Raw genomic sequence first — 72089 nt, 5'->3', positions numbered from 1 at the left:
AGTAATTACAAAAACACACAAAAAACAGTAAACACAAAAGATTGCATTAAAAATGTTGAAAGCACACTGCAAAATCTGAAAAATCTCTGCAAAAAAAGTAAATCATGTTATCACTTGGTCGAGGTGTTTTTTTTTTTACCTTTGCTGAAAAAGTGTTGATGCATTGAATTGAACATGAAAACTTCTGGAAAAGCCAAAACTTTAGAGAAACTCTGACAGCAGACCGCAGGGCTCCATGCTGTCAGCATGTTTTTACATCGTGGAGAAGTCATGCTCCGGTGCTTTCGTGGACTCCAGAGGGTTTTAACTTTGTGTGCATTGATCGTGATTATCTGTTTGTTCTTTATGTTGAAAACTGAGCATTTATCAAGCAGCATATTCAAATTTAAGTATATTTTCTAATGAAAGGTGATTTTTTTTTTTGTGTGACAATGTATTGAGTCCAGAAAAGGTTTTATTTCCTTTCCAGAGGCTGAACAATATTTTATCTACTCAATGATAATTAGATTAGGTTCAACTTTATTGTCATTGCACAGAGTACAGGTACTTATACAACAAAATGTAGTTTAGCATTTAACCAGAAGTGCAAAAAGGCAGTAAAGTGCATCTGTACAGTAATATATATGTTAATGTCATATAAATACATAATACATAATACATAAATACAATAGGGTTTGGGTTTTTGTTGTGATTTTTTATAATATAATGTGATGAATGTAATTGCACAACCTGCTGAAAATAAATACTTTGCTGCAGATGATTATATTTCCTCCAAATGTGAGATCTCAATATGCATTTTAAGATCCCAACAGATTTTTGTAATGCCTCTTTACAGGGATTGTTTTTCCCATAATGCACCACATGAGGGCGCTGCTAAGCAAAGGATTAATATGCACATGTTTTATTCCTTCAGTTGCTGATGTCAGTCACACAGCAGAATGAATAAAGGGGCCTTTTGGTTCTTAACATTGCTCATGGTTCATGTGGGTTCTAAAGGGTCAAATTCTAGAACTTTAAAAAAAGATCCCACTCTTGGAGCCCTGAACGTCACATTTACATATTTATCAATCAATGAATATTTATATTTTAGAGTGTATTAGCTTTGAATGCATGTTCTGATCATGGTTATTTAATGCTTGCTACTTTGCAGGGTAAGAAATAAACGCAGGACATAAAGCATGGGTCTCAAACTCGCGGCCCGTGGGCCAATTGTGGCCCTCATGACGATATTTTGTGGCCCCCACCTTGATATGAAAGTTTAATGTGAGTTTTATATGAATGGCACTTTACCGTGTTGTGTGTGGAAGGTCCCTTTAATTACTTTTTTTTGGTAATTTTGTCTTTTTAAAATAATTTAGTGTCTTCTTTTGGTAATTTTGTGTCTTTTTAAAATAATTTGTCTTTTTTAAGTAATTTTGTGGGTTTTTTTTTTGTCATTTTGTCTATTTTGGGTCATTTTGGGTCTTTTTTAAATAATTTTGTCTTTTTTGGTAATTATCTCTTTTTTTGGTCATTTCATTTTTATTTTTTTGAGTAATTTAGGTTTTTTTCTGTCATTTTGTGTCTTTTCTTTAGGAATTGTCTTTTTTTGCTCATTTTGATACGGCCTCCAACAGCCCCCAGGTAATTTGAGTTTGAGACCCCTAACATAAAGGATGGGTTAAATGCAGAGGTTTAAGTTCCCCATTGTGGGATTAATAAAGGATAAATCTTAAATATATTAGCCATTTTAGCTTGTCTGGTGTGAGACAGACAAATATGACAGATTTTTAAAATTTAAACGATCAAAATATTTGGTTTTAATGAGTGATTGTGTAGATGAGGCACCAGATTATGGTGAAAAATCATTACATTTTCAAATGTAAGTATATTTCTAACCTTTAAGACATAATGGCTAAAAGTCAGTATTTTATTTTTTTTATTTTAATCAAACTTTCAAGACTTGTTTGAACCCTAATCAATAAATGAATTCAGATCACTTCTTTCCTTTATTCTTCTTCAGTGCTCACAGAAAATAGACTGAACACTTAAAACCATTGTTACAGTTCATATTGAATAATTTGAAGCCTCATTATATACAAAAAAAAAGCCAAAGATTGCACCGCTAACTGAGAACGTGTGTGCTTTTGAAGTAAAGGTGTTGAAGTCATCACAGCTTGATGCAAGACTTGCTTAAAACATCTCCCAATTTTATTCAATCTTACAAATGGTGAAAAACAAGAAAAAACTTCATTTACAATGGGTAATCTGTTAAAAACTTCAGTCATTTAGGTACATCTCAGTCATAAAACCAGTAATATCAAAGTCTATACAACGTGCATTACTACAGAGTTTTGAAATGGTGGAGTCTAATGATGGGAAGTGATGAGCACCTATTTGTTTTTCCACAGTTAACTAAATCTACTTCATTCAGGAATGGTTGTGTCCACAGGAGCGTCGAGTTTAAAGAAGTTGTAAACAACTGTGCACTGCAAAGACAACATTTAAGACTTGGTTTAGGACTTTCCCTTTAAATATCACAATGTGTCAAATCTTGCAGACACAGCTTTAGCTGCTACATCCAATTGCCCAGCACCAAATACTTTGATAAAATGTCAAATTTCAGCAACGTGTCAACACAGTCATGGTTTTTCATGTAGAAGAAAAAAAAAAAACACGCACACACACTCACACATTCGCACTTTCACACTCAGCCAACGACGTCACACATGCAAAGAAGCAATGAGCAGTGAGGAAGCAGCAGCACTCTCTCCAGTACACCTCCTGTCTGTCTGTCCATCACTGCCAAGGACCTTGCAGTCATTATGGATGAGATGGTTGCAGAATAGTAAACAAACACCAACGAAAAAAAACAAAAAAATAAAAAAAATGAACAAAAAAAAATCCCTGGTTTTAGACAAGTCCTCGCATTCCTTCAGACGGGCTCCTTCGCCTCCTTCATTCCCGGTGTCTGCTGCAGCAGGATTACTCAGCGGCGGCGGCGGCGGCAACCTCTGGACTGGCTGCCGTCTCTGGTTCAGTAGGTGAAGCCTCGGCTGGTTTCTCCTCTCCTGCTGCACCTCCTGCTGCTGCTGGTTCTTCTGCCTTCACCTCCTCCGCCTTTGGCTCCTCTGCTGCAGCCTCCTTAGCTTCCTCCTCTGCAGGTTTGGCCTCCTCGGTAGCTGCAGCAGCTGCTTCCTCTGACGGCGCCTTCTCTCCTTCGGCTGCTGCTTCTGCTGCTGCCGCCTCGCCTTCTGCCGCCGCTGCTGCTGCTCCTTCCTCTGCCGCCTCCTCAGACTCCTTCTTGGTCTTCTTGAACGAGAAGCCGCTGAGCTTGAAGGAGGGTTTCTTGAAGGAGAAGCGCTTCTTCTTCTGCTTGCCGTCCTCGCTGGTGGACGGAGTGCCTTCCTCCGGTTTGGCGGAAGCTTCTCCGTTTGTGGCGGCGGCCTCTTTCTCGCCGTTGGCCTCGGCAACCTCTACTTGCTGGCCTTCTTCCTTTGCCGCTGCCGCCTCCTCGGTGGGAGTGCTGCCGTTGGCCTGAACGTCAGCTTTGTTGGCCTCCTCTGCAGTCGGAGAGGCATCGCCGTTGGTCTTGGCGTGGCCGTTCTCCTGGAAAACAATCAAAATGTCATTCTTCAACATGCACATCAACATGGAGTTAATACTTGATCTGGAATCATGCATGTGGGGGGAAACACTGGCCTACATATGAACATGTGTGCAGGAATAGCCTCTGCAGAAGCTGGCGTGCTGTGGAATTTAATTAAATGCATGGAGTAGAATTAACCAATAGGAAAATAGTCCTAAAACTGCAGCAACATCTGTTACTAGGAGAGTGACGACAGATCTGTGGCTCTCAGCAGTAGGCTAGTCGGTGAGACTGCAGTACCGCCGGGCGCCACCAGGGGGCCTTTTAGTGTGGCGAATGTGAATACAACATAGGAATTTAGGCATTTTTTCCCATTTTTAATGACCTGTGAAGTCAACCAATGTGGTATTTTAATTTTTGATATACTGCCTTCATCCCACTGTGTGTTTTTTTGCACAAATTGTTGATTTTGTGGGCTGTGTGTGTTACAAAAACGTGGCTCCTTTCTTGAATCTGGCAACAAAGGCGTGGTAAGGTTTTTTAAAATGGCCATGATGCCACAGAGAGAGCGGCCACAAACCCCCGCTGCACACAGCACACTGCAACCAAATTCATTCAAACCAGCCGCAATGTTTTAGGAAGCAAAAACCCCTGAGAAAGGCTTATAATAAATCAAAAATGTCAAATTCTGATGAAAAAAATGCAAAAATTAACATTTGTGCACCCTGATATTCATATCACAAAAGGATATGCCTGTGCCAATTAAAGCATTTCAAAATAAAATGCATTATTTTTTAACAATGTTGCACAAAAATGGATCAAATTGCAACAATGGACTCGCCGGTGAAATGGGTTACATGTGGCCACTTTCCCTGATGCCGGTGAGCGTGGTGGGGATGCGCTACAGGGAACATGGAGCACGCCATTGACGCAACACATTGCTGAAAAACCAGACAAATACCGCTCGAGCAATTAAGACTTTCAATAATTAAAATGTGATTTACCTGTCCGTTTGTCTTCGCGGCAACAGCTGCACCTTCTGCAGGCTTTTCCACCGCAGCTTCCTCTTTTCCAGCGGTTTTGGAGATTTGTGCTCCCATGCTTTTTGGTGCAACAAAGGAACCCAACCGATCAAATGAATGAACAAAGACCGCAAGCTTCCTCCCCAAAATTTCAAGTCTTGCAGCGACACCTCCTTCTCCAAGTGAAGCCGATGAAGCAGCCCGGAGCCCGACAGACCGCAGAGCGACGTGGGAGAAGTTGCAAAAATGTGGCAAAGATGCAAAAGAAACGCAGAATTCTTTCAATTTTTTCCCCGAGCGGAGTTTGTAAATGGAGAAATTGGCCCCGCCGCAAATGAGATGCGGAGTACAACGCCCAAGTCCACTGATGAATGGGCAACGGGGCTATGACGTCACAGACACCCCGGCTCCACCAATCACAAGTCCGGGATCCAACGGGAGAGGGGGGGTCATGGAGAGGGGGCCGTGGACAATGGGAGAGACACAACAACATGGACAAGAACTTGTTTTATTATCCACTTTATGGAGCAGAAACTTGATTTTATTTGACTGGATTAATGAGTGGTGTTATATAGAGATGCACAGGGTTCAACTGGTTCAACAGGACGATGGTTTAATGGAGAGAATTAACCAGAAATATCAGCTAATGCCTCACTGAAATAAACAATATGTGCTACAAAAACTACAAAAATGGCCAACACTTGCTTTAACATGATGACTTTCTATTTATATATTGAGATCATAGACTGTATAAAATGATTGAGATTATTCATTTCCTCCATTGGAATTATTTTAGCTTTAATTTCTCAATAAGGTAAAACAGTATGGTGTCATCTGCAAGAGCAATACACTTATTTTATATGTATGTACACACATTAATGCACAAATTATATACTTTAGTATTTCACATATTTTTGTAGATTGTAAATGTTAATATACATACAGTTTCCCAGAAATATCAGCTAATGCCTCACTGAAATAAACAATATGTGCTACAAAAACTACAAAAATGGCCAACACTTGCTTCAACATGATGACTTTCTATTTATATATTGAGATGTATTCATTCCCTCCAATGGAATTATTTTGGCTGCTCTTTAATTTCTTAATACGGTAAAACAGTATAGTGTCATCTATGTACATATATGTAGATGTATGTACACACAATAATGCACGAATTATATGCTTTAGTATTTCATATATTTTGTAGATTGTAAATGTTAATATATATGTACAGTTTTTTAGCATATGTTGGAATAAAATGTCTAAAGAAAATGATGAATTAACAATAGCTTTGCTTTACAAAACTACAAAAATGGCCAACATATGTTTTAACATGTAGGTGACTTTCTATTTGTATATTGAGATTTATTAATTTCCTCCAATGGAATTATTTTGGCTGCTCTGCAATACAATAATATAGAATATCCTTATTTATATATATATATGTATGTATGTTCAACAGGACGATGGTTTAATGGAGAGAATTAACCAGAAATATCTGCTAATGCCTCACTGAAATAAACAATATGTGCTACAAAAACTACAAAAATGGCCAACACTTGTTTTAACATGATGACTTTCTATTTATATATTGAGATGTATTCATTTCCTCCAGTGAAATTATTTTGGCTGCTGTTTAATTTCTTAATATGATAAAACAGTATAGTGTCATCTGCTAGCGCAATAAAATCATATAGAATATCCTTTTTTAGATACGTAGAGTGTTGATTTTACGATTTTATGTTTTTATTTCTATATATGCATATTTTATTTTGTGCAGGCAGTACATTTTATTTATTTTATTTTATTCTATTTTCATTTATTTTATCATATTGTATTTTACTATTCTATTGTTTTCTACATCTATTTGTATTGTGTTTATTTATTGTTGTGCAGCACTTTGGAAACCTTGTGTTTGCTAAAATTGTGCTATATAATTCGATTGGATTGGCTTGATTGGATATGTATGTACACACAATAATGCAACAAATTATATGCAAAAGCATTTCATATATCTTTGTAGATTCTAAAGGTAAATATAGCTACTATTTTATAGCCTATTTTAGAATAAAATGTATAAAAAAAATGATTAATCTTTTTAGCAATTTATTTGCATTTAAAATACAAATGCATGGAGCTGTAGAGAGAATCGTAACTGTAGAAAAGCATACAAAAAGAAAAAACTGATTATTTTAGAGACACTGGATTATTTACACACTATTATCATGTGTATATTATTAGCATGATAGTGATAAACAACTCAAGATTTACTTGTTGCAGCTTTCTATATCAAGAAATACCTTTAGCTCCAAAGTAGATTAAAATATGAGCTATGTTTCACAATCTACAACAATATGTTTGTAACATATGTTTCCTACATAGAGGTGCTGTGATATACTGGGATTGACCATAACTGTGGTACATAAAATAACCAAACAAATCAATATCATGCTAAAAATATACATATATGTCTTATTGTATGCTTTTCTACAGTTATCATTCTCTCTACAGCTCCATGCATTTGTATTTTAAATGCAAATAAATTGCTAAAAAGGATACAAAAGACATTATAAACAAAATATCAGAGGAATTTGACTGACAGGATTAGTAATTTCCCCCAAAATGTATTCCATAGATAACTCAGCTGAGCTGGCTGCTGTCTCTGCACTTTATATCAATTTTAAAAATAGTGATAAATAACTCAAGATTTACTTGTTGCAGCTTTCTATATCAATGAATACCTTTAGCTCCAAAGTAGATTAAAATATGAGCTATGTTTCACAATCTACCACAATATCATTGTAACATATTTTTCCTATATAGAAGTGCTGCGATAAAATACATAAAATAACCAAACAAATCAATATCATGCTAAAAAATATACATATGATAATAGTTTGTAAATAATCCAGTGTCTTTTAGTACGCTTTTCTATAGTTATCATTCTCTCTACAGTTCCATGCACTTGTATTTTAAATGCAAATAAATTGCTAAAAAGATACAAAAGACATCAGAGGTATTTGACTGATAGGATTAGTCATTTCCCCCAAAAATATATTCCATAGATAACTCAGCTCAGCTGTCTGCTGTCTCGGCACTTATATCAATTTTAAAAATAATGATAAACAACTCAAGATTTAATTGTTGCAGCTTTCTATATCAAGAAATACCTTCAGCTCCAAAGTAGATTAAAATATGAGCTATGTTTCACAATCTACAACAATATGTTTGTAACATATGTTTCCTATATAGAGGTGCTGCGATAAAATACATAAAATAACCAAACAAATCAATATCATGCTAATAAAATACATATGATAATAGTGTGTAAATAATCCAGTGTCTCTAAAATAATCAGTTTTTTCTTGTTGTACGCTTTTCCACAGTTATGATTCTCTCAACAGCTCCATGCATTTGTATTTTAAATGCAAACAAATTGCTAAAAAGATACAAAAGACATTATAAACAAAGTATCAGAGGTATTTGACTGACAGGATAAGTCATTTTCCCCAAAATATATCTATCTTGACACTTTATATCAATTTAAAAATAATGATAAACAACTCAAGATTTAATTGTTGCAGCTTTCTATATCAAGAAATACCTTTAGCTCCAAAGTAGGTTAAAATATGAGCTATGTTTCACAATCTACATCAATATGTTTGTAACATATGTTTCCTATATAGAGGTGCTGTGATAAAGTACATAAAATATATAAATAAATATAAATAACCAAACAAATCAATATTTTTAAATGGATATAAAGTGTGGAGACAGCATCCAGCTGAGCTGAGCTTTCTCTTCTCAGCTGCTCTGGTGTTATATCATCCTCCTGACATACGCCTCCCTCAGTAAACAGGCGTCCCCTCTCACTAGAAGCCCCTGTGCCCACAACTTCCCTCATCCCTTCTTGCATAATAGCGTCTTGTCTGCTTGTTGCAGCTGGAGCATCCCACTGACCCAGATATAATGAGAGTTTATGGCCCTGTGCACCGCTCCGGCTCCTCCACCAGCCACAAGTCTCCTCTCCCTGCCATCACTGCATGACCCACATCGCCATGGTTACCGGTCCAAAATGGCTCCGAGGAGGAGGAGGCTGCTGGCTGCACGTCCAGGCCCTCTGCAGCCATCGTGACTTCTGCTGTCGGAGAAGTAGGGTGAGAGTGAGTTCAGACCAGCTCAGACAACAGTTTGAGGATTAGGGTGACTTTTTTTTTCCAGCCGCCCTCCCTTCATCAGGCTAACTAGGCCACGCTCATTGTTGTAGTATTCTGATTACATGCAAAGCTGCAGTTATTATGGAGAGCTGCTATGAATATGTAAACCAGGGGACAAAGCCAAAAGTGTTTTCAACAAGCAGCATGCAGCCCAGACATGCAGACATAAAGACTTCACCTGTCAGGAACATACTGGATCATAGATAGGGTGAGAGTGTGTGTGTGTGTGTGTGTGTGTGTGTGTGTGTGTGTGTGTGCACTGCAAAAAAGGTGTGTCTAAAAGCCAGATAAAAAAAGTAAATCTGAGGGTTAATTTCTCATTTTAAGGACATTTTTTTCAGTTTTTCTGACAATTTTTTTCTGTTTTTCAGAGTATTTCTTCTGATTTTCTGACTGATTTTTTCCTGTTTTTCTGTCTCATTTTTTCCTATTTTTCTGAATTTTTTTTCTGTTTTTTTGTAGTAATTTTTTCATGTTCTTCTGACTATTTTTTTTCCTGTTTTGCTGACTATTTTTTTCTTGTTTTTCTTTCTCATTTTCCCCTGTTTTTCTGTCTCATTTTTTCCTGTTTTTCTGACAATTTCTTTCTGTTTTTTGTAGTAATTTTTTTTCATGTTTTTATGACAATTTTTTTCAGTTTTTCTGACAAATTTTTTCAGTTTTTTTTAATTAAATCTAGAAATAAGCATGTTGAACACTTTAAAAATAAGAAATTTACTCTTAAAACAAGATAAATTATCTAACACTTCTAAATCTAAAGGTTTTTTTTTTATCTTGTATGAAACAAATAATCATCAGGTCACTCTGCTCAGGCCAGTTCATCACTGCTGGCAGCTTTAATTTATCTTGTTTTAAGAGTTAATTACTTATTTTTAGTGTGCAACATGCTTATTTCTAGATTTAATAAGTGGATGACTAATAAAAAGGCACAAATCAACACAAAATCTTAAACATGACGAAAGTCTCCAATAAACTTCTCACCATAAATCATGTCAAGTTTAATCCCTTATTGGCCTTATTATTTTTTCCAATTCACTACACAGTTTTTTAATCATGAGCCTCTGGCAAACAGTTGAGAAGTCTATTTATATATAACTTTAGGGAAAACATGTCAATTTAAAATGAAAGTACATTTAAAACAGATGTGTGTAGATCTTTCTATGCCCATAAAAGTTGAGACAAAAGACATTTTTAATTACATATCTGTTTATGGGTTAAAGCAATGTCTAAATCCCATAATTACAAGATATTTAAAATATGACACAAACAGATTAGACAGATTTTCAATAAAGAAATTTACTTTGAAACTGTCTGCACACATCACATTCTTCTGTAAGAAAAAAAAAAAAGTAGAAGCATTAAGATTCAGTTCAATAAAATTTCCATCATATATTTCATGTTACCAAAAAACAGCAGCAGCAACAACAACAACAACAACAACAAAAATAAAAGACCAAACTGTGTTAAAAGAGCTGAATGGTCTAATATAGAGCTGGATAAGGCGAAGCAAATACTTGCTTAGTTGACTGACATAAGACTGAATCAGCAGCAATTTTTATAATTGATCGCTTGTCTTTTCTCAATTAAAAACTGGAAGAAAAAAAATGGAAAACTTAAGACCTTTAATAAAGGTCAGAGGTCAGCACAGTGTTATACCTCAGCATGTTAAAAAAAAAAAGTAAATTAGTTTAAAGTATCTAAAAGTAACATTCTGGGTCATGATTGTTGATTTAGGTGATGATTGTTTGTTGCTCATTGTTGCTCATGTTTTCATTACTACTGGTTAAATAAAGGATAAATAAAGGATATATATATATATATATATATATATATATATATATATATATATATTCAACTGATTTGACTTTTTATTCTTTTTTTTATTTCCCACATAAAGCACTCACATGACAAACCACAGAAAAGGGGGAAAAAAATAAACAAATAGCACAGCATGCAGACAAGGAATACACCAAAAATAAAAAATAAAAAATAAATAAAATGGACTGATTTGACTTATTAGTTTGTGCCTTCATTAAGAGATGAAAAAAAATGCTGTAGTAAAAAGTAATCCACTTAGACTTGTTGAATGCAGCAGGATTAAACAAAAATGAGACCCAGAGATTTTTTCTTTTGTCTCCACTAGATGCGATCCTAGTGTCTGTGTTTTTCTCTGTATGAGGATCTGTGTGTCACTCTGTTTCTCATTCACATAAAAATACTTCAAAAGGGAGAGTAAAGAGGACTCTAACACTGGACAAAAACAGAAAAAAAATTGCCAATCATGCTCTGTTTTTCAGACTTGTCTAAAAAATAAGGAGGTGTCCTTTTTTTTTTGCATTGTAGTCTGTGATTGGAGGAGAGAGCTGTCAATCACGGCCCGGTCGTTGTGGACCCGCATCAGCTGCACGCAATCACAGCTGCGTCAAGACGTCAAGAGATAAACCGGAAAGTAAAACAGGATTTGCATGTCAAAATAAAAGCAGAAAGATCAGTCAGTTAAAAATCATGCATTTGAGGTTTGATTTTCTATGTCTAATCCCCAAGATAGGTTTAAAACGTTCTGGGGCCCTTTTATTGTATACATTAGAAAAGATAGACCTCAAACTGGGACCTGAATGCATTGCTCTTTTTTATTTTTTTTATTTACTATTTTATTTTGCTGTTTTTCTTGATATTTATCCATGTTGTGAGACTTTGTTCCCCTCTGGCTCGGGCCTCCTGGACTCAATCTCTGGCCCTTTTCATTTTGTTGGACAGACATGTTTTTGTGTACATTTTCTTTTTATGTTAATGATTAAGTGGTGGCTGGTTGTCTGTTGTTTCTGTTCTGTTTTATCTGTTTGTTTATTAGGGATCGAGCACCGAGAGTCCAAGGACCCTATTGTAATTGGTCCGTTTATTTATTTTTTATGTTTTCCACAAAAATGAATCACCTTTTTAGGGGCTTTATCATATTCCAAAACTCACCATATTTGTAATATACCTCAATCTCCGGTGAAATTTGCATATTCTAGTCGTCCTGGGAATGGGCGTGGCAAAATGACTCAACAGCGCCCCTGGAAAGTCAAGAAAATTAAGCCCCCCCCCCCGCACAGGAATGTCGTAGAGACACGCAACTTTGTACATACGTGTATCATGGGAAGACGCACCAAAAAGTCTAAAGAACCCATACCCTAAAACATACAGTAAGTCGGCCATCTTGAATCGAAAATGGCGTTTCCTGCTATTTTTTTTTTTTTTTTGCCATTTCCACGTCGTACGCTTTAACAAACTCCTCCTACAGATTTAACCTGATTGACTTCAAAGTTGGTCAGTATCATTTTTATTTAATTTTTTTCCTGTTGCTTGTTTTCTATCTTTCTTGTATTGTATGTGCCAAAACTTTGCATAAATACAATTTACAAAAAAAAAAGCATGCATTGAGAGTGCTTAACAGAATCCTTCTTTACAGTATTAGATGGATTACTATCTTTTTTTTTTCTGATAAAACACTCTTTGTCGCTATTTCCCCTTGAAATAAAGTGTGAAAAACAAATTTATTCTGACAGGATCAACCGGAAGCTGTCTGTTATTGTTTTGAACTTGACTCTGGTCGCCATCGTCATCATCTGTACGCACGGCGGCGACAGCAGCTCCCGGATCGGCAGGGACGGGTCTCTAACCCACCGCTATTCTCCCTCAATGCGAAGAAAAAACCCTCACAGAGAGTAAAACACATCCGCACTGAGTCCCTCTGGAACCCCCGATGGATTAATCTGATTTTTCTGCGGTAAGAAGCGCTTTTTTCTCCCCTTTTCTCCCTGTGTTGAATCTCGATTGGTGCACCCGCCTCGTCCCCTATTTTGCGCTGAGATGAATTCATCTCGGGGTAAAAAAAAAAAAGAGGCAGCAGAGGAGATAAATAACACAGTTGCAGTTGCTCCCTGACTCCAGTCACACTGCACATGTAGGTGCGTGGATTGGGGCTAAAAACAGACAGAAACAGTGGCGCTGCTGCTGGTGCTGGTGGTGGTGCTGCTGGTGGTGGTGGTGGTCGCGTAATTGTTGGATGATGTTTTGCAGTGCTGTGATTGTGGAGAGGGCTCTAGTGTTGCAGCAGCAGCAGCAGCAGCAGGGATGGATGGATGCGCTGCAGAGCTGCTGACCACTGAGGCCACTCACACATAATAACCGCCACTATGGCCTGCAGACAGCCTCCTATTGATTCACCTCAAAATAATTGTCATATGATTTACGCTAATTGCATTGCCACGCTGTTAAATATCCAATTAAAGCTGTCCTAATCGGGTTATCTGATGTGTCTGGAGGTGCAGCCATCCATCTTGCAGGCAAAACACCACAGATGATCATCTACAGAGTGTGTAGCTGCGAGCTATATATATATATATATATATATATATATATATATATATATATATATATAAATTAGGGCTGGGCGATATGGACCAAAAGTCATAACCCCATATGTTTAGGCTGAATATCGCTATACGATAGGCTGTATATCTTGATATTTTTATCTCAAAGTGAGAGCAAATGTTCAGTCAAAGTCAGATATGACATGTCACAAGTAGTTTTATTTTATTTTTTTTAAAGTTAATTTAAGTGAACATAAATACTGTATAACAACTAGGGCTGGGCGATATGGCCCTAAAAGAATATCATGATATTTCAGGCTATTTTTGCGATAACAATATTCTTGAAGATATTAGGAAATACTTAAAAATATATAGAAAATATGTTTTTTAAGTCTGTATAAATGAATAAAAATCTAAAATGTAGTGTGAAGTGCAAATCTCAACAGTTGCCAAATACAAAAAAAATTTGTCACCATACTAAAATGTTCAACTCGATACCGATACTCCAGAAAAATATTCGATACTCAATACCATTTTCGATACCACAAGGATAAAAACAAAGACCCCAAAATTTAGCAGAAATATTTTTATTAACAAGAAAAATGCAACATGTTAAAATGAACAGAACCACAGGTTAAATATTTATAATAAAAAACAGTTACTGCAACTATGATAACAAGCTTCAGGTCTGAGGTAGTGCTAAAAATAAATAAATACAATAAACAATAACAATTAGAACAATATGTGTGTTGATGTTTGGTTGCAGGTCGACTTTTCTCTTCTTCATTTTGGGAAAATAACACTTTTCAGTCACCAACATTTCTGTAAACTTATTAACTCTATGCTTTGTGTACTGACACTGTGTCAATTAACGTAATATGGGCACACTACGTGCCTGATTTATTTATTATTATTATTATTATTATTTATCAATACTTTTGAAAATGAGTATCGTATCGATACTTTTGTCAACCCTAATATAAATACATGTGCATTAAGTTGTATGCAGTGAGCTGTTTGCAGCCTGCAGCTCTGAGCTTTCAGTTATTGGTCCATGAATGACGTGCGTGATGTGTTCGTATGCATTTTGAATGAAAGGAGTTTCTTATTATTATGGTCCATAAAGCCTGTCCATCCCCCCCTCAGGCCCCAGGACACACATTTAGTCCACTTATCACACACACACTGGCACATCAGCTGCCACATGTGATTTTAGGATGTTTTAATTGCAGTATGTTATAATAGAGGTGAAATATTTAGCCCAGTTAATTGCACCTGTGAAAAAAGGTGTTTAGTCTAAAAACCAGATAAAAACAGTAAATCTGAGGGAAATGATCTTGCTGCATGGACAGATAATTTACCTTGACAAGATTTCTTAAATTAAGATTATTAAATCTAGAAATAAGCATGTTGAACACTTAAAACAAGATAAATTAAAGCTGCAAATTTTTTTGTGTTTTTTTTGTCTTTTTATTTTTATTTTTTGCGATTTTACGTAATTTTTTTTTTGTCATTTTATGTCATTTTTGTTTCTTTTTTGGTCATTTTATGTCTTTCTGTGTCTTTTTTGGTGGTTTTTTTTGTCTTTTTATTTTTATTTTTTGCAATTTTTTTTGTCATTATGTCATTTGTCATTTTTTCCCCTTTTTTGGTCATTTTATGTGTTTTTTGTGTCTTTTTTTTTATCTGTCCATGCAGCGAGATCATTTCCCTCAGATTTACTGTTTTATCTGGTTTTTAGACCCTTTTGCAGTGAATACTTTGGTTTATGATATTACTAGAAGTTGTTTGACTCTGTTTTTGTGTCAGTCAACACATGTCACACACACACACACACACACACACACACACACACACACACACAGCCACAGGAGGGCTGCAACTAGTCATTACTGTTATTTAGAGCAGCAGCAGATAGACAGAGACAGAAAGTGAATGGACAGCTGTTTGATGATTGATTAATCACTAAAGTCAGTTTTGAAGACATCATTTGGTTGTTTCAGCTCCTCAAATGTGACATTTTGCTGCTTTTTAGTGTCTTAACATTAATTTAAACTGATTAATACTCTAATCAATAATCCTTCTTTAGACATTTTTATGGCATTTTATTGCTTTTATATGCCTAGGTTGTTCTTTTTATTTAATTGTGTTGTTATTGTCTGTGTGCTGCTACACTGTAATTTCCCAGCTTGGGATAAATAAAGTCTAAATCAATCAATCTATCTATCTATCTATCTATCTATCTATCTATCTATCTATCTATCTATCTATCTATCTATCTATCTATCTATCTATCTATCTATCTATCTATCTATCTATCTATCTATCTATCTATCTATCTATCTATCTATCTATCTGTCTATCTATCTATCTATCTATCTATCTATCTATAATTGTAATAATAATAATACTAATATAATGTAATTTTTTTCATCTAGTTTTTGTCATTTTGTGTCTTTTTTGATCATTTTTACATTTTTTTGTATCAATTTGTTTCTATTTAGATAATTTTGTGTCCTTTTTTGGTCATTTTTACATAAAAGATGTAAAAATTACCAAAAAAGGACAGACAATTTTTGTCATTTTTGATCATTTTACATCTTTCTCATATTGGAAGACACCACTTGATTGCTATAAGGAATTGTGATGGGCACGTTTTTATTGTTTTCTTATATTTCACTGATTTTTTTATTATTAGTATTAGTTTGATTAAGGGATGCATGATGATATCGACACGCCATTGACAGCTTGACAAAGGCTTTTAAATGAAATATTGGCATCATACAGAAACATTTAACAGGCAGATAAGATGACATTTTGCAACAAATATGTCTGGGTTAAGTGGTTTTTTAAAAGTATGTGAAAAAGCCTGATTATAGTGAGATCAGGCCTACATAGCAGCCTGATTGGCTGAGGTCAGGCATTGATTAAATTGAGTTTCGGTACCTTGCATGAGCATGGACGCTCAGATTTCCTTGCACTTGAATGCTACGCAGGGCGAGTCTTGCCAGGAAAATCAGTGGGTTTATAATGAGGCAATAGATTCAGATGGCAAAGTTGCTGTTTACAATAACTGTTTTATATTTTAAAAGGTGTCCCGACTCCTATAAAGCCCTGAGTTCTCTCTCTTTCTGTCTGTTTCAGGGCGTTTTTAAACAATTCTGAAAACCACAATTGTAACATCCCAAACCTCCAACATATGGGGCACGTTTTCCATGAACTAGGGTTGTCATGATAACAAAATTACTCAATACTCAAGAAAATATTCGATACTCGATACCATTTTCGATACCACCAGGATAAAAACAAAGACCCCAAAATTTAACTGGAAATATTTTTATTAACAAGAAAAATGCAACATGTAAAAATGAACAGAACCACAGGTTAAATATTTATAATAAAAACAGTTGTGCTAAAAGAAACTGCAACTATGATAACAAGCTTCAGGTCTGAGGTAGTGCAATAAATAAATAAATAAATACAATAAACAATAACAATTAGAACAATATTTTCGTCTGTTTCTATGTCTGCTTTTAACCTTAAAAGGATGCAACTTATACTGTTTATATTCTTCTTCCAAACGCCTCTAATATCTGATAAATCCCAGATCCTATAGCACGTTATTTCTGGTTTAAACTGGCTGTTACATGATCAGGAGGTCATACTGGGACCTTTTAGTAAAGCAGAGGACTTTATGATTAAAGTAACAGAAAATATACCACTTATTATGATGCATCTAACAGTTGTAGGCCGTCAGAATAACAGCGAGGCTTTATAACATGTTAACTACACTGGATGATACACTATCTGTGTTGGCAATCAGTCAAAATGTGTTGGAAAATCTCAGCATATGGGAGATTGGCAAAAATCCAGTATCATGTATCATGCAAAACCCCCAAAGATCTTCAGTTTAAATGTTATAAAACAGGAAAAAAAGCAAATCCTCACATTGAAGAAACTGACACGAGAGACTTTTTGGCATTTTTACTAAAAAACAACTTATAAAATTGTTGTCATTTAGCTTTTTGTTGCTCTTCTAATAGATTTAATCAGCTGATTGCAGCAGCTCTCCACTCAAACATCCTCTTGTGCTTCAAGTGTTATTCAGCTCTACCAGAATACTTCCAACCTCCATTTCTGTCCACGCACCACATCATTATTTCCAGTGGATTCTTACATCGACCATTGCCCTCCACTGGCATGACATCTGGAAAGAAAAAACGTTTTAAACCCCCCAGTTCAGACTGACAGGCACGGGCAGCAAGAATCTGCTCCTGTTGGTGGAAATAAAGAAGAGAAAAAGCCCATGTTTTTCTAATTTGCCCTTTTTTCTCCCTTTTTTTTTGGAAAGTATTCCTCTACCAGGCACCAGTGGCGGTTCTAGACCAATTTTACTGTGGGGGCCAAGGAGGGGCCAGTGTTTAAATGACAAAGATGATATTTAAGCATTCAAAATCTTTGCATGTCTTGAAAAAGACACAAAATGACCAAAAAAGACACAAAATGAGAAGACAGAATAACCAAAAAAAAACCCCACAGAAGAAATAAAAATGACAAAAAAAGACACAAAAAAACCCTAAAACAGACACAAAAAGACACATAAATGACACCAATGACAAAAAAGACACAAAATAACTAAAAAAAAGACACAACAACAGACACAAAACTAGAAAATTTCCTCTGGCCTCAAACAGAAAGCATTTTTGGCAAAACCATAATACCTATCATTGATCCGACTTCACTTTGAGCGTCCTGAGTTCTTCCTGAACGTCTACATATGTTTTTTTTTTTAAGAAAAATGATAAGAAAGAAGAAAAATAGCTTTGTTAGAGTGATTTAAAAAAACTGTTACATCTCCCTTTTTCAGAAATCTTCCTTTGTTCTTAATATAGGAGCCAATGAGGCTGTTGGTGGTGTTGGTGGATCATCTGTGCGTCCTACGCCCAAACTATAACTCTGACAGCTTTACCAGAGGATTGTGAGGGAGAAGACTAATTTTCCTACATTTCTATGTATAAATTATTTCTGTAGAGTGGAATTTGCGGCCTGGAGCGCAGTTTTCAAATTTATTTTTTGACAGTTTTTTCTCTCCCTTTACACTCTGGCGATGATGTCACACACTGTGACACGAACATTCCGTGCAATACACACCCATTATAATCTCAGAATTTCTCCAAAAATGATCATGGTCATTGAACAGGGATTGATAAAAAACTATATTACCTATCGAAACGTGGATTAATACACCGATACACAAGACTTGTGTCTACTGTTTAAAGTTTAAATGGAGTCTCTAGGTGAAATTATGCCGGAGAAGTAGACGTTTAAAAATCTCCAATTATTGTTCTTTTTCGCTCATTTGTATCGCTTGTTTGTCAAATTTTCAATGCAAAATTTTGGGCAGTTTTCATCGTTATAAATTGATCATTTTATTATTAATTTAACACAGGGGCCAAAGCAGGGGCCAAAGGCTTCCTGGAGGCCCCTGTGTGAAGCGCCACTGCGAGGCACACATCTCTCTCTCTCTCTCAGACTGAATGGGCGTTTACAAAGACCTCAGTGATTTAACAACATGACTCAACATACTCCACTGTGAACACTGTGACACCAAAACAGAGTTGAGGCTTAAAGCCACTCGTACGTTGACTGTGTGGAGCTCAGCTGTGGGTTTTATAAGCGGCTCTGTTCATTGAGCACCAGAAGAATGCTTTGAAAGCCTTGACACTGTGTTTCATTGTGCTCATAATCTTGTAGCAGAGTGAAATGTGCCCATTGTCTTGTTGTTGATCACTGAATGAACTCAGTTGTCCGACACAAGCAAATATTGTAACTATTCAGAGAATGGCAGCCATAAGGAGGAGACAGTCAGAGCTGGGCTGAGTCCAGGAGAGAGTTTCAACGCCACACAACAGAAAATTATCCTCTTTTTTATACATCAGATCTTTGGTGATTGAACAGAAAGTTGTATTTGGGAGTTAGGGTTGTTAAAATTATCGATACTCCAAAAAGTATCGATACTAAAACGTTGTATCCGGATACGATACTCATCTTCAAAAGTATCGAGTATCTGAAGCTTGTTATCATAGTTGCAGTTTCTTTTTGCACAACTGTTTTTTATTATAAATATTTAACCTGTTCTGTTATTTATTCATTTATTTATTCTTTTATTTATTTATTCTTTTATTTATTTATTTATTTATTTATTTTATTTTATTTTATTTTATTTTATTTTATTTTTTATTTTATTTTATTTTATTTTATTTTATTTTTATTAATAATTTAAACAAAACACAACATAAGTGACCAATGTACAAACACAGTAATAAAGAAAAACAAAAGAAAGAAAAAGATCAATAACAATAAAACCACAAAACCAACCTAAATAAATAAAACCACAATAATAAATAAGAACTTTAACACATTTAATAACATTAAAACTAAAACTAGACTATGGAAGTAAATCTGTGTCATCGGAGTTTGAAATAAAAAAGATGTTGAATTTCTAGCACTGAATATTTATACATTGAAATTATGTTTCTAAATGTTTTTCAACATTAAAAATTCTTTTTTTGAGGTTGAATTTTTAACATTGAATTTTGAACTTATAATTTCACATTGTAATAACTTTTAATCCTTACTTCTGCTAACTTCTGCAATGTGTTGAATTGGCACGATTGTAACGCCGCTATGAAATGTCAGCTAATGTTGCGACCACAATTTTGAGTTAGCATTGATACGCTAATGGCTACTCTTGTAGCTGTAACAAGCAGCGCCGCTAGCATCAGTTAGCCGCTAGTGTCAGTTAGCCGCTAGCATCAGTTAGCCGCTAGCATCAGTTAGCCGCTAGATTTCGCTAATGACGGAATTTCACCGCTTTCCCGCATTTCACAACAAAGAAATAAGAGTTATCAGAACTATTGTCCCTTGTTGTGAACCCCAACTTAAAGATATAAGTAACAACAACTCACCAACTTGTTTTTGAGCAGACAACTGGCTTCCTTTGTTGTGCTAACTCACATTATTGCCCTAAATGTCAATAATTTATATTTCCAAGTTTTACCAACTTAAATCACCGTTTAAAGCGAAAAATACAAGTTGGCTTTTTTTGCAGAATGTTGGCAATATCATGATATGCATTTTTTTAATTATTTATTTATTTATATTATGGTGAATGATACAATATGGCACAGCCCTAACGTCATTGAACAGAAAGTTGTATTTGTGAATAGTTGAATGAGGTGGTCTGCAGTAGGAGGAGGCTGTGGGAGCTCTGACCCTGTTTTGTGCCGTGTCAATGATTCAGTGTTCAGGGAGCCCACACTACTAATGAAACAGAGCTTTCTTGTTAAAGGTTGTGTTGAATTGCAAAGTGATTGTATCCTGGAGAGATTTGCAAGTTCATCAGGGTTAAATAATGGAGGCATTCATTATGACAGATGTAAAGATCAGCTGAGTACAATTGGTATAATAAGTCAGATTCAAAGATTTAATAGTGTTTCTCATTGGAGCTGAGACCACTGGACTATTGTACTGATTCTTTTCACTCATTGTTGAAGCAAAAAAACGTCTTAAATGACAGAAATCGCTGCTTTAAAAAAACTCCCCCATGGTTGGGTTTTTATCTTCGAAAGAAGTTGTGTTTTTCTTTTTCTTGTCACTGCAACATTTTTATCTGTGTTGGATTACGGAGATCTTTTGTACATGAATGCTGCTGCTCAATGTCTTAGAATTATTGAAAAAAAAAGGTGCAACGACCTATTCAATCTATTTAACATGGAAAAAAATATATGTTTTCTCCAATGTGCAATATCTGTAAAATGCAAAGTACTTTCAGAAAAAAGCATGTGTCTAAAGGTGTGTGGACAGATAATTTACCTTGACAAGATTTCTTAAATTAAGATTATTAAATCTAGAAATAAGCATGTTGAACACTTAAAATAAGAAATTAACTCTTAAAAGAAGATAAATTATCTAACACTTCTATATCTAAATATATCTATCTTTTTTTATATCTTGGTAAGAACCAAATAATCATCAGGTCACTCTGCTCGGGCCAGTTCATCACTGCTGGCAGCTTTAATTTATTTTGTTTTAAGAGTTAATTTCTTATTTTAAGCGTTCAACATGCTTATTTCTAGATTTAATAATCTTAATTTAAGAAATCTTGTCAAGGTAAATTATCTGTCCATGCAGCAAGATCATTTCCCTCAGATTTAGTGTTTTTATCTTGTTTTTAGACTAAACACCTTTAGACACATGTCTTTTTTCTGAAAGTACTTTGCATTTTACAGATATTGCACATTGGAGAAAATATATTTTTTTTTCCATGTTAAATAGATTAAATAGGCCGTTGCATGTAATAGTAGTATGGATATCAATGAATACATATATTAGAATATATGCAGAGATATACACAGTATAGTATAAGTGGTATATGATTTATATAATAGAGGAAAAATACTAATATAGGCCTAATGTGGTTGGATGTAAACACAGATAGTGATAGTTAGGGACAAATTTGGTTAGGTTTAGGAATAGCTCCTGGTTTGGATTAAAAATGTATTTTATATATATAATATCTACATTGTAGTGGAAGTCACCTCAGCCTGCATGACTGCACATAAACGTTTCTGAAATCTCTGCCAGTTGAGACATTTTTAACTGTTGCATAGTGTATAAACTGTCCTTTTACCTACAACACTGTTCAGAACTATTTGGAAAAGTCAGTCGAATGACAGAAAAATTTCAACATTCTAGTCTTTTTTTTTTAAGCAGAGCAGATTTTCATGCTTCTTAAACGTGATAATTGAATTCCTATCATTGACATACATGATGACAAATTACTTTGTGTTTTTTAGACTGTTTAGCTGAATGAAGTGAACCATGTGAAGACATGATGACCTTGAGCTCTGGGGGATTGCACCGTGCATTTTTCACCGTTGGCTGTCTGCCATTTTATTGACAGCAATTAATCAAAAAACTAATGGGGAGAATAATCAATAATGAGAATAATCATTAGTTGCAGCCCTATTGTCTATTTATCAACTAATGAATTAAACAACTGACATAATGAATCAACACCAGCACTCTTTATTATTATTATTATTTCAGTCTCCATGTGTTGTTTTCATGTCTGATTCTCAGTCTGCTGTTAATCCATCAGTCACGCTGTGTGACCCTGACATGTCTCTCCTTTTAATTTACTATATTGATCTCTCAGCTTCACTATAAATGGCTGAGTGTCTCATTATGGCTCCCGGCTCTCCGTCTTACTATAGATGATTAACACTCGTGCCCGTACAGCATCAAAATAAAAGCAGTCGTTTGGGGGAATTAATTTCCCGTCTGTGACTGATGCAGCAGGATTCGACCCGTCGTCTCATTTAGTGTTTAGATCATAAGATTCTTCTTCTTCTCTTCCTCATGTGAAGGAATCTCTGACAAACACTCTGCAACAGATATTGGCCAGACATCACAGTCACATTTCAGTCTGCATCTTTATCCAGTTAAGACGAGGAGTTTAACCCTTTATCAGGCGAAGAACTATATTTGGTAACTTCAGTGGATATCTAAATGAGGTCCTCATTTCTCTCTGTTTGGTCGTAGAACCACATGGATTTCTTCCAGATAATCAGCAAAAATCAGGCGAAAGATCAGAGAAAAAAGTTGCAAATTTACTAGATTAAAGAAGCAAATCTACAAGAAAAAAAGTTGCAGATTTAAGAGATTTAAAGTGGCAAATATGCGTGAAAAAAGTTGCAGATTTAAGAGGTTTAAAGTGGCAAATATGTCCGAAAAAAGTTGCAGATTTAAGAGATTTAAATTGGCAAATATGCACGAAAAAAGTTGCAGATTTAAGAGATTTAAAGTGGCAAATATGCGTGAAGAAAGTCGCAGATTTAAGAGATTTAAAGTGGCAAATATGCGCGAAAAAAGTTGCAGATTTAAGAGATTTAAAGTGGCAAATATGCACGAAAAAAGTTGCAGATTTAAGAGATTTAAAGTGGCAAATATGTGCAAAAAAAGTTGCAGATTTAAGAGATTTAAAGTGGCAAATATGCATGAAAAAAGTTGCAGATTTAAGAGATTTAAAGTGGCAAATATGTGCGAAAAAGACGCAGATTTAAGAGATTTAAAGTGGCAAATATGCATGAAAAAAAGTTGCAGATTTAAGAGATTTAAAGTGGCAAATATGTGCGAAAAAAGTTGCAGATTTAAGAGATTTAAAGTGGCAAATATGTGCGAAAAAAGTTGCAGATTTAAGAGATTTAAAGTGGCAAATATGTGCGAAAAAAGTTGCAGATTTAAGAGATTTAAAGTGGCAAATATGCGTGAAGAAAGTCGCAGATTTAAGAGATTTAAAGTGGCAAATATGTGCGAAAAAAGTTGCAGATTTACAAGAAAAAAGTGGAAAAAAAGCAACTTTTTCCTTGCAGATTCACCACTTTAAATCTCATAAATCTGTGCATTTTTTTCTCGTAGTTTTGCCTCTTTAATCTTGTAAACTTTTTTCTCAAAATATTACCCCCCTCCCCTGGGCCCGTATGTTTTTTTACACATTCTGACAGTATGTAATATCCTCCAATATTCTCTAGGGTTGAAATTTGGAATTTGCAAGTATTTCACTGAGTGTCCTATTAAGGGTTAACTGCTCCAGTGCAGCTCCACGTAGCTGCGGTCCTTCCTTCCTTCCTGTCCCCGTTGGACCTTCCCTATCACGCCTGCGTGGTCCAAGCTGTTCATTTGGGTCTGAAAATAGCGTGATGAGTGTTCTTGCAGGCTGAGGTGGTCATGCGATACCCGGCTGCACCACCGAGGGGAACAGGCCCGCGGCTCTGATGTCATCATCTGCTTTTCTGAGGATGTGCTGCAGGTTTGGCATGCAGCAGGCAGGCTGGTGTTTCCCTGAAACGCACCTAAAATCATTATGTTGCAGAGCTTTATCTCAACTTGATGCATATCTGTAGTGTCAGTTCATGCATGTTATTAAATAACATACACTGTAAAAAATGTCTTTAGTTTTTATGCTGAAAAACTGCTAAACCATGACAGTAAAATACCGTAAAATGATAAATGCATTAATTCAGTTTCAGTAACAATGAAACACTGTAAATGTATAAATCAGCCAAAACAGTATTTAAAAAAAAAATGTTTTAATACATTACTCCACTGTAAAATACACTGGCAATGTGTTTGTAGCAATATATATATATATATATATATATATATATATATATATATATATACAAGCATCATTTTGCATTTATTTTTCGTAAAAAATACTTTTTCTCACTGTTAAATGTACTAAACATCATATCTCTAACAGAAATATACTGTAATATTTAATGGTAAAAAATCTTTAATTTATGCGTTTTCATTTATAAAGTATTTTCTTGTCAATTATGTGGCAGAACAGTGTTTCTTTTGATGGAAAAACTTTTTATTTTTTATGGTAAAATATGGAATAAAATGGCAATCTTAAACAGGAAATCAACAGTGCTAATGTCCTTTTACCGTAATATACCAAAAAGTTGCACCGTATTTATTACAGTAAAGTTCTGGCCAAAAAATTTCTCCACTAGAGTAAAAGTCCTTCATTCAAAACTTACTGAAGTAAAAATACAGAAGTATCAGCATCAAAATGTACTTAAAGTATCAAAAGTAAAAGTACTCGTTCTGCAGAATGGATCCACTCAGATTGTTTTATATATTTTAAATATATTATTAGATTATTATTATTGGTGCATTTATGTAAGCAGCATTTTAATGCTGTCAATGTAGGGCTCATTTTAACTATTTAATATACTTTATGTGGTTTATTTTTATAAACATGCTTAATCACTTTAAATTGATCCTGTTTTATGTTACATTTTGACCTGAAAAGTAACTAAAGCTGTCAGCTAAATGTAGCGGAGTAAGAACTGAAATATTTGCCCTTAAAATATAGTGAAGAAGAAGTTTAAAGTTACAAATGTGGAAATACTCAAGTAAAGTAAAATTACCTCAAAATTGTACTTATGTACAGTACTTGAGTAAATGCACTTAGTTACATTCCACCACTGGTTATAAAGTTGTTTGTTAAACAACTTATCAGTGAAAGATTTTCAATAAATCACCCTCAGATATCCGCTGCAGACCAGCCTCCCTCTCTGTGAAAACAGAGCTTGGTAACATATTAAAATTTTTTGACAGCTTTAATCGTTGAGACTTGCACAAGCGTGGAAATATTAAGTGAGCTGGCGGGTCAACACTGGTGTGTTTCCTGCTGGATTTTCTCTTTAACTGAAATGAAAATAGCTGCATCCTCTCCTGGAGGGATCAGAGTAAAAACTACACTGTAAAAAAATTGTGTAAAATATGTTCCATTTACGGTAAAATACCGGCAGCTGTGGTTGCCAGAACTTCACCGTAAAAAATACAGAGAGTGGGTTTTCTACTGTCAATTTAAATGTAAATATCAGGAAAAAAACTGTTATTTAGACTGAATAATCCTCTTTTTAAATGTAAATATCAGAATTTTTTTTTATTTAGACTGAATAATCCTGTTTTTAAATCTAAATATCAGATAAAAACTGTTATTTAAACTAAATAATCCTGTTTTTAAATGTAAATATCAGAAAAAAATGTTATTTAGACTAAATAATCCTGTTTTTAAATGTAAATATCAGAAAAAACTGTTATTTAAACTAAATAATCCTGTTTTTGAATGTAAATATCAGAAAAAACTGTTATTTAGACTAAATAATCCTGTTTTTAAATGTAAATATCAGAAAAAACTCTTATTTAAACTAAATAATCCTGTTTTTAAATGTAAATATCAGAAAAAACTGTTATTTAGACTAAATAATCCTGTTTTTAAATGTAAATATCAGGAAAAAAACTGTTATTTAGACTGAATAATCCGTTGTTTTTTTTTCAGGGTAATTGTGTCTTTGTGACATTATGGTATTTCTCCATTAATTTTACATACATTTAAAAAAATATTTTTACAGTTTAAGTTGTTTACTATTCCTTGATTTACGGTAATTAAGTGTCTACTTCGGTAATATACAATTTTAAATTTTACACCTTATTTCTGATGCATTTTGACAGTGTTTTACTATAATTTCTACAAACATTTTACATTGTATTATATAGAGTAAAAGTACTGCAAATCATTAGAAATAAAAAGTCTGTTTACAGTTATAAAGTTGGCTGTCAAACAACTTATCAATGAAAGATTTTCAATAAATAACTGGTGCAGAGTAGCCTCCCTCTGTGTGAAAACAGAGCTTAGTAACATATTAAAATCTCTGACAGCTTTAGAGGAAACTTGCACAAGCGTGGAAATATGAAGAGAGCTGGCGGGTCAACACTGGTGTGTTTCCTGCTGGATTTTCTCTTTAACTGAAATGAAAATAGCTGCATCCTCTCCTGGAGGATCAGAGTAAATGAGGGAGATCTCTGTCGTCGCTGCCTCGGGGGGATTAAAAAAGATTCCTGCAGCTCTTGAAGTAAAAAGACGAGGGACTTCCACAGCTTTAACACATCTGAACCATTCCTCTGCAGAAACTAGGCCATCTTGTTTCGTTTAATGACATATGTTTTCTTTGTGGTGCTGTTTTTTTTTTTTTCAAACGCTAAACATTTGCATATGAATCACATCTGTGTGCACTTTGTGTTGTGGCTGATTTGCTGGACGAAGGCTATAAAAAGCTGCATCATGGTGAATAAGACACAGTAGAGCTCGGTTATTAATGTGATTTTATTTTTGATCATGATTTGGCTTCAAACTATTATAAAAACAACATAGTCAAGAGTAAATAGATTATTATTAGTTATATTATTCTGGCCTATTTTATTTTTATTTATTATGTTGAATACATGTTTAGTGGTTTTGACAAATTTTACAACATATTTCTATTTATTTATTATTATTATTATTATTGTTTTTTTATTTTTTATTTTTATTATTATTATTTTTTTATTTTTGGTATTTATATACAGACACACATACATTTTATATTTTTTATCAGTGGAATTTTATTTAAAAGTTAAGAAAAATAAATTTGATAAAATATTATAAATATTATAAAATAATATGTATTTATCAAATTTATTTGTATTCATTTTAAATTATTCAGTTAAATGAAAATATTTATTTTATTTATTTATTTTAATTTTTATATTTATTATTATTTTAGTTTTCAGTGGAATTTTATTTAAAAGTCAAGAAAAATAAATTGGTGTTACAAGATAATAAATATTAAAAAATAAAAATATGTAACTTCGTAATTGTGTTAAATAATCATACTCTAAATATTAACCAAGACAATATTGATTTTTATTTTTAACAGACAAAGACAAATAGACAAAAAGCCCCAACTAACATTATTTTATATTCATAAAGTTTAGCCAAAGCATATTTGGCAGCAACGGGCAGATTTATCACATATAAAAATAAAATTAAAATTAAAATCTGAGTTTGACAAACGTAAAAAAACTGTTGATTTCCCTTTGCATGTATATTATGTATATTTTAGCTACAGTGCCAGTGTATTTTACAGTGGAGTAATGTATTTTTTTTTTTTTTTAAACTGTAAAAAGTACTGTTTTGGCTGATATATACATTTACAGTGTTTCATTGTTACTGAAACTGAATTAACCCATTTATCATTTTACGTCTTTCACTGTCATGGTTTAGAAGTTTTTCACCGTAAAATAGTGAACAGTGTATTAGTACTTTTACTTAAGTAAGAGATCTGAATACTTCTTCCACCTCTGGTTAAAACCATAAACAGACTTGACTTTTTATTTCTAATGATTTGGATTACTTTTACTCCGTATAGAAGCTTTAACATGAGATTTAAGGTGGAATCTTTGTATTTAATAAACCTGTGGTTGTGTTATTATAGAACAGGATAGGACATGTATATATAACCGTCTATTGTTATTTATTATCTTAAGGATTAAATAGAATCAGAAGTCCTTCTCCTTGTGTTCCAGTCTGGGCTCATAATGCTGCTGCTGCTTGTTTCTTTCTGGGTATTTAATGAGCTTTTATTGGCAGTAATGAATCACAGTGATTCTCTCTGCAGTGGTTCCTTCTTCTCTTTTTAACCCTTTGGAGTCTTGGCCTGTTTTTTAATACTTTTCATTCTGCATGTATATAACACTTATAGAAATGTGTACCATGTCATGTCTAGACATTTAACATGTTTTTCTCCTTGATAATAACCAAAATCATAATCAAGAAAACCATGGAAAATGGCTAGATATCAGCTCTTACATTGAAGTCTTAGGAGCTATTTTTGTTGGTATCATCATATCAACAACTTTTTGAACCCCCCTAAAAAAACATAAAATCAGATTTTGAAAATGATGTTGTTGTTGTTTTTTTTAGTTAAATGAGGATCAAGTTCTTGCATTTTACAGATATTTCACATTTGAGAAAATATATTTTTTTTCATGTTAAATAGGTTAAATAGGTTCTTGCATGTAATAGTAGTATGGACATCAATGAATAAATATATTTAAATATATGCAGAGATATACACAGTGTAGTATAAGTGGTATATGATTTATATAATAGAGGAAAAAATACAGAAGGCCGAATGTGGTTGGATGTAAACAGAGATAGTGAGTAATAGTGATGGTGATAGTTAGGGACAAAACTACTTGGTTAGGTTTAGGAATAGCTCCTGGTTTAGATTAATATATATGTATATATATATATATATATATATCATATCACATATATCGATAAAGTTAAACATTTTCTTTCTCTATATAAATGCTGCCCTTACTAGGGTTTTCATATTTAGTTCTTGTGTAGTTCTACATTTTTAAACCTAATATATTTGATATTATCTCCACTTATATCTTATCAAACTTGGCCGATCATCATCAAACAAAAACTGGCATAAAGTTTCAAGCCAGAACATTAGAGGGAAGTTGACGTCAGGGCTCGACCTCGCTTTGTTTTTTTACATCATGACGTTATTAAGGAGTAATTCCCCGACGCTTTCTGTGACTCCAGAGGGTTTAAACAGCAAGGAGCACATTTAGGACTGGAGAGGCTACAAACACTGTCAACAGGAGGTGAATTCTGTGGGAAAAAAGACACAAAATTACTGAAAAAAAGACACAAAATGGCCCAAAAAGACACAAATTACTAAAAAAAAGACACAAAATGACCTTAAAAGACACAAAATTACGGGAAAAAAGACACAAAATGAACAAAAAAGACACAAAATGAACAAAAAAGGCACAAAATTACTGAAAAAACACTAAATTACTTTAAAAAAGAGCACTTCCACTTACCTGTATATACTGTTTACTTCATAAATAACTTATTTCTTGCTGCAGCTACAGGTCCACAGATAAAGACTAAGCATCATAGACTTTGTGGCTTGAGAAATACGAGAACTCTCTTTTGTTTTGTGTTTGGTGCTTTCCACAAAGTATTTATGTAAGTTTTTTATGCATTCTGTCTGTTCTTGCTTGTGTTTCCTTGTTGCAGAAGTCAGTTTGCAGTGACACATCTGTTTGCACTTTTTTCTGATGTCGGCATTTGGGTTTCTGGCTAGTAAATGTAAAACAGGCCTGCAGGAATTTAGTCATATACTCTGTAGCTTTCTGTCTAACCATTAAGCTCTGCTGTCCTTCAGGATCGGGGTTCTCTCCAGGCTGAAAACTCAACTAAAAAGATAATTTTTAGACGTTTTCTTGGTTTGCTACACTGTCACCTTTCGGTCTGAAAAATGTTCGCAGATTGCAAAAAAGAAAAAGAAAAACGGCCATCATAACTTCTCCCAACCCATCTTGGAATTAAGAATTTCAAAAGTACAGATATTTTTTCTATACCATGTGTTTAAAACGATACAATCTCTATTAATTAAAGTGTAAAAAGTACCAAATCTATGAAGTAAAACAGACCTACAATCAGATTTCCACACATTTAAGAAGCTGGAACCTAAAAATGATTAAGTAGTTATCTAAATTATTTTATTAAAATGTCTAAAAATGTCCACAAATGACATAAAACACCATATTATAGGATGGCAAAAAATTTGGGGAAAAAAGCAATTCTACAGTATGTTGATTTTTGTTAAAAATGGTAAAATTTTAATATGTCTAAAAATGCCCCAAATTACTTAAATATAGTCCATTGATGCATATTAGTTGTATAGATTGTCCATAAATGAAAGAAAAACACCATATTGAAGGATGTCAAAAAATTGGAAAAAAGTCATAATATAGTATGTCGATTTTTGTCAAAAATTGTCAAATTTTGTCTTTGTTGTCTACCTATTTTTCATTATTATTTTTTTAAATTTATTTTTTTCTTTTTTTTCCAACACTCAATATTGTTGATATGTTTAGTTGGTAGTATTGCTATTGTTATTTATTTATTTATTTTTATTTTTTTGTTATGCTACACTAGCATTTTATCTTCTTTGTTGCTGTTGCTATTATTGGCCAATTGATGCTTGCCACACCCGCTTGTTTGTTTGTTTTAAACTAAATGGAAAAACCAATAAAAAATGTATCACAAAAAAAGGTCAAATTTTAAAATGCCTAAAAATGCCAAAAAATACTTTATTATTATTATTATTATTATTATTATTACTTTATTATTAGTATATATATATATATATATAGTTTGTCAATAAATTACAGAAAAACACCATATTATGGCATTATTATAAAATGCCAAAAAATACTTTATTATTATTACTACTTTATTATTGGTATATATAAAAATATGTTTGTCAATAAATTACAGAAAAAACCCATATTATGGGATGTCAAAAAGTTGGGGGGAAAAACAATTGTCAAGTCTTTTATTTTCTATCAATTTACTAACTGTTTCTGCTCTAAATCTTCAGTACTGACACTAAAATAATGTCGACCAAAAACCTTTTTTTCATCAGGTAATTATTATTTTCTTTGTGTAACTTCCTGCTGACAGTTAAGAGTCTCCTCCACCTGTTAGTGGACCGACTGTTAATCCTGATCTGAGTCTCGTAGCGTCGGTCAGAGCGTTGCCATGGTTCCCCTGCAGCCCCCCCCCCCCCCCCCCCCTCCTCTCTCCATCCTGCAGCCACTGTAAACAAGTGTGTTTCCAATTACCCGTCTCTCTCTCTCTCTCTCTCTCCAGTCAGCTGGCTGTTGGTCCTGCTGATGGAAGACAACAGAGCTGTCAGCGCTCTCTTCTTCTTCTTGAGCCTGCAGGCTGAAAGGGGGGCACGCTGAGCCCAAACCTGCATTAGTTTAACTGGGTCTTTAAAGACGCTAAGGCTCTTTTTAATTGGCAAAGCAGATTGCCTCAGTCATTACAGAAACTGGTTTAGCTGTGCTTTAGCGAGGCCGGTCCCCCTCCTGAGAGCCAGGCAGCGGTTGGCTGTTCAGGGCCGCTCTGTTGGTTTGAACTGATCTATAGTGTGTGTGTGGCTCCGCTGCTGCTTGTAAAGAAAACAAAAATAAACAGGCATGCCAACTTGTAAATGCAACGGCTGGTATAGCTTCTTCTTACAAGCATGCTTGTGCAATGAGATGGAAAAGTAAAGCATGATGAGTAGCGCTGTTAAGTTCTTTTATAGCAGGGGTCTCACACTCAAATTACCTGGGGGCTGCTGGAGGCAGGATCATAATGACCAAAAAAAGACACAAAATTACTTTAAAAAAGACATAAAATTTACACACAATTAAAAAAGACACAAAATTACTAAAAAAGACGCAAAATTACCAAAAAAAAAGACACAAAATTACAAAAAAGACACAAAATTACAAAAAAAGACACAAAATTACAAAAAGGCACAAAATGACTGAAAAACACTAAATAACTTTTAAAAAAAATACACAAACTGACCAAAAAAAGACACAAAATGACCAAAGAAATACTAAAAAAGACAAACAAAATTATTTAAAAAAAGACACAAAATTACTAAACAGACACAAATTACTAAAAAAGACACAAAATTATTTAAAAAAGACACAAAATGACCAAAAAAAAAATTACTAAAAAAGACACAAAATTATTTTAAAAAAAGACACAAAATTACCAAAAAAAGGACACAAAATTACCCAAAAAAAGTAATTAAAGGGACCTTCCACACACAACACGGTAAAGTGCCATTCATATAAAACTCACATTAAACTTTCATATCAAGGTGGGGGCCACAAAATATCGTCATGAGGGCCTCAACTGGCCCACGGGCCACGAAATTGAGACCCATGTTTACATATATATATATATATATATATATATGTATAGTGTAAATTAATCTGTATATAACTGTCTGTATCTGTACACATATTTTCAGCGTTATTCACCCGCTGCAGCAGCTCCGTCACATTGTGTTCTGAGGATAATTAGTGATGGAGTTTAGAGGATCCTGGTTAATTTCAGCCTAATTGAAAGATTTTCCACGAGGCTCTCTGTAACTCTCAGAGGAAGCTCTGAAATAATGGAATATTGAATCGTAATTTCCCCAACGGAGACGGCTCCGGAGCTATTATTTCACCCACGTACTAATTTCCTGTCTGTCTGTGTCTCTCCACCCACAGAAAGTAGAGAATGGGCTGTGTCCAATGTAAGGATAAAGAAGCAGCAAAACTGACGGATGAGCGGGAGACCAGCCTCTCTCACAACTCGGGGTACCGCTATGGCTCGGACCCCACGCCGCAGCACTACCCCAGCTTCGGGGTCACCACCATCCCCAACTACAACAACTTCCACAGCGGCGCCTCGCAGGGCGTCACCGTGTTCGGAGGCGTCCACACGTCCTCGCAGTCCGGGACGCTGCGGTCCCGGGGAGGAACAGGTGAGCTTTAAGGAGCCCGTTTTTAAAAAAAGCTCGTTTTTAAAAGCTCGTTTTTAAAAGCTTGTTAATGGTTGAAATGCAGGGCAGCTGTCTGGTAACCAGGTTTGGCTGCAGCTGTTCTCTAACTATTATTCTGTGATATTGTTTTTCTTGCCAGATGATACTTTTTGCATTATGCCACAAAGGAAAATCATCAGTCAGCGTCTTTAGACCTCCATGTAGCAATAAAACTCCAAACCATCGGAACCTCTCATCCGATGGTTTGAGTTTTTACTCATCATGTTTTATTCACTGCGGCCTTGTTTTCAGTGTATTATATAAATGCTACACTTCTTTTTTTTTTCAGTTTTATTTTTTTTTTTTATTTTTTTTATTTTAATTTTAATTTTTTATTATAATTTTTTATTTTATTTTTTATTTTTTATTTTATTATTATTTTTTTTATTTATCTTTTTTTTTTTTTAAATGCTACACTTCTAAACAAACTGGAAACAAAAGCAAGTGAGTTTCTTTGATAATTTATTTTACAAAAATTTGAATAATTTTCTATGCATACAACATTTTCCAAGCGACCAGACATGTTTTTAATACTGTAAAAAAAAATTGGGATCCTCATGCTATACATATTACACCTTTATACATTTTTTTTTACCACCTTTACTTACAGCCTGTCCTGTCCTCTCCTCTCTGCTCTGTGTAAACAACCTGCAGTAAAGTTGAATATTTCCTAGATTTTTGTCACTTAACTGTTGGTAAAGAGCTGAGAGGAGAGGACAGGACAGGCTGTAAGTAAAGGTGGTAAAAAAAATGTAAAAAGTTGTAATGTGTATAGCATGAGGAGGAGAAAATAAATTATCAAAGAGTTTTTATGATTTATGGCATCATAACTGTGTTACACGGTGCTGTTTTTATAGTAATGTAGCATTTATATAATACATTGAAAACAAGGCCACAGTGAGTAAAACATGAGGAGTAAAAACTCAGAGGTTCAGATGGTTAATTTGTATTATTATAAGTGGAGTTTTATTGCTACATGGAGGTCTGAACACGCTGTCATACTGTTTTTCTTACTTTTTGCATTATGCCACAAAGGAAAATCATCAGTCAGCGTGTTCAGACCTCCATGTAGCAATAAAACTCCACTTATAATAATACAAATTAACCATCTGAACCTCATGTTTTATTCACTGTGGCCTTGTTTTCAGTGTAACATATACAGTCATGGAAAAGATTATTAGATCATCTTTGTTTTCTTCAAGTTCTTGTTCATTTTAATGCCTGGTACAACTAAAGGTTCATTTGTTTAAGAGTTTAATATAAGAGCTGATATCATATATCAGACATTTCCCATGGTTTTCTTGATAATAACCAAAATCATGATCAATAAAACCATGTTAAATGTCTAGATATCAGCTCTTAAATTAAAGTCTTAGGAGCTATTTTTGTTGTTATCATTATATTTGTCCAAACAAATGTACCTTTAGTTGTACCAGCCATTAAAATGAACAATAAACTGAAGAAAACAATGGTCTAATATTTTTTTTCATGACTGTAAATGCTACACTTCTACAAAAACAGCTCTGTATAACATAGTTATGATACCATAAATCATAAAACTCGGGGAAAAATAACAAGCTGAGTTTCTTTAATAATTTATTTGACAAAAAAATGAATAAAAATCTATGCATGCAACATTTTCTAAGTGACCAGAAGTGTTTTCAGAACAGGTGCATCTCGATAAATTAGAATATAATAGAAAAGTTTATTTATGTCAGTAATTCAATTAAAAAAGTGGAAATAACACATTATATAGATTCATTACACACAGAATGAAACATTTCATGTCTTCATTTATTTAATTTCTTCTAATTATAATGATTATGGCTTACATTTAAAGAAGACCTAAAATTCAGTGTCTCTAAAAATTTGAATATTACAAAAGACCAATTTAAAAAAGTATGTTTAATATGTAAATGTTGTCCTCAGTAAACAACCTGCAGTAAAGTCGGAAAATTTGCTAGATTTTTGTCACTTAACTGTCAGTCAACAGCCTGGTCATTCATGGCTTCCCAGTTGTGCAGATAAATGCAGAATTATATATTTTTTACAGAATCTGGTTAATGCAAACTGTTTATTTTTGGCAAAATTTTAAATATGACACGTGGAATAAAGTGATTTTGATGCTTGCATTTGGTTATTTTTCCTTCTGGAAGCATCCATCACACAAGATTTGTTCAAGAAACGTCTGAAATTAGAAAATCAAATAATTCCTATACAGTTTTTGGCTATGATAAGTGCTAAAAAAATTTTTCTATAGGCTATATTTCCCAGTATTTTGCTAAGCTAAGCTAACAAGCTGCAGCTTCATATTCACCACACACATAAGAGTTGTATCAAGCTTCTCCTCTCTTTCTGCAAAAAGGCCAAAAAGCGTTTTTTCCCCGATAATGTCAGACTGTTCCTTTAAGACAGGGTGACATTGTAATATTGAAATATGTTGCCGTCGTTAAACGGGGGTCAAATTTCAAACGGAGCAATTAAAAGGGAAATAAAACGTCAGTCTGAGTTGTAAAGCTGTAAACTCCTCTGAAGACCACTCACTGTCTGGCTCGCAGCCAATATTCAATAAAAGGACTAAAGTCTCCGTTAACTCTCCAGCATACATTAACTCTTCTCTCCAATGAACTCCATCAAGGTTGGAATTTCACATGCAAGATTTTTTTTTTCCTCCCGTTTTTGTCCAGTAAATATCTGATTCTGAGATGATTTCACGTTTCTGCAGAAGATGAATGTCCACTGGCTGAAAGTTAATAGAAAACAGAGTGATTAAAATGTTCTCTGGTGCTCTGTGAAGGCAGTATCAAAATGACCAAAAAAGACACAAAATTACCAAAAAAGACACAAAATGACCAAATAAGACACAAAATGACAGAAAAAAACCTTAATTACTTAAAAAAGAAACAAAATGACCAAAAAAAGACACAAAATTACTTTAAAAAGACACAAAATAACTTTAAAAAGAGACAAAATTACTAAAAAAAAAGACACAAAATTACCAAAAAAAAGACACAAAATTATTTAAAAAAGAGACAAAATTATTTAAAAAAGAGACAAAATTACTAAAAAAAGACACAAAATTATTTTAAAAGACACAAAATTACAAAAAAAAAAGACTCAGGATTACCAAAAAAGACACAAAATTATTTTAAAAAGACACAAAATTACTAAAAAAAGACACAGAATTACCAAAAAAAGACACAAAATTACTAAAAAAAGACACAAAATTATTTTAAAAAGACACAAAATTACTAAAAAAAGACACAAAATTATTTTAAAAAGACACAAAATTACTTAAAAAAGAAACAAAATGACCAAAAAAAGACACAGAATTACCAAAAAAAGACACAAAATTATTTAAAAAAGACACAAAATGAGTAAAAACGAAACAAAATGATTTAAAAAAAGACACAAAATTACCACAAAAAAGACACAAAATTACCAAAAAAAGTAATTAAAGGGACCTTCCACACACAACACAGTAAACTGCCATTCATATAAACTCACATTAACTTTAATATCAAGGTGGGTGCCACAAAATATCATCACAAAGTGAAAAAACTCAAATATCCTCCAATCAGAAAGTTCTCTGGTTCTCTGTGAAGCAAAGTTCACGACCAGAAGATGAAACGTTGTGCTGAATCGTGGAGAAATCTGTTTCACTGTCTCACACTTGAGATTTTAAAGAAACATATGATGATGATGTGTGATGCATAACTTCACAGCGTTTCGTGCTTTGATGTGAGCTACTCAGGGCTTTTCTGTTCTCCCTGGCACAGATAAACACTCTGCATGTGTGGAGTCAGCAGCAGCAGCAGCATGAATAAGACATAACAGCACTAAAACATCATTCACATCTGAGATTGTAAAAGAGAAGAAAAAAACACTTCAAACAGGAGTTAACTAGGACAGAAACCTCATGTGACCTGCTGTTAGACACGTCAACATGTTTCTGAGTCAGACTGGAGACCTTCTGGTCCTCGTCAGGTTCCTTTCAGAGGTCAGAGCTTTAGAGTCCGGGAACGATTCAGATCAGATCAGAAAATGAAATCATTTTACAGTTTCAGGCTTATTAAGAGATACAGGGACTCCAGGGCCACATCTGATAAATCTGATTGGCCTCTCTAGCCGAGACCTCTGCAGCCTCTGCAGCTTTAAAGGTACAATATGCAAGATTAAAAATAAAAAATAAAAAAAAGAAGAGAAGGAGAAATCACCTCATATAAAAGTAATCTGACAGAGAGCATTTTTTAAGCTTCAAAAAGACTTAAAATTAAGAGAATTGGTCCCTCGGCCTGGTTTTAAAGGTCCTTTAAGGACGATGGTGAATGAATCAGCTGGCATATGACACACACACACACACACACACACACATATATATATATATATATATATATATATATATATAAAATTAAGATGAATTAAAGCTGCAAGCAGCGATGAACTGGCCCGAGCAGAGTGCACTGACAATTGTTTGTTTTTACCAAGATAAAAAAAAATACTTTTTGTGTGTTTTTGTCTTTTTTGGTGTTTTTAATTTTTAAAAACATTTTTTTTTTTATGTCTTCTTTGTGATTTTACATCCTTTGCTTCTTCTTTTTGGTCATTTTCTGTCTTTTTCTGTCTTTTTTTTTGGTGTTTTTGTGTGTTTTTTTGCATATTTTTGGGTGTTTTTGTGTCTTTTTTGGTCTTTTTGGTCTTTTTGTATCTTTTTTGCTGATTTTTTATCTTTTTCTGTCTTTTTTGTGATGTTATGTCTTTTGCTTCTTTTCTTGTCATTTTATGTCTTTTTCTGTCTTTTTTCAGACTTTTTTGGTCTTTTTGTGTCTTTTTTGGTCTTTTTCTGTCTTTTTTTGTCTTTTTTTGGTGTTTTGTGTCTTTTTGGGGGTTTTTGTGTCTTTTTTTGGTCTTGTATCTTTTTTTGCTGATTTTTTAAAATCCTTTTATGTCTTTTTTGTGATTTTATGTCTTTTGCTTCTTTTTTTGGTCATTTTATGTCTTCTTCTGTCTTTTTCTTTTTTTCTGTCTTTTTTGTGTTTTTGTGTCTTTTTACATCTTCTTTTGGTCACAAAATAACCAAAAAAAGACAAAAAATGTACAAAAGAGATAAATTAAAGCTGCCAGCAGCGATGAACTGGCCCGAGCAGAGTGACCTGATGATTATTAGTTTCTTACCAAGATAAAAAACCTTTGTCTTTTTTTGCAGTGTACGTGCTTCATCCCTACAAGTCACTTCTCATCTCTCTAACCAGCTCATGTGACTGTTCCTGTGTGTTTCCCTGCAGGGGTGACTCTGTTTGTGGCTCTTTATGACTACGAGGCGAGGACCGAGGATGACCTCAGCTTCAGGAAGGGGGAGCGGTTCCAGATCCTCAACAGCACGTAAGTCTGGAAACATCTGCATGACAGCATGGAGGGTGGCGCTCTTGTTTTCCTACTTTCTGCTTTTTGTCTGTCGTGAAGGTCTGAATGCTCATTTTGGACTCAAATATTGTTTCTCAGGCCAAAACAAAAGAAACAGATCTGAGCCGGCTTATGTTGCATGTAAAGCCTGACAGATTTGTCACATTTTACACTGAAAAAAGGTCTAAAAACCAGATAAAACAGTAAATCTGAGGTAAATGATCTTGCTGCATGGACAGATAAAAATGAAAATTTCTAGATTCAACAATCTTTTTTTAATTTACATCTTTTTGTTTTGTTTCTGTCTTATTTAGGTCATTTTGTATCTTTTTTGGGTAATTTTTACATATTTTTTGTGTCTTTTTGTGTCTTTTTTGGTAGTTTTTTGTCTTTTTATGTCTTTTTTGTGATTTAACGTCTTTGTTTCTTTTTTTCTGATTTTAGGTCTTTTGTTGCTTTTTTTGTAATTTTTACTCTTTTTTTAGGTCATTTTGTGTCTTTTTTTGGTCATTTTTACATCTTTTTTGTGTCTTTTTATGTCTTTTTTGTGATTTAACATCTTTGTTTCTTTTTTTCAGATTTTACGTCTTTTGTTGCTTTTTTTTGGATAATTTTTACTTCTTTTTTTGGTCATTTTGTGTCCTTTTTGTGTCATTTTACATCTTTTTTCGGTCACAAAATGACCAAAAAAGAGGCACAAAATAAAAACGAAAAATCTAACACTTTTAAATCTAAATTTCTATTTTTTTTTCTATCTTGGTAAGAAACAAATAATCATCAGGTCACTCTGCTCGGGCCAGTTCATCACTGCTGGCAGCTTTAATTTATCTTGTTTTAAGAGTTAATTTCTTATTTTAAGTGTTCAACATGCTTATTTCTAGATTTAATCATCTTAATTTAAGAAATCTTGTCAAGGTAAATTATCTGTCCATGCAGCAAGATCATTTCCCTCAGATTTACTGTTTTATCTGGTTTTTAGACACTCCTTTTTTGCGGTGTAGTGATAACTTTCTGACAGTTTTCATGGTAGAAATAATGTGTTTTGTTAATAATGTGGTGTAGGAACAGTGACAGGATTGCATTGCTTCTACTTGGAGGTTATTTTAGTAAAACCAAACGCTAAAAAAGACACTTTAGTTGACTAAAAGGCTACAATTAACTTTAGAGCTGAGCACACAATGTGACAGTCTGAGACGAAAACACAGAAACACAAAAACAAGTTCAAGGCTATGATTATATGCATAAATATAGAAATATAGAAATGTATATATATTTAATGTACACAGTAGGGCTGGACGATATGGCCAAAACCTTCTATCTACAGTATATAGGTCATGGACATTTTTATTGATCCAATCTCAAGGTTCTTTTTTTTTTTTTTTTTGAGAATTGGTTGCTGTGTGCAGTGGATATTTAGGGGGAGATAGCAGGTCAACAATAAATGTCACATAAAAGTGGTGAACATCATGTGAAAGCTGTGAAGCTGAAGATGAATTTGAGATGCAGCTCTGCACTGTGAGTCAAGTTGTTTTGGTCAAAAATATCTAATTATAATAAGTTGTATAATGGGTCATAACATTAATAGGTTGCTGTCTGAAGTCCATTTCCACGTTCAACTATGTCCTATAACTTGTTGCAGCAATTTTTTGGGTTGATACTATTTGTTACAAACATTTGGAGCTGAATAATGCAATTTAATTCATCCTGAGAATGGATAAACATGGTCAGAAACCCTCCAGGGCCGTCTGAATACTGAGTAGTGAACTGAAATTTGACTTTTCTTTGTTTTTATATAAATAAATATAGAGTGAAATGATTCTGCAGCTTTTGTGTATATTTATCCCAATTTTTCAAAAACAGTGTTGAGGCATATTTGTTGAGTCAGCTCCTGAGCTTCAGGCTCTGGGTGGAAACTCCCCTCAGCAGCACTGACTGACATCTGACAACTGTTGTTGTTGTTGTTGTTGTTGTTGTGTCTCAGAATGTTTATGTGACTATATATGTTTCCTTCTTACATAACCAGGAAGCAAACAATACCTCATTCTTAACCTGACAACACAAAAAAACTCTATACTATACTATACTATATACTTTTTAAAAATTATTTATTTTAGCATTTTAATCCTTAAAACATAAACATTTTTAAACATTTAAATATTTCCTGACATATGACTTGTAATAATAAGTGACATCATAATAAACATCAACACACAAAACATGAGGGGAAAATAGATGAATAAATAAATGGAAAAAAAAGAGGAAAATAAATAAAAATTAATATTTATATACACATACATACATAGATAAATAAATACATTCATAAATTATTAATAATAATAATAATAATAATAATAATAATAATAAATATATGAAATGAGTGAAAATAAGTAGAAAAAATTGGGTAATATAATAAGAAAGAAGTATATAGAATTAATACATAAAAAGGTACAACAAATAGATTAAATTAAGGAATAGGTAATTATGAAATAAAATGGTTCAAAGGTACAAAAGTATTAATACTAGTAACAAAAAATCTCCATTTTCAAACATGAGGGGAGAATAGATAAATATATGAATTAAAAAAATAGGAAAATAAATAAAAATTATATATATAAATATATAAATAAATAATAAAGGAAGGGAAAAAAGGTACAATAAATAGATTAAATTAATTAATTGGTATTTATGAGATAAATAATTAAAAGGCATAAAAGTATTAATACTAGTAACAAAAAAATCTCCATTTTCACTAACAAGAAACTCTAAACGATCCGTTTTACATAAGGATGACTAAATGAGATTGAGTCGGACTGTGAGAGATGATTCATGGCGCTTCAGGCCCACGCAGCAGAAAAACAACTTGTTTTGTGGTTTGTTTTGCTCTCAGAGATAAGAAGCCAATAAATCTGCTCCACTACTGACTCTTTATCTCTGCCGCGCTGCAGAATGTGTAAATGCTTGTTGTGTTTCTTTCTCTGTCCTCTCCTCAGGGAGGGCGACTGGTGGGAGGCCCGTTCTCTCACTACTGGGGGAACTGGTTACATTCCCAGTAACTACGTTGCTCCGGTGGACTCGATCCAAGCTGAGGAGTGAGTCAAACTTTACTTATATCAGCACACACAGCAGCTTCATCATACATATTTTAGAGTGGGAATAAAATATATATATTTATTTTATTTTTATTTGAGAGTGAGAATAAAATATGTAATATACTTTTGATGAAATAAATATTATTTATTTTATTTTTTAGTTGAGAGTGAGAATAAAACACATTTTATTTTTATTTGAGAGTGAGAATAAAAGATATAATATATCTTTAATAAAATTAAAACTTTTTTTATTGAGAGTTAGAATAAATTATACATTTATTTTATTTTTATTTGAGAGTGAGAATAAAAGATACATTTATTTTATTTTTATTTGAGAGTGAGAATAAAACATATAATGTATCTTTAATAAAATAGATATTATTTTATTTTTATTTTTATTTGAGAGTGAGAATAAAAAAATCTTTATTTTATTTTTATTTGAAAGTGAGAATAAAATATATATTTATTTTATTTTTATTTCAGAATGGGAATAAAAATATTTTTATTTTATTTTTATTTGAGAGTGAGAATCAAATATATTATTTTATTTTTATTTCAGAGTGAGGATAAAAGATGTATTTATTAAATTCTTTTGAGAGTGAGAATAATATATATATTTATTTTATTTTTATTTGAGAGTGGGAATAAAAATATATTTATTTTATTTTTATTTGAGAGTGAGAATTAAAGATATATTTATTTTATTTTTATTTGAGAGTGAGAATATAAATATATTATTTTATTTTATTTGAGAGTGAGAATTAAAGATATATTTGTTTTATTTTTATTACAGACTGAGAATAAAAGATATATTTATTCAATTTTTTTTGAGAGTGAGAATAATATATATATTTATTTTATTTTTATTTGGGAGTGAGAATAAAAGATATATTTATTTTATTTTTATTTGAGTATGAAAATAAATCCTATATTAATACATATTAATATATTATATATTAATTATTGTACATTCTTGATACAATAGTTTGTTTTTTGATGACAAAAATTGTATTATCATGTATTTATCTGTTAATATTTTTATTTTTATAGATTTTACTTGTATTTCTATTATTGTTACTCCATCTAGCACATTATTCCTTATTAAGTTTTGTATTTTATGAACCTCCAGCTACTGTTAGTTGCCAGTTTTCTGCTCTACTTTGTTAGGTTTCAGTCATGCATTCTTACTTTCACACACGGCAGCTTCACCGTAAATATTTGAGAGTGAGAAATAAAGATATTCATCTCCGTGATCGTGATTACCTCTTTTTTTTCCTCCGTGCAGCTGGTATTTTGGTAAATTAGGTCGAAAGGACGCGGAGAGGCAGCTGCTGTCCAACGGCAACGCCAGAGGCACTTTCCTCATCCGTGAGAGTGAAACAACCAAAGGTACTCCCAGCCAGAAGAAGCTCTCTGCTGACAGGTTGCATGCTTTTTAAAAACTTAGCAAACAGACGCAAGTGTTTGTGAATAAATAAATATTTAGAACACTTTACGTGGCAGTAGAAGCAGTTTATTTATAGACAAACGTAGAAGAGAATCAGACTCATAGTGCAGCTTAACATTTAATGTGATTGCATGGTGCATCTCAAAAAATTTGATTTAGAACATTTCCACTAGTTCAAGTCAAACAAGTATTGATTCATATAGACGGACATATTTTCAGAGGAAACATTTACATATTAAACATACTTTTTAATATTGGGCTTTTGTAATATTCAAAATTTAAGATTAAAGGCATAATTATGAGATAAAAGTTGAAAATTATGACAAAAGTTGAAATTATGACATAAAAGGTCGAAATTATGAGATAAAAAAGTATAAATTATGAGATAAATGGTCATAATTATGAGATAAAGGGACATAATTATGAGATAAAAGTCAAAATGATGAGATAAAAAGTCTAAATTATTAGGTAAAAAAAATAAAAATTATGAGATAAAGGATCATAATTATGAGATAAAAGTCAAAATTATGAGATAAATAGTCGAAATTATGAGATAAAAGGTCATAATATGAGATAAAGGGTCATAATTATGAGATAAAAGTTGAAATTATGAGATAAAGGGTCATAATTATGAGATAAAAGTTGAAAGTTATGAGATAAAGTTAAAAATATGAGATAAAGGGTCATGATTATGAGATAAAAGTCAAAATTATGAGATAAAGGGTCATAATATGAGATAAAAGTCAAAATTATGAGATAAAAAGTCGAAATTATGAGATAAAAGTCATAATTATGAGATAAAAGTCAAAATCATGAGATAAAAAAGTCAAAAATATGAGAAAAGGATCATTATTATGAGATAAAAATTAAAATTATGAGATAAAGGATCAATATTATGAGATGCATGCATGCATTTTTGTGACCATCATCCTAAATCTGTAAAACCAAATTAAATCCTGTCCTCCCTCCTTGTTCTGCCTCCTCTAATGAAATCTCAGTTCTCTCCTTGAATCCATCAGTGTCTTGTGCTCTGTGCTCCAGGGGCCTACTCTCTGTCCATCCAGGACTGGGACGATGTGAAGGGCGACCACGTCAAACACTATAAGATCCGTAAGCTGGACAGCGGAGGCTACTACATCACCACCAGGGCCCAGTTTGAGACGCTGCAGCAGCTGGTGCAGCACTACTCTGGTGAGGAACTCCCTCAGTCTGATCCCCACCCTTAAACTCATAATGACGCATGCTTTTTATTCTACTTAAAGGAACACTCCACCGTTTTTTCATATTAAAACATGTTATTCGGTCAAGTAAGACGAGTTGATACAGACCTCTTGCGTCTCAATGCGTGCACTCAATCGCCCTGGCGCGCGGCGCCACTTGGCTAGCACTTAGCTTAGCCCAGTTCATTCATTAGGATCCAAACAGATGGACAGTTAGAAGCGACCAAACTCCTCCACGTTTTCCCTATTTAAATACAGCTACACGAGTAGTTAAACGACCAAGTATGGCGACACAAAATAAAACGTGGCGCTTTTCTAAGCGGATAAAAAGGATAACTATAATGTATGGCGGAATAGCACTTGGGAGCACTTCGACTCGGCGCAGTAATATCATCACTCCTGAGGGGAGAAGATTTTTCAGGAGTGATGATATTACTGCGCCGAGTCGAAGTGCTCCCAAGTGCTATTCCGCCATACATTATAGTTCTCCTTTTTATTCGCTTAGAAAAGCGCCACGTTTTATTTTGTCTGTATCAACTCGTCTTACTTGACCGAATAACATGTTTTAATATGAAAAAACGGTGGAGTGTTCCTTTAAACAACATGTATTATATTCTCTCGGTGTTCCTGATCCAGCCAGGGCCGCGGGGCTGTGCTGCCGCCTCATCGTCCCGTGCCACAAAGGCATGCCCCGCCTCACCGACCTGTCCGTCAAAACCAAAGACGTGTGGGAGATCCCGCGGGAGTCGCTGCAGCTCATCAAACGTCTCGGCAACGGGCAGTTCGGAGAGGTCTGGATGGGTGCGTATCTAGCTTTTTTGGCGTCCTCTCTTTTTTTTTTTGGCACGGCAGAGACTTTGGACAGCTGTGCAGCAGTGTTGAGAAACATTCTGCATGTGTTGGATCATTGAGAAGTAACACCCAGATAATGCTGCACACAGGGAGAGAGTTAGCTCTTAATGACTTCATTTAGGGACTGAAATCTCTGCTGAATCTCAACATGTGTCCATTTGAACTGGAATAAGATCATTTTTTTTAAACTTCTCATGCAGTGTGCCTTTAGAGCAGGGATGGGCAACTTAAATGCTGCAGGGGCCCACAAAAGTCGGAATTATGAGATAAAAAGTCGAAATTATGAGATAAAGGATCATAATTATAAGATAAAAGTTGAAATCATGAGATAAAACGTCGAAATTATGAGATAAAGGATCATAATTATGAGATAAAAGTTGAAATCATGAGATAAAAAGTCGAAATTATTAGATAACAAAATAAAAATTATGAGGTAAAGGATCATAATTCTGAGATAAAAGTCAAAATTATGAGATAAAAAAGTCAAATATATGAGATAAAGGATCATTAATATGAGATAAAAGTCGAAATTATGAGATAAAGGGTCATAATTATTATACAATTTTTCATGTTCACTACCACAGGGCCACATATAGGAGCGTGCGCTTAACCAGATATGATGAAACTGCAATTTTAAATATGTTTACAGTGCAGTAACTTAACATATTTCATGCTCAAATGCATGTATAACAGTATAAATAGGAATACAAAAGGTTTGAAGCAAATAAAAAATAACCACTTAGTGTGATTATTTTTTTTCAGTGCAAGAACAGCAGACCAACATTAATTGCAAGAAGTAATTTTGTGCATTTTTACACTGAACTTTGAATATTTCATGCTCAAATGCATGTAGTTGTACTGAGGGCCACTTCAAGTGAGAGTGCGGGCCGTATGTGGCCCCCGGGCCTCCAGTTGCCCATCCCTGATTTAGACCACTTGCAGCTTGACGTATATCACTTTATTCTGTCTAATTAGGTTTCTGTGACATGGCTTACAACTTAATTAGTCCCACATTGAGTCGTGAAATGCTCCCATGTGTGTCTGAACATGTTGGAACCACTAAACAAGGATAAAATTAAATCCTCAAATAGTATTTTTATGACAAGGTTAACTCTTCATGGTAAGATTACATTAACTGTCTTTTTTTATCTTTTTTACATCTTTTTTTTGGTCAATTTGTTTCTATTTCGATAATTTTGTGTCTTTTTTTGGTAATTTTTACATCTGTTTTGGATAATTTTGTGTCTTGTTTTATCATTTTTACATCTTTTTTGGTCAATTTGTTTCTATTTCGATAATTTTGTGTCCCTTTTTTGGTCATTTTTACACCTATTTTTTGTGATTTTGTGTCTTTTTTGATCATTTTAATATATTTTTGTTTCTATTTCTATTTCGATAATTTTGTGTCTTGTTTTATCATTTTTACATCTTTTTTGGTCAATTTGTTTCTATTTCGTAATTTTGTGTCCTTTTCTTGGTCATTTTTACACCTATTTTTTGTCATTTTGTGTCTTTTTTGATCATTTTTACATCTTTTTTGGGTCAATTTGTTTCTATTTCGATAATTTTGTGTCTTTTTTTTTGTCATTTTTACACCTATTTTTTGTGATTTTGTGTCTTTTTTGATCATTTTAATATATTTTTTTAGTCAATTTGTTTCTATTTCGATAATTTTGTGTCTTGCTTTATCATTTTTACATCTTTTTTGGTCAATTTGTTTCTATTTCGATAATTTTGTGTCCTTTTTTGGTCATTTTTACACCTATTTTTTGTCATTTTGTGTCTTGTTTTATCATTTTTACATCTTTTTTGGTCAATTTGTTTCTATTTTGATAATCTATCTATCGATATGTATATGTATATGTATAGAATATGCTTCATATATGCTCTTTTTCCTCTTCAGGCACGTGGAACGGCACCACCAAGGTGGCGGTGAAGACCCTGAAGCCCGGCACCATGTCCCCTGAGTCCTTCCTGGAGGAGGCTCAGATCATGAAGAAGCTCCGACACGACAAGCTGGTGCAGCTGTACGCCGTGGTGTCCGAAGAGCCCATCTACATCGTCACAGAGTACATGAGCAAAGGTAGCCGTGCTATTTTAAACCTCCACTATATGAATATTACATAGGTGCATTTGTGCATACACCTACACAGTTTGTGCATAATTTATAAATCTGCATCAGATGGGATTTTTGAACTGGGGGGTCAGCAGATGATTTCAACTCAATGAGTGATTCTTCCACTCCATACCTTAACCCAAATATGTTTTATTTAAATATTTTTTAAATTAACTGTAGTGTAAACAACAACCAACATATTAACATGAATAAATGGAAGTTTGTGCATGAAATTTCCAGTGCAGCCAAACAAATTTACTGACTTGAAGCTGACTCAATGGAGGGGGCCACAGTTTTTCATGTTCACTACCACAGGGCCACATATAGCAGCGTGCACTTAACCAGATATGATGAAACTGCAATTTTAAATATGTTTACAGTGCAGTAACTTAACATATTTCATGCTCAAATGCATGTTTAACAGTATAAATAGGAATACTAAATGTTTGAAGCTAGTTTTGTAGTTTTGTAGTCTTTTTTTGGGGGTAATTTTGTGTCTTTTTTGTCGTTTTTTTGGGTCATTTTGTCGTTTTTTTTTGTCATTTTGTGTCTTTTTTGTCATTTTTGGGTTTTTTTTTTTAATGGCTGTTCTAGTTCTGTGAGTTGTTCGGGTATGCAGCAATACTTCAATGATCACTTTTGTTTTTTGTTGTTTCTTTGTTTTTTCTATAAGAAAAAATGACAAATTTACTCTTTGTGTATGTTTTAATACAGAAGAAAAACAAAAAAAGGTTTGAAGCAAATGAAAAATAACCACTATTCCATCTTAATTATTACATATTTTAGAGAATTATTGTAAAGGAGAATAAGGACTCTTCTATGTTTTATTTAAGGCCTCTTATTTTGACAGTCTTCTTATAAATTCTGTGGTGGATTCTGCTAACACATCTATGTGCTATTTTTTTTTTGTGCTCATTTTTTATTGATTTTCACAGGTATATGTATAAATCGATACAAACGACAGAGAATATCTTCTGAAAGCATAACCTTTTAATTTAATTTATTTATTATTTTTCAATTACAACAGTTCACAAACAATTACACAAACAAGACCATTAGTTTTTCTTTAGTAAAAAAATCTTTAACTCTAGTAATTCCATTGCACAAGGTTTACATCATCCTTGGTTTCATATGCTCTTATTTTGAAAAGCTACATGTGTTTCCTTTTATTTTGAAGGCGGGTCAAACACGTTCTTACCATAACGCCTTATGGTGGGTTTAATTTACACTCAAAGCCAGAACTTGAAAGTCGGAACTAGGAGCTCGGAACAACGTTGAAAATTCTGACATTGGTGTAGACCTTGAACGCACCATCAGCCGCCAGACTCTCTATGTTCGCTGCAATGTAAATAATCTAACTAACGGGACATTAATCCTCTGTTTTACTGCCGATTTTTTTATCAACAACTCATCACAGTGACACAAACTCAACTTGTGGTTGCACAGAAGTGATTGTGCTCCGTTGCCACGGCAACAACTGGCAAATAAAAGTCCGAGCCAAGTGTAACATGTGGCAGGAATCCCAGAATTGATGTCACAATGTTTTTGCTTCAGTTTTGATCCAAATCTGAGTTAAGATCTGGCAGCTGAAGACAACATGAGACAGCTGATCCTAACTCATTTTTCATCTGTTTTTTTTTTTTGTTGTTGTTGTTTTTTAGGGAGTTTGCTTGACTTCCTTAAAGATGGAGAAGGACGAGGCCTCAAACTGCCGAACCTCGTGGACATGGCAGCTCAGGTACGAGCTGAAAATGAGCTGAAATCTTGTTAGCAGAGCACTCTGACATAGATGTTTCTTTCTAGGAGTTTTTTTTCCCCTTTAATTATCTCCAGCTGTCACGAATTTATTCATTTAAGCTCTGTTTTTCAGAGTTACAGCCATCTCTGTGTTGATGTTATGCCAGTGTTTACAGTTTCATTAGGTAGCCTCTTATTTCAGCAGGCCAAAATGGCACGAATTCAAAAGTCTAAACGTGTTATTTACCAATCCAGCTGGCCTGTAATGACTGTATTCTATGACCGAATGGACAACAAAGTATGTAAAGTTAGTAATTTAGCATTACAGTTGGAGCATCGAGTTGCTGCAGTTTGTATACAAGTTGAAAACTGTGATTCATCACTTTCTGTAAGTCGATACGTAATCATTCCTGACACTGGAGTTTAGTTTGCAAATATGGCTAATCTTTTCATTTCAGAGATTATCCTCCCTGTGTTTTTTAAAGGGATAGTTCAGATTTTGACATTTTTTTTTTATGAGTGTGTTTATTAGTTTTTGTTTGCAAATTACAGAAAATCAAACAGCAAGACATTGTTACATGGAACAGACAAACTTTTTCTCCCTATTCCCCCACCAAATAAGTATAAGGAAAACATGGTGAAACTATAAACACAAGATGAAAATAAAGCATAAAAAAATGAATTAAAATAAAATTGAAATAAACAAGTAAATAAAAAAATAAATAAAGTAGTATTGAGAACAATAATACCCTGAATATGGTAAACAGTCTGGCCTTAGGGCATGGACATAATTACACACACACACACACACACACATATATATATATATATATATATATATATATATATGTGTGTGTGTATATATGTATGTATATATATAATATATATATATATATATATATATACATATACATACACTCACTTTAATTATATAATAAATACTAAAAACAGTTATACTGATCAGAGCCAACATTAGCATCATGTCTTAAGAAAATGATAAAAAGTCTCCAGATGTCATCAAAAATATGTTGTTTCTGTCTAATAATGCATGTTATCTTTCCAATTGTCATGTTTGATGCCATCTCCCATCCCATCTTCCAATTCTTGGTCCAACAATATTTTACCAATTAAAGGAAATTATACGTTTAGCTTGTAATATGCACATATTTACAAACCTAGATTCTTTATTTTGTAAGTGTGGGATAGTTGGATATATGCCCAGAGGTCAAATTACTGTTTTTATCAATGGAGTCTGGGGTCTTTATAAAGAGCATAGATATTGGCTTACCTCCCCTGATGCTCTAAATATAGGGTACATTTTACCTGTTTTTATGTCTCTATAAACTACATCTATAAATAGCATTTACTGCAGGTAATTCACTGACTATGAATACAACCCCATTTCCGAAAAAATCTGAACTGTCCCTTTAAGGGTCACAAATCAAAAAATCTATGTAAAAATCTTGCTTAGCACCGATTTAATCACCTTGAATTGTTGAGTGATATGATTGAAACTCCATTTCCCAGGTGGCAGCAGGCATGGCGTACATAGAGAGGATGAACTACATCCACAGAGACCTGCGCTCTGCCAACATCCTGGTGGGAGACAGTCTGGTGTGTAAGATCGCTGACTTCGGTCTGGCCCGGCTCATCGAGGACAACGAGTACACAGCAAGACAAGGTAGGACTGACGGGACGGGTCCTCCAGGTTTAATGTCACAATGTTTTTGCTTCATTTTAAAAATTTGACAATTTCTGACAAAATCGACATACTATAGTATGACTTTTTTTTGAGGGGGTCATTTTGGACATCTCATAATATGGTGTTTTTCTGTCTTTTCTGGCCAGATTATGCTTTGATGTGTATCATTTCACCATAATTGACCAATTTTAAGCATTTTTAGGCATTTTACAAATTTGACCATTTTTGACAAAATCGACATACTATAGTATGACTTTGTGTTTGAGGGGGTAATTTTGAACATCCCATAATATGTTTTTTTTTTTGCTATTTTTTGGACAAACTATACTACCACATGTATCAACAGATTAAAATTGACCCTTTATAAGCATTTTAAAAATTTGACATTTTTGACAAAATCAACATGCTATAGTATGACTTTTTTTTGAGGGGGTCATTTTTGGACATCCCATAATATGGTGTTTTTCTGTAATTTCTGGTCATATTATACTCTAATATGTATCAACAGACTATAATTGACCCATTTTAAGCATTTTTAGGCATTTTAAAATTTGACCATTTTTGACAAAATCGACATGCTATAGTATGACTTTTTTTTCAGGAGGTCATTTTTGTACATCCCATAATATGGTGTTTTTTTTTTTTTTGCCATTTCTGGACAAAATATACTACTACATATATCAACAGATTATAATTGACCCATTTTAGACATTTTTACTCATTTTAAAATTTGACCTTGTTTGACAAAAATTGACATACTATAGTATGACTTTTTAACTAAATTAGACTACATACTATACTATGACTTTTTTAAATTAAATGTTGACATGTTTCAATGTCTTACTATACTTTACTCATACTATCTGTATGAGATCTGTAATGGCAGACTATACTATGACATTTTTGTTACATTTTTAATGACACAGTAGACTTTTTAGACCTTTTTATGACTCTTTGTTTACTTTGCAATGTGTTTTCCCCAACACTACCACTTAGTGAGCTCTTATGTTATAACAGGGCTTAGTTTGAGTTTCCAGCTGCAGCCACAAACAAAAGCTTTATATTACATTTCTTACATTGGTTGCAGTCTGAAAATCTCTGATCTTTTCTGTAGTATTCTTCATGCCCAACCACAGCAAAACTAAAAAAAAAACTCAACGTCAGAGGAAAATGTTGTTAGGCTGGCAGAGGATTTATTCCTTTTATTTAATCCAACATACCTTATACACACAAACACATACACATATGCACACACACTGCTTTTCAAAATAAGTACAGTAATCTAGCAGGAATTTTTCTTGTTGACACCAGTGGAAAACAGAAGCATGTGTGGTTGTAGCATGCCACAAAAACAACAGAACACCACGGTTACACAAGGGAGCAGTGCAGGATTTAAGGCCGACATGTTATACCCAAAAATCCATCTGTTGCTGTGTATCTGATTGAGAGTATGAGGAATAAACGGCCCCACCTTGAAACGCTCTAACGTTTTTCTCCCTTGATTGTCTTGGCAAACGTGAACCAGAGCAGGAGGACTTCCAGACTTCGTTAGTCACTCTGTCAACATGTTCACTCACTCATTTATTATACACGATTTAAATATTTACTTGTTCAACTTGGGCCAAGTGCAAACTGAAACGGAGCGTGATAATGGAATCGTTCCGTTTTTTCCCTGGTGGGATGTTATCACATCCTGATGTCTCCGCACTAATGAAATCACAGATGAAGGAAAATATTCTCACAGAGTCTGACCTACTTTCTCCCTGGTTCTGATAAAGGTTATTGCTTCAGTTCTGTCTGTGTTTCTGCTGGAATTGCAAAAGTGAAATAACAACAAATGTTGCTGCAGTTTGAGCAAGTTTTTAACCCTTTGATGCACAACACGGGTGAAAAAATTACCCTCATTCATCCCCCATGTTATTTCATGCTGCTGTGTGTTTCTCAAATCAACTCTCAACTCAACTTTATTTGTAAAGCACTTTAAAACAACCACAGCCGCAACTAAGTGCTGTACATAAACAAACAGAACAAGAGACAATCAAATAAATAAAACAGGAAATAAACACTAAAATAAATAGTTTCATTGCTTTTTAAAAAAACAATAAAAAAAAGAAAACCATAAAACACTAAAAACAAGAGCAGAGTCTCATGCATTGTAAAAGCCAAGGAATCTGTGCTCTATCTTTTCATAACTTATTTTATGATTGAATATTCCAAGTATTCTTTAAATATCTTGTTTTTGACAACAACTTATCATTATTTCCATTTTTCCTCTCATACTTTATGAAGAAAAAAGGTTTTTGTATTATTACATAGCTAAGTTTTTAGCTAAGTAGCTTGCTAAGCTAACTACTTAGCCAAGAAGTTAGCTAAGTAGTTAGCTTAGCAAGCTAATTAGCTGACTACTTAGCCAAGAAGTTAGCTCAGTAGTTAGTACTTGGAGCCAAGAAGTTAGCTAAGTTGTTAGCTTAACAAGCTACTTAGCTAAAAAAAAGAAAGATATTTTTTAAACATGTTGTGCATTAGAAGAGTAGTGACACAAAACGGGATTTTATTAAATAATGAATAAAGGAAAACATAAAAAATTAGGATGTATTTTGTGATTGAATATTCCAATTATTCTTTAAATATCTTGTTTTTGATCATTATTTCCATTTTGCCTCTCATACTTTATGAAGAAAAAAATGTTTTTGTATTATTACATAGCTAAGTATTTAGCTAAGTAACTTGCTAAGCTAACAGCTACTAAGCCAAGAAGTTAGCTAAGTAATTAGCTTAGCAAGCTAATTAGCTAACTGCTTAGCCAAGAAGTTAGCTAAGTAGTTAGCTTAGCAAGCTACTTAGCCAAGAAGTTAGCTAAGTAGTTTGCTTAACAAGCTGCTTAGCCAAGAAGTTAGCTAAGTAGTTAGCTTAGCAAGCTACTAAGCTAAAAAAATGAATATGGGTAATGTTTGACCCCTGTTGTGCATTAGAAGAGTAGTGACACAAAAAGGGATTTTATTAAACAATGAATAAAGGAAAACATAAAAATTAGGATGTATGCTTATTATATGATTGAATTTTCCAATTCTTTAAATATCTTGTTTTTCTATATAAATATCATTATTTCCATTTTGCCTCTCATACTTTATGAAGAAAAAAACGTTTTTTGTATTATTACATATATTTGTATTTAAGTAGCTTGCTAAGCTAACTACTTAGCCAAGAAGTTAGCTAAGAAGTTAGTTTAGCAAGCTACTTAGCTAACTACTTAGCCAAGAAGTTAGCTAAGTAGTTAGCTTAACAAGCTATTTAGCTAAAAAAAAAATCGACATGGGTCATTTCTGACCCATGTTGTGCATCAGAAGAGTAGTTTTTATTAAATGATGAATAAAGGAAAACATAAAAATGAGGATGTATGATGATCAAAAACAAACTAATTGAGGAAAACCTGGAATACTGAATGATGAAAGAAATTTATTGCAAAGATATAGAACATAGAAACTCATACATATCGGGTCACTTTAGACCCATGTTGTGCATAAAAGGATTAAAAATCTGAAATCTATCTTTTAGGTGCAAAGTTCCCAATAAAATGGACGGCTCCGGAGGCCGCTCTCTACGGGAAGTTCACCATCAAGTCAGACGTGTGGTCGTTCGGCATCCTGCTGACGGAGCTGGTGACCAAGGGCAGAGTGCCCTATCCAGGTGAGAGAGCAGCTCTGTGGATTATGTCATCACTTTCAGATGATTGCATTTTATATTAATGTGTGTGTGAGAGCACTGAAGTCTGCAGAGACACCAGCTGTGGTTCTGTATGCTAAAAAAAGAGCAGCATGTTGCATAATGTACAGAACACTGTGCATTATGCACGGCACTGTCCCCACAAGACCGTGTGAACATGTGAAATCAATTTGTTTTTCTGCTGGACACATTTTGACATTATACCTCGTGCATTTAGATGAATTACAGAATAACAGACAAGAAGAAAAAGCTCAATATCTTAAAGTAATTGAAGTGTCATAAACTCAATAGCATGCATGACAAATTACTATTTTTACTCTTATTGTCTTAGTTTGTTCATATACTTCTACTGGTTTTAGCACCCTCTAAAATTTTCAAATGCAAAAAAAGAAGACATTATTTCACCAACCTTTTTGTACTAAAAAGAGCACTAAGTGACTAACTAATGAATGAAAGAAAACTAAAAAATAACATAAAATCATGTTCACTTGTCACATACACAATCATACACAGTACAACATACAGTAGTGAAATGCTTTTCTGTGTAGCTCCAGAGAGCAACTAACAAATAAAACATAAATACAGTATATAATAGAATACTATAGAATAAAATATTTTGCAACAGACATCCCATAATATGGTGTTTTTCTGTCATCTATGACCATATTATGCTCTAATATGTACTAACAAACTATAATTGACCCATTTTAGGGATTTTTAGGCATTTTAAAATTTTTGACAAAAATCGACATACTATAGTATGACTTTTTTTTTTTGAGGGGGTTATTTGTGGACATCCAATAATATGGTGTTTTTTGCTATTTTTTGGACAAACTATACTAACACATGTAACAAAAGATTAAAATTGACCCATTTTAAACTTTTTTTTTTTTTAAACTTTTTAAAACTCACACTTAATGTACTAAATAAAAAATAAAATAAAAAAGTTTTTAGTTTAACATTTATAACCTTGATCAACACATCTGGAATCATCATCCCTCATATACAGTGACAACGAGTACATTTATAGACAGTAGAGATATACAAAATAAAAAAACAGATACCAGACAAGATAAATTAATAAGTAAAAAAAATACCTATCTAAAATGACCAAAGCTAAGCAGCAGTTGCAGACAGTTGCAGGAAAGTCCACAATTAAAACATGGAAGTCACAACTTTAACCCTTTGGAGTTTGGGGCTATTTTGTCGGTTTTTGACTCCTTTTCATTCTGCCTCTATAAATGACTTAAAAAGTGTTGGTATTGTTTTCAGCACAACCTCACAGATATGACCTGATTATAATTTTTTTCATTTTGACTCACTGGATCATCATTTTCAACACAAAAAAACACACAAAAACACACCAAAAGCATATATAAAAAACACATTTTTGTTTAAAAAAAAAAAAAAACACACATAAAAACCCTCACTCAAAACACACAAAAACACACCAAAAACAAATAAATTTTTTTTTACCAAAAACGCCCAAAATATTAAATAAAACACACATAAAAACACACATTTTGACTTATTTGATGACTATTTTCCTCCGAAAAAAACACACACAAAATTACAAAAACACACATAAAAACACCTTCTTTTTTTTTCAAAAAAACCCCACATAAAAACTCACTTAAAACACACAAAAACACACCGAAAATACATCTTTTTTTATTTTATTTATTTTTTTTTTTTTACAAAAAACACCCAAAAAATTACAAAAAACACACTTAAAACACACAAAAACACACCAAAAAAACATAATTTTTTTTTACAAAAACCACCCCAAAAATGACACACAAAAAAAACACACACAAAAATTGACAAAAATCACACAAAAAAAATTAAAGACAAAATATTGCATTTAAAATGCTGAATGCAAACTGCAAAATTTGAAAAACCTGCAAAAACGTACACTTGGTCTAGGTGTTTTTTTTTTACCTTTGCTGAAAAAGGGTTGATGCACTAAATTGGAAATGGAAACTTCTAAAAAAGGTGACAGCAGGGCTCCATGCTGCTTCGTTTTTACGTCGCAACGTCATGAAGAAGTCTTCAGAGGGTTTTAAACTCCAAAATTGAAATAATCTGAAACTAAAGCTGTCAGATAGATGCAGTGAACTAATTCCCCTCCTTTTCTCTGCAGGCATGAACAACCGCGAGGTGCTGGAGCAGGTGGAGCGAGGCTACCGGATGCCGTGCCCCCAGGACTGCCCCTCGTCCCTGCACGAGCTCATGGTGCAGTGCTGGAAGAAGGACCCGGAGGAGCGGCCCACCTTCGAGTACCTGCAGGCCTTTTTGGAGGACTACTTCACTGCCACGGAGCCTCAGTACCAGCCGGGGGACAACCTCTGAGCTGCTGCTGCTGCTGCTGCTGTCATCTCATGTCATCCCACCAGGGGGAGCCAGACTCCAGCGGCTCGCTCTCATCTGTGGCTGTAACAACTCAAAGCTCATTGACTTGACTTCTTCTTCTTCTTCTTCTTGACTTCCAAGCTTCACACAAACAGGGACGGCTGCTGTTTTCACAGCACACTGACTATCAAATCAGAGGATGTTCTGGAGGAGGAGGAGGAGGAGGAGGAGGGGGGAGGTGACGATGATGATGATTGACAAGTTAAAATGACTGCCATGGATGAAGGAGACGCGTTGTGTAACTTGTATGTAGTGTAAATATAAAATTGCTTGTTTACTTATCTCTTTTTTTTTTTGGTTTCATTTTATATTACTTTTGATATTTTGGAAATGTGTGGAATTTTTTTTTTTTTTTTTTTTCCTTTTTTTTTTTAATCCGAGGTCAAAGTTTTGAGATTTACGGCTCGTAGAAAAACAAACACGTGTGCGGCTCACAGTTGGTAACAAATCGTGACATAATAATTGTAGGAATGGTAATAATAATAAATAGTTAATAGAAATGGTGGACCGAAGCGCCTCAGAAGTTTTTCTGGGAGTCCACTGAGCTTTTTTTACGAGGTGAATATAACGATACTGCTCTCCTCTTCTCAAGGAACTTAGATGTACTATAACACCTGTTCTTGCCTTTTCATGTTTAGTAATATTCTTATAATGTAAAGGAATGCCTTCATGCTTTCTACACACTAACTTAGTGCATCATGGACTCTTCCACCCAAAACTCCTGCACTAATATTAAGTGCATTCATCGCATTTCAGCTTCAGCCAATGATTTGTAGAGCGGCTTAAAGTGACTTTTAGTTCAGCTTCTTGTAGTTGAGACGACTTCCTCTCCAACTGCAGCCATTGTCGGGCTGACTGCTTATTATACTGGCAATATTTCAAAAATGTATGTTGCATTATTGTATGGCAGCAGGCTGTGTTAAGAAATCTTGTCTTTACGCAAACAAACAAACAAACAAACTGCCACTTACATGACGGGAATGAAGGAAGTGACCTGTGTTTGTCCCTCCATAATGTGTATCTGGAAATAACATGTTGTTTACGAGACCAAACATGTTTATTTCACTGTGTTATTTTGCTTAAACATCTCAGCTATGTGTCGTTAAGATGACATCATTCTGTGATTTTTTTTTTCCTTTTTCTTTTCCAGGGAAATCTGCAGCTCTGTGACATTTTTTATCATCCTCAAGTGTCAAACTTTTCCAGGACAAAACATCGTTTCTGTGTCTATTTAAGTTTCTGTATCACTTTGTTCGCCCTGATTCAGTAGATATACAGAACATGTTTTGGGTCTCTGCATTATTTATTGTCTTTGTCTGTTACTTGTACACATCTGGTTTTGAAATAAACAATCTTGCCACCATCGTCCGTTCGCTGACTCAGCACTTAGAAACAATTTTAATGGGTTAGAAATACACTTTAATTTGCATGTACGCCACACTAGATGAGTCTGGTTGGGCCGGTTAAACATTAGCATTAAATAATCAGCATCAAGTAGAAAATAATTATAGGATAAGAATATTACACGGTCGCTCATAAAGTTGGAATAAAATATTTTTTTTATCTCTTTCCATGAAATAATTGTGACAATGTTAATTATTTTGACAGATAAAGTTTAAATCTTCTCAAAACTTGATTAATCACTGTCTACCAAACATATATTACAATGAAAATGAAACCACAATTAACAGAGGATTGTGTATGAAAACAAAATTATTCCAACTTTATTGGTGAACGTCTATCTTTGTTGCTATATTTAGCGACTTTTCAGACCCCAGCGACTATTTTTCAAGAAAGCGACTGGAGACAAATCCAGAGACTTTTTCTGGTGTTATTGGAGACTTTTGGAGACTCGTTGTTACTCTTATTCTAAGAGTAACGAAGCTGCACAGTCCTCCTGCAGCAGTCTCTCCCAGCTGCAGAGCTGGAGGGGATGTTAACCCCTTAGCGTCCAGTCTGAAAATTGCTAACAGGCTAACAGTTAGCTCTGTAGCAGTACATTGTGTATGTGCTAACAGTTAGCTCTGTAGCAGTACAGTGTGTATGTGCTAACAGGCTAACAGTTTGCTCTGTAGCAGTACAGTGTGTATGTGCTAACAGGCTAACAGTTAGCTCTGTAGCAGTACAGTGTGTATGTGCTAACAGGCTAACAGTTAGCTCTGTAGCAGTACAGTGTGTATGTGCTGCTGCTGCAGGAGGTGTTAACTTAGCGATCTCTGTTTGTTTACAACAAGCACCAGACACTCTGTGTACAGTTAGTGATGCCGGTTAATTCAAGATCACTATGTTCAGCGGAGACGCTGTGCATAATTATCCATGCTGCTTTGTTTATGATCAGCTGCTGACGTTGTGCACAGTTAGCGATGGCAGCCACAGTTGCACCTCCCGTGTTTAATCCGTTGCGTATGTGACGTAACGGTCGAAACTGTCGCTAAGCAATTACGCGTTGGTTAAAAACCATACGTCACCTCCAGAGTCTCTAAATCCCTCTGGAGCCTTTTTGTAATGGAGACACGCAGAGTGAGAGGACTTTTGAGAGGGCGTGGCCTGAGACTTTCCCGGTGGCCACTCTTTCCCCTAAAGCAGCGGTTCCCAAACTTTTTTAGCCGTGCACCCCCTTCTATGTCCCAACCGAGTTGACGCACCCCCAATTCCCCACACCTTCAAAAAAAAAAAAATGTAATAAGCTTTTTTTCCGCCATATTAAAGGCGGCATGTTTAATCATGCTCAAATGACCAAAACACACATATAATAAAATAATCACATTTGAATGAATCTGAAACACAGTTTCAATATAATGCAACAAAGTTATGCACAAGCTTCCACTTTTAAGAGCAAAGAGGACGATGTCAGGCTCAGGATCAGAGGCAGAAAGCAGATCAGTCTGGGAAAATGTTATAATAACAACAAAAATGAACAAAAATTGCAGCAAGTTTAAATGATTGTGGAGCTAAAACAACCCGTCATCATAACACAGGTTGATAAAATGGAAGAAGATAACTTCTCCTACGCTTCATTTTAAGATGAAGTGCATTTTGAAAAGCCTGCATTTATTAATTAATTAATTAATATTACAGTTTTTGATTTTACATTTTACAAAGGAAATGTTTATTTACACTTCTTTATTGTGTGGGGGGGGGGAAAGTGTAATTGTGTAATTATCAGACCGCCATTACATGTTTAATCTCGCGCACCCCTGCCCTAAAGGAAACAGCTTATAGAAAGAAGGCTAAATAAGCAAAACAAGTAAATAAAGACACACAGAAGTGAAGCTAACAGGGAGCAGGAGTGCAGCGTAGTTCAGGTCGGTCCTCTGCAACAGAAATAACAGAGAGAAAGAACATCGGGAATGTCAAAAGGGTTAATTAGTGCTTTGAAACCTGAGTCCCTCCCGTAGCTACACCCTAGTCTGGATCTCTAATGGCTCAGTAACTCTCCCATTTCAAGTGCTAACCTTTAGCTGACAGGTACTAATAAAACCATTATGCCAAAGATTTACAGGTGAGTAGAGATCTATCAGTGCAGGCTGCATGATGCAGCAGAGGATGGGAGGTCCTCGAGGACCAGCAGGTCCTCCAGGTATATACACAGATATACACAGTCGGGGGGGGAAAAGGCATGTTGTGACTTCACATTTCTGTGAATCTCAGATCAGAAGTCTTGTATTTGGCAGCACAACCAGTAGTGGAAGAAGTATTTAGATCTCTTACTTTAGTAAAAGTATTAATACCACACTGTGAAATTACTCCACTACACGTAAAAGTCGTGCATTCAAAACTTACTGAAGTAAAAGTACAAAAGTATCAGCATCAAAATGTACTTAAAGTATCAAAAGTAAAAGTACTCGTTCTGCAGAATGGACCCACTGAGATTGTTTTATATATTCTAAATATATTATTAGATTATTATTATTTGATGCATTTTTCTAAGCAGCAATTTAATTTTCTAAAGGTAGGGCTAATTTTAACTATTTTATATACTGTGATGAGGTTTAATTAAAATAAAATATGCATTATCACTTTAAATTCCTCATGTTTTTTTATGTCATTTCTACCACTCCTCTACTATGAATTGATCATGTTTTATGTTAAATCTTGATCTGAAAAGTAACTTAAGATAAGATAGAAGTATAAAGTTACAGTAAAATGAAAATACTCAAGTAAAGTACACATTCCTAAAATTGTTTTTTACAAAAGTACAGAACTTGGTTACATTCTACCGAGATAGTATTAATTATTGTACATTCTTGATATAATAGTTCGGTTTTGTTTTGTTTTTTTGATGACAAAAATTGTATTAAGATATATTTATCTGTTCATATTTTTATTTTTATAGATTTTATTTGTATTTCTGTGTCAACCTGTAAAGTAACTTAAGCTGTCAGCTAAATGTAGTGGAGTAAAAAGTCCAATATTTGCCTCTAAAATGTAGTGAAGTAGTATAAAGTTACTTAAAATGGAAATACTCAAGTAAAGTACAAGTACCTCAAAATTGTACTTAAGTAGTACTTGAGTAAATGTACTAAAATTCAATTATAACTAGAGAAAATTAAATTAATGATGATGACGTCTTGGAATTGTTACTAGGCAGAATGTAATTCCAGATATCTGGAATATAATTGCTGCTGTAAAAACATTATAATCATACGTTTTATATTTGAGATATCACTTCCTTTAGAACGAGATAACTACAGAACTGAATTTTTTACGTGATTATAGGAATGTTCCCGAGCCACAATCCTTCCAAACGCAGGTATCTGTAATTATTATAACTAGGAAGCAGTGATTTAAGACTTACTGGTATCTATAATTAAATGAAATGTATACCTGTGAATCAGTTCTGATGAGGTGAAATATAATTTCTACATGTAACAAAATATTTGAAAAACATCATAAAACATAGTTCTACAGATATATTAAACTATGTCCATAACTAGTCAAAATGTAGTGGTGGAATGTAACTAAGTACATTTACTCAAGTACTGTACTTAAGTACAATTCTGAGGTTCTTGAGTATTAAATATTGTCATTTTTACTCCACTACATTTAGCTGACAGCTTTAGTTACTTTTCAGGTCGAGATTTATTATATTAAATTATTTACATAAAATGTATGATCAATTTAAAGTGATTAGACTTTTTTTTTTTTAAATTAAATATAATTATAACAGTATATTAAGTAATTAAATGAGCCCTTTCTTTACTAAATTAAAACACTGCTAAAATAAAAGCATTCATACAAATAATGTAATAATATATTTTGAATATATTAAACAATCTGAGTGGGTCCATTCTGCATAAGGAGTACTTTTACCTTTGATACTTTAAGTATATTTTGTTGCTGATACTTTTGTACTTTTAAGTGCAGGACTTTTACTTGTAGTTTAGTCATTTCACAGTATGGTATTAGTACTTTTACTGAAGTAAAGGATCTGAATACTTCTTCCACCTCTGCTGAAATGTCAGAACAATTGTATAAATTTAGAAATTTCAGAAATTAGTTGTTAATATTAATGAGAATTGCAACTAATCTAAAATGCATTATATAGGTGGATATGTTGACTTGGAATTATAACATGTCCGTATTGAATTATATGTATCTGCAACTAAGTCTGAATAGAAGTCAATGGTGAAAGAAGATTTTGTTAATTTGAATTGCTGTTTGTCAAAATTACATTATGAATATCTCATATTTTTGAATTCTAACTGGTCAAAACTCACTAGAAACTCATATGTAACTAAGTACATTAACTCAAATACTGTACTTAAGTACAATTTTAAGGTACTTTTACTTTACTTGAGTATTTCCATTCTAAGTAACTTTATACTTCTACTCTACTACATTTTGAGGTAAATATTGCACTTTTTACTCCACTACATTTATCTGACAGCTTTAGTTACTTTACAGGTCGAGATTAAACATAAAAACATGATGAATTTAAAGTGATTATGCATATTTTCTGAGTGGATCTATTCTGCATAATTACTTTTGATACTTTAAGTACATTTTGATGCTGATACTTTTGTACTTTTACTTCAGTAAGTTTTGAATGCAGGACTTCTACTTTTAGTGGAGTAATTTCACAGTGTGGTATTAGTCAAGTCAAAGTCAAGTCAAAGTTTATTTATAGAGCACATTTAAAAACAACCTCAGTTGACCAAAGTGCCGTACAGTTATTAAAATAGAATAAATCATACACAAATAGGTATAAATAAAAACAATGAAAACAATAAAATACTAAAAACAGTAAAAACAATAAAATAAAATAGTAATAAAAACTCAATCCAAAACAGTGTTAGAGATAAAAAGACAAATAAAAGGGTAAAAAAGTAAAAAAGAAAGCCAAGGATTCTTGCCTAGCTGGGATTGAACGCCAAGGAGAATAAATAGGTTTTTAAAAATGTTTTAAAGTGCTCAACAGACTGTGCAGCTCTGACCTGGAGAGGTCGGCTGTTCCACAGAGAAGGCTCTGTCCCCACGAGTACAGAGTCTGGACCAGGACCAGTACAGAGTCTGGACCGCGGTACGACCAGGAGCAGCTGGTTAGACGACCTAAGTGCTCTGGAAGTACTGTGGGGTTTTAAAAGCTCTGATAAATAAGACGGTGCCAGACCATTTAAGCACTTAAAAACAATTAATAAAACCTTAAACTGGATCCTAAAATTTACAGGTAGCCAGTGCAAAGATGCAAGGATGGGGGTTATGTGGTCACGCCGTTTCTTCCCAGTCAGCAGGCGGGCGGCTGCATTTTGAACAACCTGTAAGCGGCGCACTGCTGACTGGTCAAGACCAACAAACAAAGAATTACAATAGTCTAGGCGTGATGTGATGAATGTGTGGATGACTCGCTCAAAATCAGTTGTGGGGAGATAAGTCTTAACTTTTGACAGTAGCCGTAGCTGGAAGAAGCTGGTTTTAACAGTGGAGCTTATCTGTTTGGTAAACTTGAAGTCAGAGTCTAGAATAACCCCAAGGTTTCTTGCAGAGGGTTGACATAGAGATTCAAGGCTACCAATGGCGCTGTCATAGCCATCTAAAATATTTTGTTGGCCAAATAAAATGATCTCAGTTTTGTTTTTATTTATTGACAGAAAGTTTTTTATTTATTGACAGAAAGTTATTAGTACTTTTACTGAAGTAAGAGATCTCAATACTTCTTCCACCTCTGTCAAAATGACACTTTAACATGCTTAAATATTGTTTCCAGTAGTGAAAACTAAATCTAGTCTAGTTGATTAAACGTTAAAAGGGCTTGTCAAACTCCTGAATGTGATTTAGTGATTGCTTCACTCTGAACAGCTTGGATTGAGTCCATTAAACTCTATTCAGAACATTGAATTAGATGATCCTGGTTTTGTGTCTGACTTTATTCTCTCTGTGTGAATCACAGCAGTCCAGTTCCTGCAGGTCAGTCCGGCTCTGGATCATTCTTTGTCTGAGTATTTATTTTTAACACCACTGAATAAAAGAGCTCTGCCTTGTGTGTCTGTAACTGGTTTTAAAGCTCCACATGCAGCTCCAGGTGGAAAAGTGACAGCAGAAACCCATCACTGTTGTGTATTTACATGTAAGAGAGTGATTGAGTCTCCGTGGTTTCCCCTCAGGCTCAACCTGACAAAAGGACAACATGACTGAAGTCAGAATATATGCAAATCATTTCCACCTGACAATGGGAGAATGTGCAGCGGGATAGTGGTGCAATCTTTCTGCTGCTTTATTACCGGCTGGATTTCTGCTCTTTTTTTGTGCTTTTTATCATGATTTCAGCTTTTTAAATGTGTGTGGAAATAAAGTTCTCACTAAAAACTGAAAATAAAATTCATTTTTATTCCCTGACTTTTTAACTTTTAAAGTTTTGTAGTCCTTTGTGTCTTTTATTTATTCTATTACGTTTAACTACGTCTTTTTGATTGTATGTGGAATTGAAGTTCTGACTAAAAACTGAAGATAAAATTCATTTTTTATTCCCTGACTTTTTAACTTTGCATGAGTTTTGTGGTTCTCTGTGTCTCTTTTATTTATTTTACTAAGTTTAACTGCATCTTTTATTTATTTTACTAAGTTTAACTACATCTTTTATTTATTTTACTAAGTTTAACTACGTCTTTTATTCATTTTACTATGTTTAACTACATCTTTTATTCATTTGACTATGTTTAACTACATCTTTTATTTATTTTATTGTGTTTAACTACGTCTTTTTAATTTATTTTACTATGTTTAACTACATCTTTTATTTATTCTACCACGTTTAACTACATCTTTCATTTATTTCACTATGTTTATCTGTTTGATTTCATTGTTTTATTTACAGCATTATTTTAGATTTATGCACTTATTTGATTATTTATTGCTGATTTTTATATGGAAATGTTTGTTTTATTGTTTTTATGCTTCTATGTGCAGCACTTTGGAGACGTTTTTGCTGTTTAACACATTTTATACAATGACAATAAAGACTCTATTCTATTCTAAATGCTCTATACAAATAAAGTGGATTAGATTATAATTAAGGAGTATAGCTTTAACCTAGCATAGCATAAGTGTCATTGTAGCTTCTATAACTGAGCAGTTTTCCTAAGTAAATCCTTTTAACTAAACTTTTTCTTTCTTTTTTTCAGAATAAGAGAATAAGACTCGACTTTTGAAAGTTATCCTCCTCACCTCATCATTCCTGGACAATCTGGCTGAGCAACACAAACACTGCATTCTTGCCTCTGATTGGACGCAGCTGAAGCATGAAGAATTTGCATATAGCAGGCTGTACACACACAAGCCTCTGCACCCACAGGAGTGTAAAGAATCCAGCAGGGAACAGGTAGGTCATTGTTCCTCTCTTTTCACACCGAGTGCTCCTGTCCTGGCGCGTAGAGAACATATTATATGTCAGAATGGAGTTTTATATGGTATGTAAAGTCTCTGTTCACTTATTTAAATGCTACATATGTTTAATCAAAAAACAGAATAACAGGAGCGCTGCTGGTGTCCCTGAATACACCGCTGCTCTTGCAATGGGTAAACAGTGAAGTCAAAAGAAGAAAATGCAGGCACTCTGGTGGATTAACAAAAGTTAAAAAAACTTTTTTTTTTTTTTTTTTTTACATTGGTTGGTTTTTTTATATGCAACCCATGTAAAATAAAGGGTTTTTAACTTTTGTTAATCCACCAGAGTGCCTGCATTTTCTTCTTTTGAGTTCAATGTTTAATCACTTTGCAAACTTTCCTGTAATTCTGTGTTTTTTTCTTCTTATTGATAAACTTTGTTTTTCTTGCAGTGCTGAAGCTTCCACGTTAAGATGGAGAAATCTGAAAAAGCACCAGAACTACAAGTGTTTCCCTCAACTAAATCAGAAACCCACCTTCCTTTTTGCAGCCCTGAGGTCACAGTGAACAGAATATTTCATGCTAATCCACATCATCAGGAGAGATTTATACCTGCCTGCTGCAGCGGAGCAGATTATTATTTCAGCCCAAAAGGATCTCAGGGGGATTTCGGGGAGTTGAGGAGTCGTCAGCCGGTTTGTGATGATGTGCAGCATGTGGAGCTGATGCAGCGCAGAGAGACTGAAGATAGAAGAGGAGCAGCTCCTGCTAGTGGGAATCTTCATCATCGTCTTCGTTCTGCAGAGACGAGACACGGGGACACGAGAGGACAGTGTCGCTGCTGGAACTGTAGCAGTGGGACAGCAGAGGCTGCAGACAGAGACACGACAAGGTGACTGAGAGGAGCTTCACACTGCAAAAAACAAACAAAAAACAAGACATAAATAACTAGAATTAAGCAAATACAGGCTCCAAACAAGTACAATTATGTGCCAGTGCAGTAAGTGAATTTTTCTTTGTAAGAATTCTTTAAATAAGTAAAAAGATATATATCTAGACACTGGAAAAAACGTAAAAATAAAATAAATACTTTTGTACTAGTTTTGAATGCAGGACCTTTACTTGTAGTGGAATTATTTCACAGTGTGGTATTAGTACTTTCACTGATACTTCTTCCACCAATGAATATAGCGTAATTAGCATCATGTGCAATACAGTTTTCAAGTACAATTTTGAGGTACTTGTACTTTACTTGAGAATTTCTATTCTAAGTAACTTTATACTTCTATTCCACTTCATTTACAGGCAAATATTGTACTTTTTACTCCACTACATTTATCTGACAGCTTTAGTTACTTTCCAGGTTGAGATTTAACTTTAAAAAAACATGATGAATTTAAAGTGATTATGCATATTTTCTTTTAACTAAACCCCATAACAGTATATAAAGTAGCTCAAATTAGACCTACCTTTAGAAAATTATACTCCTCCTTACATACTGTAAATGCATCAAATAATAATAATCTAATATTATATTTATAATTTATAAAACAATCTGAGTGGATCCATTCTGCATAGCAGTGGGACACCGAGGCTGCAGACAGAGACACAACAAGGTGACTGAGAGGAGCCTCCGACTGCAAAAAACAAGAAATAAATAACTAGAATTAAGCAAATACAGGCTCCAAACAAGTACAATTATCTGCCAGTGCAGTAAGTGAATTTTTCTCTGTAAGAATTCTTTAAATAAGTAAAAAATATATATATCTAGACACTGGAAAAACCAATCTCTGTACCATTTATTTTTTTAGTTCCAGCTATTGCTTTAGTTATTTCTCTCTTTTCATAAATGCATCAATAATAATAATAATAATAATCTAATAACACATTTAGAATATATAAAACAATCTGATCGGGTTCATTCTGCATTCTAGATGGACATACTGTTCAGAGGCCAACATTTAAATATTAAACATACTTTTTAAAATATGTCTTTTGTAATATTACTTTTTTTTTGAGACACTGAATTTTAGGTCTTCATTAAATGTAATCCATAATCATTATAATTAGAAGAAATTAAATAAATTAAGACATTAAATGTTTCATTCTATATAGAACATTTACTCAAGTACTGTACTTGAGTACAATTTCGAGGTACTTGTACTTCACCTGAGTATTTTCATTTATTGTAACTTTATATTTCTACTTCAATACATTTCAAGGCAAATGTAGTGAAGTTCTTTTCTCTAAATGTTTACAATGTAGCTGTGAAGCCTTTTACTTTTTTGTTTTTATAACTGGAAAATTCATGTGATTGGATAGATTTCACAAACATTTACTTTTTAAAAAATCTTCTGTCTTTAAATAAATACAAATATACTTATTTTTGAGCAATTGTGGCTTGAAAAGCCGGACTGTAACATTAAAATAAGACAGCAATACTTGAAACGAGTATGTTTAAGTTGTAGAAAATGTTTTTTAAATATCATTCAAACTACATGAAACTAAAACTCTCAATTGGAGCCAATATTTTAGGTAAAAACTCACTATATTCAATAGTTGAAAAGCTTGAAAAGCATGAAAAAGCTCACAATGTCAATCCTAAATAATCAATAAAACCATGTTAAATGTCTAGATATCAGCTCTTAAATTAAACTCTTATGAGCTATTTTTGTTGTTATCATTATATTTGTCCAACCAAATGTACCTTTAGTTGTACCAGGCTTTAAAATTAACAAGAAATTGAAGAAAACAAGGGTCTAATGGTGTAATACATTTTTCCATGACTGTATATTTTAATGTATTTTTTCTTATTTTTGCTAAAAGGTGCAAAAAGTGTAAATCTGCAGCCTGCTTGATTTAAAAAAGATGATGCATTTTTTACTTACAGTTAGTACAATGAGAAATAGAATCATATACAATACATTGCAAATTAAAAAAAAAAAAATCCTGAATTCAAATAATAATTAAATAAGCACATAAAGCTATGGTCAGTAGGTAAATTATACTCAAAACAATATAATTAAGATACTATTGCTAGAAATAAGAAGAAAATACTTGGTAAGCTTCATGTTTTTGCAGTGTAAAGTTGGTGTTAGATCGAAGCATGATTACTGTTTGCCTCGGGCTCATTTGGGTTGAGATAATTTGTGATTTATTATTTTCAGGGGGGAAAGTTTTCAGCTTCAGAGTGATGAAGAGGAACTCGAGGCTCCGTTACCGCTGAGAGCTGATGATGAGTGGCAACACGGTGGACACCTTCATCATCCTCACCACTACATGCACAACCAAGGTAAGAAAAACATATATATACAGTCATGGAAAAAATTATTAGACCATCTTTGTTTTCTTCACTGCAAAAAAGGTGTTTAGTCTAAAAAAACAGATAAAAACAGTAAATCTGAGGGAAATGATCTTGCTGCATGGACAGATAATTTACCTTGACAAGATTTATTACATTCAGATTATTAAATCTAGAAATAAGCATGTTGAACGCTTAAAATAAGAAATTAACTCTTTAAACAAGATAAATTAAAGCTGCAAAGAGCAATGAACTGGCCCGAGCAGAGTGACCTGATGATTATTTGTTTCTTACCAAGATAAAAAACACTTTTTGTGTCTTTTTTTTGTGTGTTTTTTTGTCGTTTTGTGGTGATTTTGCGTCTTTTGTTTCTTTTTTGGTAATTTTATGTCTTTTTGTGTATTTTCTTTCCTCATTTTGTGTCTTTTTACATCTTCTTTTGGTCACAAAATGACCAAAAAAGACAAAAAATGTACAAAAGAGATAAATTAAAGCTGCCAGCAGTGATGAACTGGCCCGAGCAGAGTGACCTGATGATTATTTGTTTCTTACCAAGATAAAAAACACTTTTTGTGTCTTTTTTTTGTGTGTTTTTTTGTCGTTTTGTGGTGATTTTGCGTCTTTTGTTTCTTTTTTGGTAATTTTATGTCTTTTTGTGTATTTTCTTTCCTCATTTTGTGTCTTTTTACATCTTCTTTTGGTCACAAAATGACCAAAAAAGACAAAAAATGTACAAAAGAAATAAATTAAAGCTGCCAGCAGTGATGAACTGGCCCGAGCAGAGTGACCTGATGATTATTTGTTTCTTACCAAGATAAAAAAAAACTTTAGATTGAGAAGTGTTAGATAATTTATCTTGTTTTAAGAGTTAATTTCTTATTTTAAGCGTTCAACATGCTTATTGCTAAATTTAATAATCTTAATTTAAGAAATCTTGGTAGATTAACATGGAAAAACACTTAAATATTCATAATTATTTAGGAATGTAGGGGGGAAAATAGGAAAAAAATCTGATATTAAAGTGGTAAATTTACATGGAAAAATACTTATGAATTTCAAAATAATTATGAATATTCCGAAGAAAAAATTTGAAGTAAATCCTAGATTAAAGTGGTAAATTTACATGGAAAAAAACTAATATATAATAAAAACTTCAGATTTAGAAGTGTTAGATAATTTATCTTGTTTTAAGAGTTAATTTCTTATTTTAAGTGTTCAACATGCTTATTTCTAGATTTAATCATCTTAATTAAAAAAATCTTGTCAAGGTAAATTATCTGTCCATGCAGCAAGATCATTTCCCTCAGATTTAGTGTTTTTATCTGGTTTTTATCTCGTCTTATTTAAATTCATTCTTTAACTTCTCTATATCCTCAGACCTTGATCACACTATGGACGTCAGGTATTTTCAGTCTGCAGGAGGAGAGCAGTACCCTCCTCACCACTCGGCCCCCTGCCAGCCCAGAAACCCCTGGGACCACTCACACAACTGGTAAAAAATTAATTTAAAATACAGACTACACTGTAAAAAAACAAACAAAAAAACCCCTGTTGTTTTTACGGTAAAAAACCAGCAGCTGTGGTTGCCAGAACTTTAACGTAATAAACGGTATAACTTTTTTAATATTACGGTAAAAAGATAAGATAAGATTTTTTTTTTTTGTATTACTTTATTGCAGGTTATGAAATTACAAATATTAGCAGCTTCATCACATATTCAATTCATCCTGCCACATTTATGCATTTTTTTACAAGAGGCAGTGCCAAAAGAATAAATAAATTAATTAATTAAATAAATAAATAAACCAATTAAAACTAGCATTCTCACTCTAAAAACTCATTAAAACTAACTGAATTTGAAAACAAAAAAAATCAAAATAAATAAATAAATTCAATTAATTATTTCATTGAGGAAAAGAAAGAGAAGAAAAGAGGGAAAAATAATTACTTATTAGTATAAGTACATTTACTCAAGTACTGTAATAAAGTATAATTTTGAGGTACTTGTACTTACATTATTTTGACTGATTTATACATTTACAGTTTTTTATTGTTACTGAAACTGAATTAACTCATTTATCATTTTATGGTCTTTTACTGTCATGGTTTAACAGTTTTTCACTGTAAAATCTAGACATTTTTTACAGACTAGATGCATCACGTTGTTTACCTCAGCCATCATGGGTAGGTACATAAATCCACAAAGTAAACAAAATAAATCCTCAAAGTTCCTCCAAACTTGTGGAAAAAACACACCAAGTGAACCAGGTGCTGCAGCTACTTTGCATATTAGACGGACCCATCACATGTCTGCACAATTCAGCTGATAATCTCTTGTTTGTTTTTCTCCCTGACTGCTGCAGGCTGCGTCGCCATGGTAACCCAGTGAGTGACAGCGTGGCTCAGGGAAGTGTTTCAGTCAACGTGCCTCAGTTCTCCGTCCCGCCAGCCGAGGGCGTGTCTCAGGTCAGCGTGATGAACCTGAACGCAGCATCACATCCTCATGAGAAGAGGAGAACCATCAGTCTGCCCGACAACTGCCGTGAGACAATCTCTACCATTATTATTATTATTATTATTATTATTTTGGAGGTCTGAGTAATTGCAGGCAATTAGCCATTTTCCATGAAGTGAGATCAGGAGGCAGAAAGTGTGTCTCTAATCCTATGTTGTCTTTTTAAACCTGTCTGGTCTGTTTAGGCCTTTTAAATATCCCTAAAACAAGCATATGTATGTTTTTTTGGGGGGGGGTTTTCTCCCTGCAAAATCAACAAATCACTGTTAAGTAAATTCAAGAGTAGTATTTTTTGAAGTTTTTTCTTTGGAATAAATTTAGAATGCACACATTATAACAGTATGCATTAGTTAATAGAAGTATTCATGAACCATTTACTAATATTTTATTATGCTCAGTTGCAACATTATAATAGCCATTAAAATATCTATTAATACACCTATTGACATTATTCAAATAGATAGTAAGTAATAACTCTTTTATAGCTATATCGCTATATCGCTATATCGCTAGTACAATATTTAATGGGGACTTTAATGCTTTATAAACCACTTAATAATCATTTACTTCAAATCATCATTATAGATTTTAACAAAAAAAATTTTGCGAACAAACAAAAAATTAAATATAATTTTTTTTAATGATACAAATAATTTAAGTAAAGTTAAAAAAAAAATACATATTATTATTATTACTATTATTATTATGGGGGTTGTGCT

The 72089-nt window shown here is 33.5% G+C and overlaps 2 protein-coding genes across 2 annotated transcripts; one reads left to right on the top strand and one right to left on the bottom strand.

Annotated features, from left to right (window-relative positions):
* Positions 1-2168: 2168 nt before the first annotated feature.
* On the bottom strand, positions 2169-4956 carry marcksb (myristoylated alanine-rich protein kinase C substrate b). The gene is made up of 2 exons (XM_059352672.1): positions 4573-4956; positions 2169-3588 (listed from the first exon to the last, which is right to left on the bottom strand). The coding sequence occupies exons 1-2, from the start codon at positions 4666-4668 to the stop codon at positions 2965-2967; spliced, it is 720 nt and encodes a 239-aa protein (XP_059208655.1). The 5' UTR covers positions 4669-4956; the 3' UTR covers positions 2169-2964.
* A 7425-nt stretch (positions 4957-12381) lies between these two features.
* fyna (FYN proto-oncogene, Src family tyrosine kinase a) lies at positions 12382-58096 on the top strand. The gene is made up of 12 exons (XM_059352671.1): positions 12382-12579; positions 32717-32973; positions 38316-38412; positions 41424-41522; positions 42808-42911; positions 44011-44160; positions 44826-44990; positions 46945-47124; positions 48819-48895; positions 50422-50575; positions 54152-54283; positions 56463-58096. The coding sequence occupies exons 2-12, from the start codon at positions 32727-32729 to the stop codon at positions 56669-56671; spliced, it is 1614 nt and encodes a 537-aa protein (XP_059208654.1). The 5' UTR covers positions 12382-12579; positions 32717-32726; the 3' UTR covers positions 56672-58096.
* The last annotated feature ends 13993 nt before the right edge of the window (positions 58097-72089 follow it).

The sequence above is a fragment of the Centropristis striata genome, chromosome 16 (assembly GCF_030273125.1).
Source record: "Centropristis striata isolate RG_2023a ecotype Rhode Island chromosome 16, C.striata_1.0, whole genome shotgun sequence".
NCBI lineage: Eukaryota > Metazoa > Chordata > Actinopteri > Perciformes > Serranidae > Centropristis > Centropristis striata.
The sequence above is the reverse complement of the archived record's forward strand: the minus strand, read 5'-3'. Positions and strand labels throughout refer to the sequence as shown.

What these genes read in the sequence shown, in the direction of transcription:
- marcksb (XM_059352672.1), bottom strand. Translation starts at nt 4,668, where the DNA reads ATGGGAGCACAAATCTCCAAAACCGCTGGAAAAGAGGAAGCTGCGGTG. An exon ending in CCGCGAAGACAAACGGACAG is followed by an intron (nt 3,589 to 4,572) that starts GTAAATCACATT and finishes ATTGTTTTCCAG; the next exon opens with GAGAACGGCCACGCCAAGAC.
- fyna (XM_059352671.1), top strand. Translation starts at nt 32,727, where the DNA reads ATGGGCTGTGTCCAATGTAAGGATAAAGAAGCAGCAAAACTGACGGAT. An exon ending in GCGGTCCCGGGGAGGAACAG is followed by an intron (nt 32,974 to 38,315) that starts GTGAGCTTTAAG and finishes GTTTCCCTGCAG; the next exon opens with GGGTGACTCTGTTTGTGGCT. An exon ending in GTTCGGAGAGGTCTGGATGG is followed by an intron (nt 44,991 to 46,944) that starts GTGCGTATCTAG and finishes TTTCCTCTTCAG; the next exon opens with GCACGTGGAACGGCACCACC.